General features: G+C 41.6%; 2 protein-coding genes across 5 annotated transcripts in view; both read right to left on the bottom strand.

Moving 5' to 3' along the window:
* Nucleotides 1–5,912: 5,912 nt before the first annotated feature.
* Nucleotides 5,913–51,531, bottom strand: LOC110531058 (probable ATP-dependent RNA helicase ddx6). 2 transcript variants are annotated; one of them, XM_036970974.1, is made up of 14 exons: nucleotides 51,270–51,531; nucleotides 49,222–50,196; nucleotides 46,633–46,696; nucleotides 46,412–46,516; nucleotides 45,883–46,012; nucleotides 35,963–36,109; nucleotides 30,125–30,219; nucleotides 29,696–29,818; nucleotides 23,960–24,088; nucleotides 18,585–18,701; nucleotides 17,429–17,492; nucleotides 15,677–15,778; nucleotides 15,324–15,545; nucleotides 5,913–5,953 (listed from the first exon to the last, which is right to left on the bottom strand). In XM_036970974.1, exons 2-13 carry the CDS (start codon nucleotides 49,407–49,409, stop codon nucleotides 15,337–15,339), a joined length of 1,473 nt encoding a protein of 490 aa, XP_036826869.1. In that variant the 5' UTR covers nucleotides 49,410–50,196; nucleotides 51,270–51,531; the 3' UTR covers nucleotides 5,913–5,953; nucleotides 15,324–15,336. The 2 variants fall into 2 exon arrangements, with proteins under 2 accessions (XP_036826869.1, XP_036826868.1); XM_036970973.1 differs by lacking the exon at nucleotides 5,913–5,953 and adding an exon at nucleotides 10,007–10,956 and having other exon boundaries at nucleotides 51,270–51,525.
* Nucleotides 51,532–69,635: 18,104 nt separating this feature from the next.
* lipea (lipase, hormone-sensitive a) overlaps nucleotides 69,636–72,089 on the bottom strand; it is a 21,926-nt gene continuing 19,472 nt past the window's right edge. For all 3 annotated transcript variants that reach the window (XM_036970603.1, NM_001197210.1, XM_036970604.1), the window contains 1 exon segment: nucleotides 69,636–70,555. In XM_036970603.1, the coding sequence (XP_036826498.1) occupies nucleotides 70,295–70,555 (261 nt within the window). In that variant the 3' untranslated portion in view covers nucleotides 69,636–70,294.

Below are 72,089 nucleotides of genomic sequence, written 5' to 3' on the forward strand. Positions count from 1 at the left end.
TAACGTGCGGCTATTAGAAGCATGTATATCTAATACATTTAATGACAAACTAACTACTTAAGTAAACATATGAATTACCTGTTGCACAACGTTCGGCGCAGGTGTATGGCGAACCAGTTACCAACACCCGCGCCGAATGTTGTTCGACAGGGAATTCAAATATTTTGTCAGAGTTTTGCTTGCGCTTTAAAATTATTTGCTTACAAGTGTATGGGTTTTGCATTTGATGTCTTATTTTTGTTTACAATTCTATACATTTTGCTTTCAGTTGTTGGTTTTTTGACATGTCAGCTGGTCCTTTTGTGGCAGGCGGAAATGTTTTTTGGGGATTCAGTTCATTTGCATGGCAAACAGGGACTTAGCAATTAATTGCAATTCATCTGATCACTCTTCATAACATTCTGAAGTATATGCAAATTGCCATCATAGAAACTGAGGCAGCAGACTTTGTGAAAATGTATATTTGTGTCATTCAACTTTTGTCCACGATTGTGTATTTCTATATTTATAAAAAAAAATAAAAAAAAGTGGGACACACTGTATATTGTAAAATTAGACTGTGTGACACCACACATTTAATATCCAACTTTTTACCTAAATTATTCATATATGTTAGTATTAAACTTATTTACTTTCTCAAAAACATAAGATTTGTCTGTAAAGCAAATGAGACATGATTTGGTTAAAACACTGAAGATGTTGGTGAAGAACCATTTAAGTCTACTGGCAGTACGCAATGAAAAGTTGACAGGCAGGTATTTTTTATTTCACTGAAAGACTAGCCAACGCTTGGCCGCTTTCCCACTCTAAACTGCTATATAATTTTGACAAATGCCTTACTATGTCATTCCCAAACATTCTATGAATTTATGAAAATGTCCGTATCTAAGTGCTCGATCGTCAGAAAATATTAAATATTCTTCCTGGGGGTGTATATGAACAGATTAATAAGGTTTCATGTTGCTGAAAATCTCAGTTCCACTAAGTACCAGAGTAAAGAAAATATTCAAGATGCCTCAGCGCCTCATATTGAAGACAATGTGGCTCGCAAACCCACACAAACCTAGTGCCCCAAAGCACTGCCCCCTCCCTGCTCAGCAAACATTTCCAAAAATAATTTAAAAGCAAAATTTTTTTTTTTTTTAAATAAACATTTTTGCGGGACAAAGAAAATATCACAGCTGCCAGTTTGAAGATGCTACAATTCGCTTTCATATATAATTCCCTATGCCTTGCACAATAACAAAACTGTCTGAAATGTAATAAAATAAAATTAAAAAAAACACCAGGGTCCTCCCACCTAATGAATAGCAGAGATAACAAATGAGAGGTCTGCCAAGTTCTCAGCTCATATGTATCAGAGCCAGAGGAACAGCACACTCAAGAGCTCTGAAGATTTTAAAATAAAAGCATGGTTTGTTACCTCGTTTTTAGTCAAAATACATTTTGGGCTTGGCATGCACCATTGGGCTGCACAGTAAATACCAACAATTAATACATTTAAACTTTAAAATTGCCATTGTGGAGATGAAAAAGAAACACACTTAGGAGATTGATTCTAATTAGACTCTTACCCTAAAGACATACCCACAAAACTAGGCCAGTCTTACCAACATGAAACGTCTACCTAAAAAACAAAAAAGATGAATTAAGGGACCCTTACATTGAGAAAGAAAAAGCAGGTCTTAAAAATATGTTAAACCATGTTGTTTTGCACAAAGTAAACTGCAAGATTGCCTCTAGGGCAATTCAGGCAGAAGATCAAGTTTGTTTCATTTGATATTTATTTTCGTATTATTTTGTGTTTGCTTTTCAAGTATAGTGTAATTGATATGTATACTGAAAATATGAAATGCAACATGTTAAGTGTTGGTCCCATGTTTCATGAGCTGAAATAAAGATCCCAGAAATGTTCCATACGCACAAAAAGCTTATTTCTCATTGTTTTTATACACAAATCTGTTTACATCTGTTAGTGAGCATTTCTCCTTTGACAAAATAATCCAACCACCTGACAGGTGTGACATATCAAGAAGCTGATTAAATAGCATGATCATAACACACCTTGTGGTGGGGACAAAATGCCACTAAAATGTGCACGTGTCACAACGCCACAGCTGTCAAGTTGAGGGAGCGCGCAATTGGCATGCTGACTGCAGGAATGTCCAACAGAGAATTCAATGTTAATTTCACTACCATAATTTGCTTCAAATTTAGTTTTAGAGAATTTGCCAGTATGCCCAACCGCCCTCACAACCGCAGACCACGTGTATGGCGTCATGGGAGCGAGCAGTTTGCTGATGACAACGTTGTGAACAGAGTGCCCCATGGTGGTGGGGTTATGGTATGCGCATGCATAAGCTACAGACAATGAACACAATTGCATTTTATCAATAGCGATATGAATACAGAGATAACGTTACTAGATTCTGAGGCCCATTGTCGTGCCACTCATCCACCGCCGCCAACTCATGTTTCAGCATTATAATGCACAGCCCCATGTCACAAGAATCTGTACACAATTATTTGAAGCTGAAAATGTCCCAGTTCTGCATACTCACCCATTTAACATGTTTGGGATGCTCTGGATCAATGTGTATGACAGCGTGTTCCAGTTCCTGCCAATATCCAGCAACTTCACACAGCCATTGAAGAGGAGTGGGATAACATTCCACAATCAACAGCCTGATCAACTATGAAAAGGAGATGGGACCACCATTTGCCTCATGCAGCACGACAGACTGGTTTTCTGATCCATGCCTATTCATTTTTTAAAGGTATCTGTGACCAACAGATAAGTTTCTGTAGCCATAGATTATGGCCTAATAAATGTATTTCAATTGACTGATTTCCTTATATGAACTAATGCAGAAAAATCTTTGAAATTGTTGCTTTATATTTTTGTTCAGTATATATTAGATATGTAGTGTTTACTGATGTGTGCATGCAGGGCTCATCTAGGAAAGAGACCATGGTTTCAGCATGACTCCTTGCTTAAATAAAAGGTTAAAAAAAACACAAAAAAAACTGCTAATCGCCAACAATACCCTGTGCATCTTTCAGAAATTGGATGCGTACGACTGATCAGATGGTAAATTCCACCAGTTCTTTCCATAGCTGCAGACATGTGCCTATTTCATATAGTTCACTACTTTATGGGCCCTGGTCAAAAGTGCACTTTATAGGGAATAGGCTGCCATTTGTACCTAGCATCATAATAACAACATAATGGGGCCAGATCATGCACCCCACAAGTATGAAAGCCCAGAAAATGTTTACTAGTAAAATGCAGCACAAGCTCAGTAATTGGACACTACTGTAACTTTCTTTTTTCATGAACTGCTCCTGTACTGCTCTGAGATTGTTTATACATAGGGAAATTCTTGTCCTGTGCTATAGCAACCTAATTGTAGGCTACCATCCACAGTTTTTACAATGGGCCTAGTCTAGTTACCTATGCGGTCTTACATCGGATTTATATCTTATTTTCTCCACACAATTGATTACTGTGACAGGAAAACAATCACATTGCATCTAAGTAAAAGCTGCCCTTTTTTATTGCGAGGTTTATATTAAAAGTACTCACATTCTAGATGATGTCAGTCAGAGTTTGAGCCTTGGTTATTGAACAACATCTCGAACAGGAACAAGATTCCCTAGGAGTGCACACCGAACTTTCTACTTGCACAATGATCTCTGAATAAACCATTGTTTAGATTCAGCTTAAATTGTGCTTGTATTCTGTTTGTGGTGTGAGAGAGAAAGACAAAATGAGTGCATATGGGAGCGTAATCAAGGCACTTGAGTGGCAAAAGGCATGTGAATGTAAGCGGGATTGGATGGCTGGTGTGAGTGAGCCATTACAAGAATCTACAGTGAATTCAGAAAGTATTCATACCCTTTGACTTTATCCACATCTTATGTTGCAGCCCAAATCTAAAATTGATTAAATCCCCCCACACATGCATGCATGCATGCAAGCATACAGTTGAAGTTTACATACACCTTAGCCAAATATATTTAAAAACTCAGTTTTTCACAATTCCTGACATTTTAATCCTAGTAAAAATTCCCTGTCTTAGGTCAGTTAGGATCACCACTTTAAGAATGTGAAATGTCAGAATAATAGTAGAGAATTATTTTTTCAGCTTTTATTTCTTTCATCACATTCCTAGTGGGTCAAAAGTTAACATACACTCAATTAGTATTTGGTAGCATTGCCTTTAACTTGGGTCAAACGTTTCAGGTAGCCTTCCACAAGCTTCCCACCATAAGTTGGGTGAATTTTGGCCAATTCCTCCTGACAGAGCTGGTGTAACGAAGTCAGGTTTGTAGGCCTCCTTGCTCTCTCACACACACACACACACACACCTTTTCAGTTCTGCCCACACATTTTCTATGGGATTGAGGTCAGGGCTTTGTGATGGCCACTCCAATACCTTGACTTTGTTCTCCTTAAGCCATTGTGACACCTTTGGAAGTATGCTTGGGGACATTGTCCATTTGGAAGACCCATTTGCGACCAAACTTCCTGACTGATGTCTTGAGATTTTGCTTCAATATATCCACATAATTTTCCCTAATCATGTTGCCATCTATTTTGTGAATTGCACCAGTCCCTCCTGCATCAAAGCACCCCCACAACATGATGCTGCCACCCCTGTGCTGGATGGTTCTTTGGCTTGCAAGCCTTCCCTAGAAACAGATCTATTTTTGTTTCATCAGACCAGAAGACATTTCTCCAAAAAGTATGATCTTTTGATCTTTTTTATGGCAGTTCTGGAGCAGTGGCTTCTTCCTTGCTGAGGGGCCTTTCAGGCTAGTTCGATATAGGTCTTGTTTTACTGTGGATATAGATACTTTTGTACCCGTTTCCACCTGCATCTTCACAAGGTCCTTTGCTGCTGTTCTGGGATTGATTTGCACTTTTCGCACCAAAGTACATTCATCTCTAGGAGACAGAATGTGTCTCCTTCCTGAGCGGTATGATGGCTTTGTCCCATGGTGTTTATACTTGGGTTTGTACAGATGAACGTGGTACCTTCAAGCGTTTTGAAATTGCTGCCAAGGATGAACCACACTTGTGGAGGTCCACAATTTCTTTCTGGGGTCTTGGCTGATTTCTTTTGATTTTCCAATGATGTAAAAAAAAAGAGGCACTGAGTTTTAAGATAGGCGTTGAAATACATCCACAGGTACACCTCCAATTGACTCAAATGGCGTCAATTAGCCTATCAGAAGCTTCTAAAGCCATGCCATAATTTTCTGGAATTTTCCAAGCTGTCTAAAGGCACTGTCAACTTAATGTATGTAAACTTCTGACCCACTGGAATTGTGAGACAGTGAATTCTAAGTGAAATAATCTGTCTGTAAACAGTTGTTGGAAAAATTGTGTCATGCACAAATTAGATGTCCTAACCGACTTGCCAAAACTATAGTTTGTTAACAAGAAATGTGTGGAGTGGTTGACAAACTAGTTTTAATGACTCCAACCTAAGTGTATGTAAACTTCCGACTTCAACTGTACACACACACACACACACACACACACACAACCCGTAAAAACTACAAAACAAAAACAGGTTGACATTTTTGCAAATGTATTAAAAATAAACTGAAAGATCACATTAAAATAAGTATTCAGAGCATTTACACAGTACTTTGTTGAACACCTTTGGCAGCAATTACAGCCGATTCTTATTGGGTATGACGCTACAAGCTTGGCACACCTGTATTTGGGGAGTTTCTCCCATTCTTCTCTGCAGATCCTCTCAAGCACGGTCAGGTTGGATGGGGAGCGTCACTGCACAGCTACTTTCAGGTCTCTCCAGAGATCTTCGATCGGGTTCAAGTCCGGGCTCTGACTGGGCCACTCAAGTACATTGAGACTTGTTCCGAAGCCACTCCTGCGTGGTCTTTCCCTCGATCCTGACTAGTCCCCCAGTTCCTGCCTCTGAAAAACACCCACACAGCACAATGCTGGCACCACCACCATGATTTACCCTGGGGATGGTGCCAATGTTTCCTCCAGACGAAACACTTGGCATTTCAGGCCAAAGAGTTCAATCTTGGTTTCATCAAACCAGAGAATGTTGTTTCTCATTGTCAAGAGTCCTTTAGGTGCCTTTTGACAATCTCCAAGTGTGCAGTCATGTGCATTTTACTGATGAGTGGCTTCTGTCTGGCTACTCTACCATAAAGACCTGATTGGTGGAGTGTGGCAAATATGGGAGAACCTTCCAGAAGGGCAACCATCTCCACAGAGGAACTCTGGAGCTCTGTCAGGTTCTTGGTCACGTCCCTGACCAAGGCTCTTCTCCCCCGATTGCTTAGTTTGGCCGGGCAGCCAGCTATAGGAAGAGTCTTGGTGGTTGCACACATCTTTCATTTAAGAATGATGGAGGCCACAGGGGACAGCCAATGCTGCAGAATTCTTTGACAATCCTGTCTCGGAGCCCTACGGACAATTCCTTCGACCTCATGGCTTGGTTTTTGCCCTGAAATGCACTGTCAACTGTGGGACCTTATATAGACAGGTGTGTGCCTTTCCAAATCATGTCCAATCAATTGAATTTACCACAGGTGGACTCCAATCAAGTTGTAGAAACATCTCAAGGATGCTCCATGGAAACAGGAAGCACCTGAGCTCAATTTCAAATATACTTTGTATGTGCAAACATTATGGAGTACTGTGTGGATTCAGGAAAAAAATGTATTTAATCCATTTCACAATGAGGCTTTAACGTAACAATGTGGAAAAAGTCAAGGGGTCTGAATACTTTCCGAAGGCACCGTATCTTGGGAGAAAGACAAGTTTAAATGTTTGAATGGGGCCATGTGTCCCTGCCAACAGCTTCAGTCCAGCGCACAAAGGGGGAAAGAAAAAGGAATCTCATTGAAATGCATTTATTTAACCTCTCTAGGGTAGGGGGCAGCATTCGGAATTTTGGATGAAAAGCATGACGAAATTAAACGGCCTGCTACTGTAAAACCAGTCTTCTCACAAAAACATTGGTTTTGGATGCACACTAATATGTCTCCTCTGTGGAAAGCTGAGACTCTCACGATGGTGTTCAGTTTTAGGACGCCCACAAGCCTCACGACTCGTCTGAAGGTCCCCGGTATCAGTAAAAAAAAAAATATTTTTAAGGAATGGAAGTATATGGAGATACTGTAGTTTAGTGCCTAAAATAAGAGAATAAGTACATGTAATAAAAAAACTAAAACATTCCCTGATCTTTCTTACATCTCTCAGATATAGGACTGAAACTTCTGAACAAACTTCCTTTACATTTTTGGGGCGACTATGTTATTCACTGCCTTTCTTTGACCATCTTAAACCAATTAAATATGTAGCTTAGAACCCACCCCTTTAGGGTTGGGTGCTATCCAGATTTTCATACCTTTTTTGTACCATACTGGGGTATACTGTATTACCGGAAGTGCACACAAGGGGCACTATTTGAAAAATACAATAGATTTTTTGAGACGCACAAAACAATTTAGGCAACAAGACTGACAAGACTGACAGACTGATTTTGTTTGGACAACATGTTTTAAGTTGCTCAGCAACCAGATACAAAAAAACTAGCAAAAAGATTAACATCCCTTTTTCAGGACACTGTCTTCCAAAGATATTTAGATTTTTTACGAATTAACGTCACAGATCTTCATTGTAAAGGGTTTAAACACTGTTTCCCATGCTTTGTCAATGAACCATAAACAATTAATGAACAGGCACCTGTGGAACGGTCGTTAAGACACGAACTGCTTACAGACGGGCAATTAACCTGTTTTGGAGGCTGGTTATTGTTCGGAATATCGGATGACTGACGTGCCCAAAGTAAACTGCCTGTTACTCAGGTCCAGAAGCTAGGATATGCATATACTTGGTAGCATTGGATAGAAAACACTGAAGTTTCTAAAACTGTTAAAATAATGTCTGAGTATAACAGAACTGATATCGCAGGCAAAAACCTGAGGAAAATATATCCGAAATATATATATTTTTTTGAGGTCATATGGTTGCCTATGGGATATACAAATAGATAGGACTCAGATTGCAGTTCCTATGGCTTCCACTACATGTCAGTCTTTAGAAAGGGTTTCAGGGTTGTTTTGTGAAAAATTTGCAGTTTGAAGAACTGTACTCTCTCATTAGAAAAGTGGTCTCGTTGGCACGTGAATGAGGTGTGCGCACTTTGTTATTCATCTTCCCTATTCAACATACTACACTCAGTCTTAAATATTATAGTTTATTTAGATATTAGAGTACCCGAGGACTAATTAGAAACATCGTTTGACTTGTTTGGACGAACTTTACTGGTAACTTTTTGGATTTGTTTGTATGCATGTTGAAAGAGTGGATTACTGAGATCATTGGCGCCAACTAAACAGACTTTTCTGGATATAAAGAAGGACTTTATCGAACAAAATGACCATTCACTGTGTAGCTGGGACCCTTGGGATTGCAAACAGAGTTAGATCTTCAAAAAGGTAAGTGATTAATTTAATCGCTATTTGTGATTTTGTGATGCATGTGCTGGTTGAAAAAGTATTTTGGTGTGGGGCGCTGTCCTCAGATAGATCACATGGTATGCTTTTGCCGTAAAGCCTTTGAAATCTGACAACGCGGTTGGATTAACAAGAAGTTAAGCTTTTAAATGATGTATGACACTTGTATTTTCATGAATGTTTAATATTACGATTTTTGTATTTTATAAATCGCACTCTGCAATTTCACCGGCTGTTGTCGTAGGTAGCGGGTTAAGGTCACAGTTATGAAAACTTAGGACACTAAAGAGGCCTCTCTACTGACTCTGAAAAACACCAAAAGAAAGATGCCCAGGGTCCCTGCTCATCTGCGTGAACATGCCTTAGGCATGCTGCAAGGAGGCATGAGGACTGCAAATGTGGGCAATAAAGGGCAAAAAATTGCCATGTCTGTACAGTGAGACACCTAAGACAACGCTACAGGGAGACAGGACGGACAGCTGATCGTCCTCGCAGTGGCAGACCCTGTGCAACACCTGTACAGGTTTGGTACATCCGAACATCACACCTGCGGGACAGGTACAGGATGGCAACAACTGCCCGAGTTACACCGAACGCACAATCCCTCCATCAGTGCTCAGACTGTGCACAATAGGCTGAGAGAGGCTGGGATTGTAGGGCTGTTGTAAGGCAGGTCCTCACCAGACATTACCGGCAAAAACGTCACCTATAGGCACAAACCCACAGTCGCTGAACCAGACAGGACTGGCAAAAAGTGCTCTTCACTGACGAGTCACAGTTTTGTCTCACCAGGGGTGATGGTCAGATTCACATATATCGAAGGAATGAGCGTTACACCGAGGCCTGTACTCTGGAGTGGGATCGATTTGGAGGTGGAGGGTCCGTCATGGTCTGGGGCGGTGTGTCATGGCATCATCGGACTGAGCTTGTTGTCATAGCAGGTAATCTCAATGCTCTGCGTTACAGGGAAGACATCCACCTCCCTCATTTGGTACCCTTCCTGCAAACTCATCCTGACATGACCCCCCAGCATGACAATGCCACCAGCCATACTGCTTGTTCTGTGTGTGATTGCCTGCAAGGAAGGAATGTCAGTGTTCTGCTATGGCCAGCGAAGAGCCCGGATCTCAACTCCATCGAGCACGTCTGGGACCGGTGGATCGAGGGTGAGGGCTAGGGCCATTCCCCCCAGAAATGCCCGGGACCGCGCAGGTGCCTTGGTGGAAGAGTGGGGTAACATCTCACAGCAAGAACAGGCAAATCTGGTGCAGTCCATGAGGAGGAGATTAATGCAGTAGTAGTAGTACTTAATGCAGCTGGTGGCCACACCAGATAGTGACTGTTACTTTTGATGTTGACCTCCCTTTGTTCAGGGACACATTATTCCATTTCTGTTAGTCACATGTCTGTGGAACTTGTTCAGTTTATGTCTCAGTTGTGTAAATATTTGTATGAACATAAGATTCAACAAGTTTACTGAAAATAAACGCAGTTGATAGTGAGAGGATGTTTATTTTTTTGCTGAGTTTATGTTCTGTGGAGGAGGAAAAAAAAGTTGAGTTCCAATATTAGGATAACAGTTGTGATTGGAGGAGAGAGGTGGGGGTTATCGAATTAGGAACAACCCCTATGTTCTCCTCGAGCTCATTAATGATAGAATGTTCATATTTGAAGATGGCAGAAAAGCCCGTCTTTGGCAATGACAAGGAGTGGCAAGGAGTGGAAGGTTAGCTAAAAAGACTGGTACCCAGGTTAGAATGTAACCAAGAAGCTTGATCTTGACATCTAGCCACTTAGCAAGTTAGACCTAGCAAGTTAGCAAACCAAATGCAAAGCTGGAGACCTGAGGTGGATCTAAATTATAATGACATCATAGATTTCGTATAGTTATAAGCACACAACCCTGCAGCCCCCAGGTGCCCCCAATCCCCCCAAAAAACATAGTTTAAACAGTTTTGAAAATCAGTCAGTATTTCGAAATACCCCAGTGTATAGTATATATCGCCCAAACCTACTAGCCATAAAAGTGGATGATGTATTCAGCAGGAAACAATACAACTTGGATCAATATTTTGCATGGTTCTTACTTTTCTTTTTAAGGTAATGTTCTATCTCAAGTTTTTCAGCTGATTATTACCTTGCAATACCAGGATACAATCCAAAAAACATAAGCCTATGTGTCTTAAGCCAAAAAAGGACTGATAACTCAGTGTGCATTTGGCAAGTTACCTTTGGTGCAAAAAAACATGGTTAAGACTATTTTAGCCAAAAGATGCAGGCATCTCTTAATTAAATAAAAGGGGAACAAGAACAGGACATACAAATCAGCAAAAACAAATACATCCATGTGCCAGGTTCTGAAGATTGAGAAAAGATAAGTTGAAGAGGTGCCTGAGCTGCAAGAGCTGAATGTTGTGCAAAAGCCGGGTACATCCTGTTGTCCTGGATGGAAGATAAGGTGGCAAGGATTAAAAATATATGTCTCTCTCTCTCCCACACACACACCCAATTCAATATATCCCGTATCCCTTTTATAGCCACAATTATTTGATAGACATAAGGAAGATGGTAATCGAGTCAGCTTGCCATCTGAGGAATTTACCATATTCCTTACACCCATCTGACCATTTCAGATCCAAGTTAGGGGTGACCTAAAATATTAGCCATTTTCACTGGCATGTCAGACATACAGTGCATTCAGAAAGTATTCAGACTCCTTTACTTTTTCCAAATATTGTTACGTTATTCTTATTTTCTAAAAATGGATTAAATAAAAAATCCTCAATCCACACACACACACACACACACACACACACACAATACCACATAATGACAAAGCAAAAACAGATGACATTTTTGCAAATGTATAAAAATAAAATATTTTGCTCAATTTGCTATGAGACACAAAACTGAGCTCAGATGCATCCTGTTCCATTGATCATCTCATCCTTGAGATGATATGAAATAATCATCTCAAGGATAATATAATAATAATATAAGGATAATATGAAATAACACTTAATGACAGCTTTGCATTCTCTCAACCAACTTCATGAGGTAGTCATCTGGAATGCATTTCAATTAACAGGTGTGCCTTATTAAGTTAAATAGTGGAATTTATTTCATACTTAATGTGTTTGAGCAAGTCAGTTGTGTTGTGACAAGGTAGGGTTGGTGTACAGAAGACAGCCCTATTTAGTAAGACCAAAGTCCTTACTTTGGCAAGAGCAGCTCAAATGAACAAAGAGAAACGACAGTCCAACATAACGTTAAGACATGAAGGTCAGTCAATACAGAACATGCAAAGAACTTTGAAAGTGCAGTCGCAAAAACCATCAAGCGCTATGATGGAACTGGCTCATGAAAGGAAAGGAAGAGCCAGAGTTACCTCCGAAAACAATAGTAGGCTTGATTTCCAACAATTACAAGACAGCCTACAGGAAGGAAGTGAGGGCCCTAGGAGTGTGGTGCCAGAAAAATAACCTCTCACTCAACATTAACAAAATAAGCTGATAGTGGACTTCAGGAAACAGCAGAGGGAGCACCCCCCTATCCACATCGACAGGAGCGCAGTGTATAAGGTGGAAAGCTTCTAGATTCCGGTGTATACATCACCGACAAACTGAAATGCTCCACCCACACAGACAGCGTGGTGAAGGCGCAACAGCTCCCCTTCAACCTCAGAAGGCTGAAGAAATTTGGCTTGACACCTAAAACCCTCAAACTTTTACTGATGCACAATTGAGCGCATCCTGTTGGGCTGTATCACCAACGCTTCACTGGGGCAAACTACCTGCCCTCCAGGACACCTAAAGCCCCCGATGTCACAAGAAGGCCAAAAAGATTATCAAGGACAACAACCACCGAGCCACTGCCAGTTCACCCCGCTATCATCCAAAAGGAAAAGTCAGTACAAGTGCATCAAACCTGGGTCATAGAGACTGAAAAACAGCATGTATCTCAAGGTCATCAGACTTTTAAACAGCCATAACCAGTCCAGAGGGGCTGCTACCCCATACACAGACACTTGAAATCACTGGCCACTTTAATAGTAGAACACTAATAAGTTTTACATATTTTGTATTACTCATCTCATGTATATACTGTATTCTATTCTGCTGTATCTTAGTCTATGCTGCTCTGACACTGCTCATCTAAAGGTTTTTATATATTCTTGATTCCATTCCTTTAGATTTGTGTGTTTTGTTAGATATTACTGTACTGTTGGAGCTAGAAACACAAGCATTTCACTACAACCGCAGTAACATCTGCTATACACGTATGTTGCCAATAAAATTGGATTTGATTTGCAGAGGATAAGTTCATTAGAGTTAACAGCCTCAGAAAATGCAGCCCAAATAAACACGTCAGAGTTCAAGTAACTAACAACAACATCAACTGAATCAGGCCTTCATGGTTTAATTGCTGCAAAGAAACGACCGCTAAAAGACACCAATAAGGAGAAGAGACTTGCTTGGTCCAAAAAACAAGAGCAATGGACATTAGACTGGTGGAAATGTGTCTTTTGGTCTGGAGATCAAATTTGAGATTTTTGGTTTGAACCGCCGTGTCTTTGAGAGAAGCAGAGTAGATGAACGGATGATCTTCGCATGTGTGGTTCCCACCGTGAAGCATGGAAGTGGTGGTGTGATGGTGCTTTGCTGGTGACACTGTCAGTGATTTTTTTATTTTATTCAAAGCACACTGAACCAGCATGGCTGCCACAGGATTCTGCAGCGATACACCATCCCATCTGGTTTGCGCTAAGTGGGACTATCATTTGTTTTTCAACAGGACAATGACAACACACCCCCAGGCTGTGTAAGGGCTATTTGACCAAGGAGAGTGATGGAGTGCTGCATCAGATGACCTGGCCTCCACAATCACCTGACCTCAACTAAATTGAGATGGTTTGGAATGAGTTGGATTACAGAGTGAAGGAAAAGCAGCCAACAAGTGCTCAGCATATGTGGGAACACCTTCAAGACTATTGGAAAAGCATTCCTCATGAAGCTGGTTGAGAATGCCAAGAGTGTGCAAAGTTGTCATGAAGGCAAAGGGTGGCTACTTTGAAGAAAATAAAATATATTTTGTTTTGTTTAACACATGATTCCATGTGTTATTTCATAGTTTGGATGTCTTCACTATTATTATACAATGTAGAAAATAGTAAAACTAAAAGAAAACCCTTGAATGAGAAGGTGTCCAAACTTTGGACTGGTACTATATATAAATACAAATACACTGCTCAAAAAAATAAAGGGAACACTAAAATAACACATCCTAGATCTGAATGAATGAAATATTCTTATTAAATACTTTTTTTCTTTACATAGTTGAATGTGCTGACAACAAAAATCACACAAAAATTATCAATAAAATTTATCAACCCATGGAGGTCTGGATTTGGAGTCACACTCAAAATTAAAGTGGAAAACCACACTACAGGCTGATCCAACTTTGATGTAATGTCCTTAAAACAAGTCAAAATGAGGCTCAGTAGTGTCCCTACAACGCCTGGGCATGCTCCTGATGAGGACAGTCTGTGGTGGATGGAGCGAGACATGATGTCCCAGATGTGCTCAATTGGATTCAGGTCTGGGGAACGGACGGGCCAGTCCATAGCATCAATGCCTTCCCCTTGCAGGAACTGCTGACACACTCCAGCCACATGAGGTCTAGCATTGTCTTGCATTAGGAGGAACCCAGGGCCAACCGCACCAGCATATGGTCTCACAAGGGGTCTGAGGATCTCATCTCGGTACCTAATGGCAGTCAGGCTACCTCTGGCGAGCACATGGAGGGCTGTGCGGCCCCCCAAAGAAATGCCACCCCACACCATGACTGACCCACCGCCAAACCGGTCATGCTGGAGGATGTTGCAGGCAGCAGAACGTTCTCCACGGCGTCTCCAGACTGTCACGTCTGTCACATGTGCTCAGTGTGAACCTGCTTTCATCTGTGAAGAGCACAGGGCGCCAGTGGCGAATTTGCCAATCTTGGTGTTCCCTGGCAAATGCCAAACGTCCTGCACGGTGTTGGGCTGTAAGCACAACCCCCACCTGTGGACGTCGGGCCCTCATACCACCCTCATGGAGTCTGCTCAAACGGTCAGAAACAGACACATGCACATTTGTGGCCTGCTGGAGGTCATTTTGCAGGGCTCTGGCAGTGCTCCTCCTGCTCCTCCTTGCACAAAGGTGGAGGTAGCGGTCCCGCTGCTGGGTTGTTGCCCTCCTACGGCCTCCTCCACGCCTCCTGATGTACTGGCCTGTCTCCTGGTAGCGCCTCCATGCTCTGGACACTACGCTGACAGACACAGCAAACCTTCTTGCCACAGTTCGCATTGATGTCCGATCCTGGATGAGCTGCACTACCTGAGCCACTTGTGTGGGTTGTAGACTCCGTCTCATGCTACCACTAGAGTGAAAGCACCGCCAGCATTCAAAAGTGACCAAAACATCAGCCAGGAAGCATAGGAACTGAGAAGTGGTCTGTGGTTATCACCTGCAGAACCACTCTTTTATTGGAGGTGTCTTGCTAATGGCCTATAATTTCCACCTGTTGTCTATTCCATTTGCACAACAGCATGTGAAATGTATTGTCAATCAGTGTTGCTTCCTAAGTAGACAGTTTGATTTCACAGAAGTGTGATTGACTTGGAGTTACATTGCGTTGTTAAAGTGTTCCCTTTATTTTTTTGAGCAGTGTATATACAAATAAAATACTGCTTTTTAAACAATTAAGTACTGGATCCAACTAGTCTTCTGAGGAATTTGCCATATTGCATGTCAGAGGGAATGACTCACCAGTTTAGGAGTTCTAGGGCTCCACCTGTTGGCGGCCAGTCACCTTCAGCCCCTCCTCGCAATTGGGGTTGGTGGCGTGGAATTCTGCCACGTACAGGCTCTTGTCGATGCTGCCAGGGATAGGCTTGATGTCGGTGACCAACTGGTCCTCGATGGACTTCAGATTGAAGCGGTCTTCAGAGGTGATCAGGTTGATGGCCAGGCCCAGGTGGCCAAACCTCCCTAAGAGACAATATCACAGAGGGATAGAATGAGCATGTGGCCATGTTCTCAAAACAAACCATTCAGAAATTACAAGAAGATAAAAAGCATTGACATAATACCAAAAGAAGCACATAAAAAGGTTACCATACCTGATCGTCCGATGCGATGCAGGTATGTCTCAGCATTCTTGGGGAAGTCGAAGTTGATGACGACATTGACGGCCTGGATGTCAATACCTCTGGTGAAGAGATCTGTTTCAAACAGTAAACCATAAAACAGTTTAATCAACTGTACTACATACCCATGTAAAATCTGATACAACCAAACAAAACATTTCTGAGTTTGGTTGGGTCGCTCATTGGTATAAAACCACTGTGCAACTTCACATGCATCCCAATCAATGACGACTAGCGTGGGCCAATTTCTATTGTAAATTCTCAAAAAAGTTAGTTCCAGAAGTATTCTAAAGGGTGATTATTAGGTTTCATAAACATGATTAGTGCTTCCCCTTCAAATCAGTTTTAGAAAATAAATAGAGGATAGGTTGCTGCTAGGGATGTGGCGGTCACAAAATTTTGTCAGCCAGTGATTGTCACACAAATAAAACTGGTCTCACGGTAATTGACCGTGAATTAACACACACACATTTAGCATCTCCTGGCTTCCTAAATCCATGTTATATCGCCTACACCTTCACAATAAATACATTATTTTAGACAGGTCTAAAGAAGCATATGAAAAAAATGTAGTCTATTTCTGAAGAACAGAATAGCATACTTTGAGTTTTCCTTATGTTAGGTCCTGATGTGGCTATGGGCTACATTTAGCAGACAAGATTTGCTTAGAATTATTATTAAAATAAAAAGGATATTCTCTCCACAAATGATTTGAGGGAGTGTGCGTGCACATGCGGCTATTCTGTGTTGAGCGGTTAACAAGAAATAGGTATTCCTATATGCTTAAATTTAGAGTTATTCATGTAACTTCAGTTCTACAAATGTTGGGCTATATGTTTGGATTTTTAATACATTGTAAGGCTGCATGATGCGACTAAAAAGTAGCTTGAAAGGCATGAGCGCTGCTTAGTTTTTTTTGCGCAAACTGCACACACTACATCAGATCACTCATTCACAATTTGACAAGCACTTGATATTGCCAAGAATTTCACGGTGGCATCCCTTCGGTGGCCGTAACGCACCCTAAAAAAAAATCCATGCCTTTTGCGGCCAGTGGCCGTTGTGCACCTCCCCCTGAGTGCTGGCTCCACACCAACCCCGCTAGATGTGTGAAAGTGTATAAGCTAATGATCCATCATGTATGACATTCCTGGGAGTGTGTAAAATTATATTTTGTATTACCATATCATTTTTGTCTGTTCTCTATAGTTATGTACTTGAAAATGTATCAATTGACCAATTCAGCACATTTTGGCAGACTTGATACAAAATATTGTCCGGTATTGCAATGCTTCATTGGATCAATCTGAAACTTTGCACATACGGCTGCCATCTAGTGGCCAAAATCTAAATTTCACCTAAACTGCACTATATTATGGCCTCTCTTGCATTTCAAAGATGGAACAAAAAATAGAGCAGTTCGATTTGTGTATGTGATTTTAGGCACAAAAAAAAAAAAAAAAAAAAAATTATATATATTTTGAGGTATGCTACTTGAGGTATGCGACTGATTATAAAAAGTCGCTAGAAACGGCACCATTTCTTATGCTGGGCATCATTTACAAGTGATGATATGATTCCCAAGTGATAGGCTAATATTGTCACCCGTCAGACTAATTTTTCTGGACACAATGGTGCTCCCAAATTATTATTCCAGGTCGCACAGCTAAATATTTAGGAGCATATGCCAAAATGGTCGCACTTTAGAGCCCCGTGGACACGTACCAGTGCAGACAAGATTTCTGCAGAGTCCATTTCTGAAGTCGTGGAACACACGATTTCTGTACTCCTGTGAGGATTAAAAGAACACTGCATGAGAGCACTGAACACAACCTCAGAATTGCATATTTTCTCATGGCTCCCATACATTGACTAGCACAAACTCATATATTCCTCATATTTCTGTCCAAAGGTAGTCTCCTCGTTGGTCAGATTTTTCTCTTGTATGACAATAAAAACAAATCTGTTCATCATTAAATCTGGTATGGTGTGTAGACCATAATAATAAAAATCAGGAGTTGGAACCGGTTCAGGGAACAGAATCACAAATGAAAGTGATCTATACAGTTTTATTTTAAAAGCATGGGAACCGGTTAATAACATTTTACACATTCAGGGCAAGTCCCACAATAAAACAAAGCCCACTCTGTCACTCAAACGTATTCCAGTGTCTGCCTGCCAGAAAATCTTTGCCAGTGTGTGCAGGCAACCTGCCCCTCAGAAGCATAGTCTAGTAGCCTACTGACGTTACAAGCAGAAGTTAGGAAGATATATTTTTAATTAAAGATTGAATTAACCGTTTCAATGCTAGTTAAGAATAATGCAGTGACCATGGGATTTATTAACTACAGTAAGGTAAGACATTTTTATTTTAATTCTGTTGGCGCTCTGCACACAGAAGCTTGTTACTTCGAATAACATTCAAAGTTCCTTCATAGAAGCCACTCCTTCGTAGGTATAATTCTATGGGCCTAATTCAGATGCATGTCATAAGATGCCCGGCGCTTCAAGCAAAGCCTCCTCCACCCTCGCTCGACCTGGCAAACTTAAGTCGCATCCTTCACTCGTCTGTCCAATGCATGTAAATAGCTTGCCTGCTCCATAGCAAGCTGATCTATCTACACTGATTAAATTACTTCAAATGTCGAGCAAAAAAATATATACAATTTCAGAAGTTTAAAAAAAGGAACAGAAAGGAAAGATAAGCCGTTACTCTTTTGGGGATTAAATGGGTTCAGAACCATATTTTGCTGGTCGGAACAGTGAAAAAAAAAGATTGGAAAATAATTTTGGTTCCAACCCCTGATAACGTTTCCCCTCCTTTAAAGTGGCTGCAGATTTTCCTCTTATAGGACAATAAACGTGAATCTAAATCGATGACCTGCATCATCTTGGCGTGGATATAGAAGCAGGAGTAGCCCAGCTGGGTGATCTTCTTAGCCAGCAGCTCAACTCTCTGGGTGGAGTTACAGAAGATGATGGACTGATTGATCTGCAACTGAGAAAGGAAATGTTAAAACAAACAAACAATCAAGAGATGTACTTCATATAGCACTTTTCATCATAATGAGAATCTCAAAGCCTTAAACAAAAACAAATACAGGGTTCTGGCAGGTCTTAGGCAATGGTTTAACATGAATGTAAACACATCTGAAGTGGGTTTAAAAGATCAGTGGCTGTGGTTCCAACTTTTCCCGGACATTGCAAAGAAATTGGCCTTTCGGCAATCTCAACGTTCATTTACGGCAGAGTTGCTCATTGGAAATAAGATTAATATGTTCCATGACAACATTTGGCCCTCAAAAATTGAATGTAAAAAAAGTAGCTTTTAGCTAGGCAAGTTTTTGTATTTAGTGTGAGAATTTAGACATGAGCTAGCAAACTTCGACAGACTTTCGTCTGGACAAACAAAAAAAGTTCCAATATTTACATAATCAAATCCTCTGTTCTCCTCAAATTCATTATAGAATATTAATATTTGAAGATGGCAGGAAGGCCAGTCTTTGGCTGGATTAGCTAAAGAGACTGGTTCCCAGGCTAGTAAAGAACAGGCTACTCAGGCAAATGGTGCGTGTTAATTAAAGTTAGATCAAATGTCTGCAAGATCACAATAGTATTCCTACATAGAAGCAACAAATATAAAAGCATAGAATAAGGTTACAGTAAAACAAACACCACTGCATCGCTCATGTGGCCAAAACTCAACAGTGCGCGCCACTAAGCAAAATACATAGGTAGGCTATGCTAGTTTGTTAACACTATTTGCTCTCAAATTCACTCACCCATTCAAAACACTGTCGCCTACTTTGAAACATTGTATAACTCAAGGATATCTAAATCAGGAGTCTGCAACCTTTTCTAGCATGAGAGCTACTTTTAGAAAAAAATAGAAGAAAAAAAGAAATCTCCAGCTACTCTTTTTTTCCTAGCCATTAAATAGGCACATTATTCTTCCCCAGGTCCTTAGTGTACAAGAGAAAGTAGTGCACTGTTCTGCCAATATACACAGTCAAATAATGGGAAATAAAACAAAGGGGGGCCCTAAAAAAAAAGAAATCAGACATGTTTGATATTTACTCAAACTATACTGCTGTATTTTGTTTAAATTCATTTTTGTTTTTCACTCTCAATATCAATTGTTGATAGAGAAACATTGGATGTTTTGAGTCCATGTCAATGGTGAAATTACATCAGAGGACAATTTATTTATAAGGCTGGAAGAGAAATAACACATTTTGATTGAAGTGTAAATCCCCTTTAATTGCGCATCTAGCAAGTGAGGAATGTGCCATCTAATGTGCCGGTCCGGCGATGGTTCTGTACTGCTGCTGCTCATTTCATGGCAAAGTGTAAAAATAACAAATAGATACAAATGATAAACTTACTCATGGTATACTTCTGCCAGGTAAGCTTACTTTGCAATTAACATTTAATTGAGAAGGTTTGGGGGAAAGTATTTCTGTCAACCCAAAAGACAGTTTTCACATCAACTGGCTACAAATAGAGTGATAGACAAACGATTGGCCTAGCGTTGTCCGGGTTAGGGAGGGTTTGGCCGGTAAGGATATCCTTGTCTCATCGCGCACTAGCGACTCCTGTGGCGGGCCGGGCGCATTGCACGCTAACCAGGTCGCCAGGTGCACGGTGTTTCCTCCGACACATTGGTGCGGCTGGCTTCCGGGTTGGATGCGCACTATGTTAAGAAGCAGTGCGGCTTGGTTGCGTTGTGTTTCGGAGGACGCATGGCTTTTGACCTTCATCTCTCCCGAGCCCGTATGGGAGTTGTAGCGATGAGACAAGATAGTAACTACTAACAATTGGATACCACGAAATTGGGGAGAAAACGGGGTAAAAAAATATTTTTGTTAAATGATGTGTTGGTATCTGTACTGAAGATGCAAAAGCCATAACAGGGAGACATCGTGGAGTGGTAACATGCGTGCAAGCAGTTGCTCCCGACTTCACTTGGGTACACTGTAGCATCCACTGAGAGGCTCTTGCTGCCTGAAAGCTTGAAAGACGTTTTGGACACTACCGTGAAAATGGTTAACTTTGTTAAAGCAAGGTCCCCGAACTCTCGTGTATTTTCTGCACTATGCAATGATATGGGCAGCGACCATATAACGCTTTTACAACATACAGAAGTGTGCTGGTTATCAAGGGGCAACGTGTTCACATGTTGTTTTTTTTGATTGAGAGATGAGCTTAAAGTACTTTACTGACTATAATTTTCACTTGTCTGACAGCTTGACTGATGAGGAGTTTCTCACATGACCGGCATATCTGGGTGATTTTTTTCCCCTCACCTGAATGATCTGAATCTAGGATCACAGGGACTCTCCACAACTATATTCAATGTGCGGGACCAAACTGTGGCGATGATTAAGAAGTTGGAGCTCTGTCTGCATTAACAAGGACAACACGCATGTCTTCCCATCACTGTATGATATTTTGTGTGAAAATGAACTCAAGCTTACGGTCTATGTCAAATGTGATATAGCGAAGTACCTGAGTGAGCTGGGTGTGCAGTTACTTTCCAGAAACGGACGACACAAACAACTGGATTTGTTATCCCTTTCATGCCCTGCCTCCAGTCCACTTACCGATATCTGAACAAGAGAGCCTCATCGAAATTGCAACAAGCGGTTCTGTGAAAATGTAATTTAATCAGAAGCCACTGCCAGATTTCCGGATAGGGCTGCGCTCAGAGTATTCTGCCTTGGCAAATCGTGCTGTTAAGACATTTATGCCATTTGCAACCACGTACCTTATGTGAGAGTGGATTCTCGGCCCTCACTAGCATGAAAACTAAATACAGGCGCAGACTGTGTGGAAAATGATTCAAGACAGACTCTCTACCCAATACAACATTGCAGAATTATGTGCATCTTTTCAAGCACACCCTTCATTGCCCTGTGGTGAGTTATTCACAATTTTGTATAAACAAATACGATTTTATATGTAAGATGGATAAATAAAGAGCAAAATGATTGATTATTAGGGGCGCAGTGGGCTGTGCCACCAGAGACTCTGGATTCAAGCTCAGGCTCTTTCGCAGCCGGCCGCGACCGGGAGGCCCATGGGGCAGCGCACAATTGGCCTAGCATCGTCCGGGTTAGGGAGGGTTTGGCCGGCAGGGATATCCTTGTCTCTTCGCTCACTCCTGTGGCGGGCCGGGCGCAGTGCACGCTGACCAGGTCACTAGGTGTACGGTGTTTCCTCCGACACATTGGTGCGGCTGGCTTCCGGGTTGGATGCGCGCTGTGTTAAGAAGCAGTGCGGCTTGGTTGTGTTGTGTTTCGGAGGACGCATGGCTCTCGACCTTCGCCTCTCCCGAGTCCGTGTGGAAGTTGAAGCGATGAGACAAGACAGTAACTACTAACTGGATACCACAAAATTGGGGAGAAAAAGGGGGTAATTAAAATTTTTAATTTTAATTGTTGATTATTATTATTTGTGTCCTGGTCCTATAAGAGCTCTTTGTCACTTCCCACAAGCAGGGTTGGGACAAAAACCTCACACTCACTCTTATGTTTAACTTTTTATGGCTGGGGGGCAGTATTGAGTAGCTTGGATGAATAAGGTGCCTAAATTAAACGGCCTGCTCCTCAGTCTCAATTTCTAATATATGCATTATTAGTATTGGATAGAAAACACTCTAAAGTTTCTAAAACTGTTTGAATGATGTCTGTGAGTATAACAGAACTCATATGGCAGGCAAAATCCTGAGTTGAAATCAAAACAGGAAGTCAGAAATCTGAGCTTTGTATGTATTCACCAGAGTCCCCAATAAAATCCTCTTGAGATATGAATGATGTTGCACTGCCTAGGGGTTCCACTAGATGTCAACCATCAATATAAATTCTAATGAGACTTCTATGATGTTGTGGGAGTGAATGATAGCAGAATCAGTCAGGTGTCTGGCAGTCAGCCATTTTCTGATCATGTTTATTCCTCATGGTAGTCACTTGCGTTCCATTGCTCACGAAGACAAGAAGGAGTACTCCGGTTGGAACTTTATTGAAGCTATATGTTAAAAACATCCTAATGATTGATTCTGTACTTAGTTTGAAATGTTTCTTCGACAGGTAATATTACTTTTTGAAGTTTTTGTCCGATATAACACTGACCAGAATTAGCGTTTGGATATGTATACCAAACGCGCTAACAAAATAAGGTATTTGGACATAAATAACGGACATTTTTGAACAAAACAAACATTTATTGTGGACCTGGGATTCCTGGAGTGCTTTCTGATGTAGATCAAAGGTAAGGGAATATTTATCATGTAATTTCTTGTTTATGTTGACGCCATCTTTGCGGCTGTGGTGATTTTACTTCTGAGCGCCGTCTCAGATTATTGCATGGGTTTCTTTTTCTGTTTTTTTTTAATCTGACACAGCGGTTGCATTAAGGAGAGGTATATCTATAATTCCATGTGTATAACTTGTATTATCATCTACATTTATGATGAGTATTTCTGTTGAATGATGTGGCTAAGCAAAATCACTGGATGTTTTTGGAACTAGTGAATGTAACACGCCAATGTAAACTCAGATTTTCGGATATAAATATGAACTTTATCAAACAAAACATGCATGTATTGTGTAACATGAAGTCCTATGAGTGTCCTCTGATAAAGATTATCAGAAGGTTAGTGATTCATTTCTCTATTTGTGCTTTTTCTCTCTCTTTGGCTGGTAAAATTGGCTGTGTATTTTAGTGAGTTGTTGGTGACCTAACAATCATTTGTGGTGCTTTCCCCGTAAATCTTATTTGAAATCGGACACTGTGGTGGGATTAACAACAAGACTACCTTGAAAACGATATAAAATACATGTATGTTTGAGGAATTTTAATTATGAGATTTGTTCTTTTGAATATGGCGCCCTGAACTTTCACTGGATGTTGTTATATCGCTCCCGGTAACGGGATCTCAGCCATAAGAAGTTAAGACATGTATTATTGTATAGCATGTGTGTGTGTGTGTGTGTGTGTGTGTGTGGCAAGCTTACAATGATGGCAAAAAAAAAACATTTGAGTGCACTGAACCTGGTGCTATAGAGGGGGTACACAGCTGAAGGTTTAATGTTTGAAGGTGTACAGGACTATACAAGTTTGGGAACCACTGAGTTAGACAAATGTTAATAAAGGTTGCCTGTAAAGGCTCTATGGTTATGGTATACTAATCTGTGCCCACATTCCAGACTACATGTACATTCACATGCGTTTGTGGTGATTAGTGCCAAGGCTTACCCTGGAGAAGAGTGTGTTGAGACAGTGGACCTTTTGTCTCTCAGTGACGTAGGCGTAGTACTGGGTGATGCCCTTCAGAGTCAGCTCCTCCATCAGGTTGATCTCATATGGCTTATGCAGGTGCTTGGCCTGGAGGAGAGAGGGAAGACAGGGAGTGGGGATAGGGAAATAAAAAAAGGGAGAGTAGAGGGTTATGGAAGTGCCTGAGTAAATCAATGCTGGAATAACTACAAACATGTGCGCCTGCCTACACACACGACTAGACCCTTGTAGCTAGACGAAAAAAATAGCCTTTTCTGCTGGCAACCAAGAACTGAAAACCCTGCAAAGGACAGAAAAAATACATATAACCCAAGCTAAGGACAACTACAAAAAGCTAGTGGAACCATGTTCCACACAGTGAACCTCAAGCAGGCCTGGCAGGGCCTTGCAAACCCTACCGGGGCAAGCCAAGAAGAAACCCAAGGGAAAAACAAAAAGGACAAGGATCAGTTTGTCAATAAACAACACTTTTATAATGATGACTTCTCCACTGTAACAGAAAGCCAGAGGCAGCAACTGAACCTCTACGCCTTGGATGGAGAAAACCATTGGAGGTGGTGAGACAGGTCTTCAAGAGTCAAATCCAACAAAGCGAAAAGGACCAGACACATTTTTTTTATCAAGGGACAGCTACTGAAGGAAAGCGCAGATGAGCTGGCAGACATCTAAGATCTGTCTAAGCTGGGGGGGGGGGGGGGGGGGGGGTTTACCAAGCTACAGTGGGGCAAAAAAGTACTTAGTCAGCCACCAATTGTGCAAGTTCTCCCTTTTAAAAAGATGAGGCCTATAATTTTCATCATAGGTACACTTCAGCTATGACAGACAAAATGAGAAGAAAAAAATCCAGAAAAACACATTGTAGGATTTTTAATGAATTTATGAAAATTAAGCACATTAATCCACTTTACAAGGGCTGTAGAGCCTAACTGGTATACACATAAGCAGTGCATGAGTTTCAAGTTTGGGGAAGTTCATTTTCACCATAAAAATGCCCCTTTATAATAAAATCATTACATACATAATTTAATTTGCGGTCACCTTTGATAATGTTTTCCGCTAACGGAACATGGATAAGGACACGGACACAGCGGGGACGCAACTGCGCGTCTTCACTTGTAGCCTGTGAGAAAGACCCAGTCACATGGAGAGCCATGTGAGTGAGAGGTGCTTCGGAGCACTCAGGGAGAAGGGCACAATGGCCACTGGCCGTAGACAGCATGGTTTCTTTTAGGGTGCATTACAGCCACATGAAGGGGATCCCGCCATGAAATTCTAGGCATTATCAAGTACTTGTTAAATTGTGAAAAAACAATGCAGAGTTCATGCCTTTCAAGCTACTTTTTTCAAATCATTAGTCGCATCATGCAGCCTTACAATGTATTAAACATCCAAACAGAGCCCAACATTTGTAGAACTACTAAAGTTACATTAATAACTCTAAATTAAGCATATTTCTTTGTTAACCGCTCAACACAGAATAGCCGCATGTAAGCGCTCCCTCAAATCGTTTGTGAAGAAAATATCCTTCACATTTTATTCAGCTTTGTTCAATTGTATTCTTCATACTATAAAATAATGCCCCGGAATTCTAAGCAAATCTTGTCTGCTAAATGTAGCCCATAGCCACATCAGGACAACTCAAGAGTACGCTATTCTGTTCTTCTGAAATAGACTACATTTTCTTCATATCTTATTTATTTTAGACTGAAAATGTAATATAAGGTAATGCATATTGTTAAGGTGTAGGCTATATAACATGGATAGACATTTAGACATTTTTTTAAAGTAGATGTTCCAAACGTCTGCATTAGTAGCTTGTAGGCTATGTGAAAGCCAGAAGATGCTAAATGTTATGTTAATGAACTGTCAATTACTGTGAGACCGACAGTTATTTGCTTGACAATCACCGGCTGACGAAATTGTGACTGCCACAGCCCTACCAATGATCTAAGAGGCTCCGAAGGGGACTGCTTGGCAGTGAAATATGAAGATGACAGCGTGTCGACCTCACCGATGACACACTGCATTTCCAAACAGAAGTAAACATGGTTCATGACTAGTGCAATAACTACCTCAGACTCAAAACAAAATAACTGCACATTGGGTCTGCCTTCCTCCGGAAATCAATGAGCCACCTAGTCCTGGGTGGTGTAGAGATTGAGTTAAGTACAAGGGAACAAACATGGATAGCGCACACTTAAGGCAGAACATCAATAAAAATAAAAACACCAACAACAACGGTACCTCCTGTGCAGACTCAGACAACTGACTGTCAACACCAGGATACTCTCCAACTATGCCTGCCATATATAGTGTGTGCAGACTTTGCTTCCTGGCTTGTTAGTGGGCTGTCAGTGGATAATAAGGCTATGATCAGTCAGACTGAACATGTGGTCCAAACTCTGCGGGCTGCAGTGCAGGGGGCACCTTGTCTTCTCCGGACAAGCTTTTGTCCGGATGCCCCAAAAAATCGGAAATGGGATTCATCAGAAAATGACTTTACCTCAGCAGTCCAATCCCTGTACATTTAGCTGAATATCAGTCTGTCCCTGATGTTTCTCCTGGAGAGAAGTGGCTTCTTTGCTGCCCTTCTTGACACCAGGACATCCTCCAAAAGTCACCCCTCACCGTGCGTGCAGATGCACCACACCTGCCTGCTGCCATTCCTGAGCAAGCTCTGTACTGGTGGTGCCCCGATCCCGCAGCTGAATCAACTTTAGGAGACGGTCCTGGCGCTTGCTGGACTTCCTTGGGCGCCCTGAAGCCTTCTTCACAACAATTGACCCGCTCTCCTTGAAGTTCTTGATGATCCGATAAATGGTTGATTTAGGTGCAATCTTACTGGCAGCAATATCCTTGCCTGTGAAGCCCGTTTTGGGCAAAGCAATGACAGTGCGTGTTTCCTTGCAGGTAACCATGGTTGACAGAGGAAGAACAATGATTCCAAGCACCACCCTCCTTTTGAAGCTTCCAGTCTGTTGTTCGAACTCAATCAGCATGACAGAGTGATCTCCAGCCTTCCAGTCCTCGTCAACACTCACACCTGTGTTAAAGAGAGAATCACTGACATGATGTCAGCTGGTCCTTCTGTGGCAGGGCTGAAATGCAGTGGAAATGTTTTTGGGGGATTCAGTCCATTTGCATGGCAAAGAGGGACTTTGGAATTAATTGCAATTCATCTGATCACTCTTCATAACATAATGGAGTAGATGCAAATTGCTGAGGCAGCAGACTTTGAAAATTTTGGCCACGACTTTACAGTGCATTTGGAAAGTATTCAGACAACTGGACTTTTTCCACATTTTGTTATGGTACAGCTGTATTCAAATTTACAAAACTGAAATACCACATTCTCAGTATTCAGACCCTTTTACTCAGTGCTTTGTTGAAGCACCTTTGGAAGCAATTACAGCCTCAAATTGTCTTAGCTATGACGCTACAAGCTTGGCACACCTGTATTTGGAGAGTTTCTCCCATTCTTCTCTACAGATCCTCTCAAATTCAGATGGATGGGAGGGACGCTGCACAACTATTTTCAAGTCTCTCCAGAGGTGTTCGATCGTTCAATTCCGGGCTATGGCTGGTCCACTCAAAGACTTGTCCCGAAGCCACTCCTGAGTTGTCTTGGTTGTGTGCTTAGGATCGTTGTCCTGTTAGAAGGTGAACCATTGCCACAGACAGGTCCTGAGCGCTCTGGAGCAGGTTTCCATCAAAGATTGCTCTGGACTTTGCTCGGCTCATCTTTCCCTTGATCCTGACTAGTCTCACAGTCCCTGCCACTGAAAAACATCCACAGCATGACTCTGCCACTACCATGCTTCACCATAGGGAGGAAGCCAGGTTTCTTCCAGATGTGACGTTTGGCATTCAGACCAAAGAGTTCAATCTTGGTTTCATCAGACCAGAGAATCTTGTTTCTCATGGTTTGAGAGTCCTTTAGGTGCCTTTTGGCAAACTCCAAGCGGGCTGTCATGTGCCTTTTACTGAGGAGTAGCTTCTGTCTGGGCACTCTACCATAAAAGGCCATTATTGTTGGAGTGCTGCAGAGATGGTTATCCTTCTGAAAGGTTATCCTATCTCCACAGAGGAACTCTAGAACTCTGTCAGAGTGAGCATTGGGTTCTTGGTCACCTCCCTGACCAAGGCACTTCTCCCCAGATTGCTCAGTTCATATTCATGAAATCACAAGTGAAATATATTGAAACACAGCTTAGCCTTTTGTTAATCACCCTGTCATCTCAGATTTTGAAATTATGCTTTCCAGCCAAAGCAAGACAAGCATTTGTGTAAGTTTATCGATAGCCTAGCATAGCATTATGCCTAGCTAGCAGCAGGCAGCTTGGTCACGAAAATCAGAAAAGCAATCCAATTAAATCGTTTACCTTTGATGAGCTTCGGATGTTTTCACTCACGAGACTCCCAGTTAGATAGCAAATGTTCTTTTTTTCCATAAAGATTATTTTTGTAGCCGAAATAGCTCCGTTTGTTCTTCACATTTGGCTGAGAAATCGACCGGAAATTGCGGTCACGACAAAAATATTCCAAATTAGATCCATAATAGACAGAAACATGGCAAATGTTTTTTATAATCAATCCTCAAGATGTTTTTCAAATATCTATTCAATAATATATCAACCGGGTCAGTTAGCTTCTTATAGTAGGAGCGAGAGAAACAATGGCTGCATTTGTCTTTTACGCACATATCACTCAGAGCCACCAGGTGACCACTGACGCAATGTTGTCGCTCACGCTCATTTTTCAAAATAAAAGCCTGAAACTGTGTCTTGTGACACAAGACACATTAGGGAAGCCATAGAAAAAAGAATCTGTTTTGATATCCCTTTCACTGCTCAATAGGGACGCAGAGGTTTCTAAATAAGAGTCACTTCCTGATTGGATTTCTCTCAGGCTTTCACCTGCAATATCAGTTCTGTTATACTCAGACTATTTTTTTTACAGTTTTGGAAACTTTAGAGTGTTTTCTATCCCAAGCTGTCATTTATATGCATAGTCTATTATCTTGTCCTGAAAAATAGCCTGTTTACTTTGGGAACGTTATTTTTCCAAAAATGAAAATAGTGCCCCCTAGTTTCAAGAGGTTAAGAATGATGGAGGCCACTGTGCTCTTGGGGACCTTCAATGCTGCAGAAATGTTTTGGTACCCTTCCCCAAATCTGTGCCTCGACACAATCCTGTCTAGGTCTACGGACAATTCCTTCCACCTCATTCCTTGGTTTTTGCTCTGATATGCACTGTCAACTGTGGGACCTTATATTGAAAGGTGTGTGCCTTTCCAAATCATGTCCGATCAATTGAATTTAGCACCGGTGGACTCCAATCAAGTTGTAGAAACATCTCAAGGATGAGCAATGGAAACAGGATGCAGACTTCAAGTCTCACAACAAAGGGTCTGAATAATTATTTACATAAGGTATGTTTTGTTGCTTTTTGTAATAAATTTGCAGAAATATCAAAACCAGTTTTTGCTTTGTGTGTATAAGTGATGTATATTTTTTCATTAATTTTGGAATAAGGCAAGGGTCAAGGGGTCTGAATAAGGCACGGGTAAAGGGGTCTGAATACTTTCCAAATGCACTGTATATCGTATCATTATGGAAAAGCAAAACAGACTGGCCTGTTGGTGAGACCACATGGCTGCCAACTTGTGGCTCAGCGCCATGTGGCACTACTCACCATGAACTTCTGCACGCTGATGGGGAAGGTGGCAGAGTACAGCAGGATCTGACGGCCCTTGCCCAGGAAGCTGATGATATCCTCGATGAGCACCACAAAGTCCTGAGACAGCAGCTTGTCCGCCTGTGAGGAATATATTACATTATTATTAAGAGGAGCATTAGCAGTGTTCTAAAAAGTAGAAATTAATTTGCTACTACTAGTATGTAATTGACATACAGCGCTGGCTGCAGGGGAAAATATTACATGTAGCCCTTTGAACCTCTTTGGTAGATAGATACACCAGAACAGATTTGATGGGCCCTGATGAAGAATATTGAGTGGCTTGTAACAAAATAGCTCATGGACTGATTCTCTGGAGTCATCTACAGTAGCTGAGTATAGTGAGTGGTTGATTGACTCAAGTGCCACATGTATTCACACACTCACCTCATCCATCACCATCATCTGAACTCTATCCACTTTGGCCACGCCCTTCTTTATCAAGTCCAAGATCCTGCCAGGTGTGGCTATGACCACATGCACTAAGAGTGAAAAATAAATAAATATCAGAAACACCACCATTACAGACGTGCAAGTGTACAGATTTGAGATTGTGTGACTTGCTTGTAGTGTACAGTGGGGTCCATAACTGACATCCTTGATAAAGACTAGCAAAAATGACAAATAATTCAAATACAGCACTATATCAAATGCGCAAAACAAAAATCGGGAAATTATATTATACAATTGCTCAGGAGATTTTGTTTAACAATTAGTAGTAATTAACAAATAACTTTATTCTCAAAAAAGGTAGGGGGTCAAAATGATTGACACACGTTTGCAATACCATACCTTGCAAGGATAACGGCACTGAGCCTTTTTCTAAAATGTTCTACAAGCGTTCTTAGACCATTCCTCCATACAGAATCCTTCCAGATCGTTGATATCCTTTGGCTGAGCTTACAGACTTGCCCTTTTAAATTCAAACCACAGATGTGTTTCAGGTCCAGAGAGAGAAATGGCCATTGCAAAATGTTGATTATGGCCAATTGACAAATTCTTTGTGAATTTTGATGAGTGCTTGTGGTTACAGTCTTGCTGGAAGATTGCGTTCAAGTGTCAGCCTCCTGGGCAGAGGCAACCAGGTTTTTGATAAATGTCCTGGGTACTGGATAAGGTTGATGATGCGGTTGACCTTAAGGACCCCAGGACCAGTAGAAGAAAAATTACATCAAAGACCACCCCCCCCACCATAATTTACAGTACGTATTGGAATCTTCTCTGCACATGCACTCATGTCAATGCCAAACCCACCACTGGTGTGGCCAAAGAGCTCTATTTTGATGTCATACAACAAATAAACATCTGGAGTTTGCTAAATGACATTGGCACTTGAATTAGAACCGGTGCTATTGTCAGACGTCATGAAAATAGAGCTCTTTGGCCACTCACATCAGAGGCATTGAAATGAGAACGCATTAGCAGAAAATAATCCCAGACACACTAAAATATTGTGGTGGATCTTTGATGTTTTGCTTCAACTGGTACTGGGGCCCTTGTTAAGGTCAATGGCATCATGAACTTTACCCCGTACCAAAACATTTTAGCCAAAAACCCAGATGCCTCTGCCAGGAGGCTGACACTTGATTGCAAGTTGATCTTCCAGCAAGACAATACCCCCAAGCACACATCAAAGAAATGGCCAGTTGGCCACAAAAATAAAAATTTTGCAAAGGCCATCTCAGTCTCTGGATTTTAAACGCATTAAAAACCAGTGGAGGGCAGTCCATAAGCGCAGATGAATGATAAAATATACTGTATGGAGAAATGATCTAAGATACCTTCCAATGGTGTTAACCAACTCGTAAAACTTTTGAGATTTTTTAAAATACATTTTTAAGTCATTATTGCTCATGTTTATCAAGGGTGTCTATTTCAAACCCCACTGTATATTGTACAATTGTATTTGGAGCTTCTCCCATTCTTCTCTGCAGATCCACTCAAGCTGTCAGGCTAGATGGGGAGCCTAGCTGCACAGCTATTTTCAGGTCTCTCCAGAGATGTTCAATCAGGTTCAAGTCCGGGCTCTGGCTGGGCCACTCAAGAACATTGAGACTTGTCCCGAAGCCACTCCTACATTGTCTTGGCAGTGTGCTTAGGGTCATTGTCCTGTTGGAAGGTGAACCTTCGTCCCAGTCTGGGGTCCTGAGCGCTCTGGAGGGAGCTGGTTTTCATCAAGGATCTCTTTACTTTGCTCTGTTCATCTTTCCCTTGATCCTGACTAGTCTCACAGTCCCTGTCGAATAAAAACATACCCACAGTATCATGCTTCCACCACCATGCTTCATCATAGGGATGGCGCCAGGTTTCCTCCAGACGTGACACTTGGCATTCAGGCCAAAGAGTTCAATCTTGGTTTCATCAGACCAGAGAATCTTGTGTCTCATGGTCAGAGTCCTTTGGGTACCCTTTGGCAAACTCCAAGTGGGCTGTCATGTGCCTTTTACTGAGGAGTGGCTACCATCTGGCCACTACCACAAAGGCCTAATTGGTTGAGTGCTGCAGAGATGGTTGTCCTTCTGGAAGGTTCTCCCATCTCCACAGAGGAACTCTAGAGCTCTGTCAGAGTGAGTTTGAGTACTTGGTCACCACACTGACAAAGGCTCTTCTCCCCCGCTTGCTCAATTTGGCCGGGTGGTCAGCTCTAGAAAGAGTATTGGTGGTTACAAACTTCTTACATTTAATAATGGAGGTCACTGTGGTTTTGGGGACCCCTTCAATGCTGTCTCGGAGCTCTACGGACAATTCCTTCGACCTCTTGGCTTGGCCATTGCTCTGACATGCACCCTCATCTGTGGGACCTTATATAGACAGGTGTGTGCCTTTCCAATCATGTACTATCAATTGAATTTACCACAGGTGGACTCCAATCAAGTTGTAGAAACATCAAGGATGATACATGTTAACAGGATGCACCGGAGCTTACATTTTGATTCTCATGGGAAAGGGTCTGAATTCTTAAGTAAAAAGGGTATTTATTTTTTTACACTGCTCAAAAAAAATAAAGGGAACACTAAAATAACACATCCTAGATCTGAATGAATGAAATATTATTTTTAAATACTTTTTTCTTTACATAGTTGAATGTGCTGACAACAAAATCACACAAAAATGATCAATGGAAATCAAATTTATCAACCCATGGAGGTCTGGATTTGGAGTCACACTCAAAATTAAAGTGGAAAACCACACTACAGGCTGATCCAGCATTGATGTAATGTCCTTAAAACAAGTCAAAATGAGGCTCAGTAGTGTGTGTGGCCTCCCCGTGCCTGTATGACCTCCCTAGAACATCTGGGCATGCTCCTGATGAGGTGGCGGATGGTCTCCTGAGGGATCTCCTCCATGACCTGGACTAAAGCATCCGCCAACTCCTGGACAGTCTGTGGTGCAACGTGGCGTTGGTGGATGGAGCGAGACATGATGTCCCGGATGTACACAATTGGATTCAGGTCTGGGGAATGGGCGGGCCAGTCCATAGCATCAATGCCTTCCTCTTGCAGGAACTGCTGACACACTCCAGCCACATGAGGTTTGTCTTGCATTAGGAGGAACCCAGGGCCAACCGCACCAGCATATGGTCTCACAAGGGGTCTGAGGATCTCATCTCGGTACCTAATGGCAGTCAGGCTACCTCTGGCGAGCACATGGAGGGCTGTGCGGCCCCCCAAAGAAATGCCACCCCACACCATGACTGACCCACCGCCAAACCGGTCATGCTGGAGGATGTTGCAGGCAGCAGAACGTTCTCCACGGCGTCTCCAGACTGTCACGTCTGTCACATGTGCTCAGTGTGAACCTGCTTTCATCTGTGAAGAGCACAGGGCGCCATTGGCGAATTTGCCAATCTTGGTGTTCTCTGGCAAATGCCAAACGTCCTTCACGGTGTTGGGCTGTAAGCACAACCCCCACCTGTGGATGTTGGGCCCTCATACCACCCTCATGGAGTTGGTTTCTGACCGTTTGAGCAGACACATGCACATTTGTGGCCTGCCGGAGGTCATTTTGCAGGGCTCTGGCAGTGCTCCTCCTTGCACAAAGGCGGAGGTCGCGGTCCTGCTGCTGGGTTGTTGCCCTACTACGGCCTCCTCCACGTCTCCTGATGTACTGGCCTGTCTCCTGGTAGCGCCTCCATGCTCTGGGCACTACGCTGACAGACACAGCAAACCTTCTTGCCACAGCTCGCATTGATGTGCCATCCTGGATGAGCTGCACTACCTGAGCCACTTGTGTGGGTTGTAGACTCCATCTCATGCTACCACTAGAGTGAAAGCACCGCTAGCATTCAAAAGTGACCAAAACATCAGCCAGGAAGCATAGGAACAGAAGTGGTCCCCACCTGCAGAACCACTCCTTTATTGGGGGTGTCTTGCTAAATGCCCACCAGTTGCCCAATTTCCACCAGTTGTCTATTCCATTTGCACAACAGCATGTGAAATTTATTGTCAATCAGTGTTGCTTCCTAAGTGGACAGTTTGATTTCAAAGGAGTGTGATTGACTTGGAGTTACATTGTGTTGTTTAAGTGTTCCCTTTATTTTTTTGAGCAGTGTATATGTAATAAATTTGCAAATATTCCTAAAAACCTGTTTTTAGTTCTCTCATTACGGGGTATTGTGTAAATTGCTGAGGAAAATGTTTGATTTCATCGACTTTAGAATAAGTCTAACGTCACAGAATGTTGAAAAAGTAAAGGGATCTGAATACTTTCTAAAGGCACTGTATACAGTTGAAGTCGGAAGTTTACATAGACAAAAACCATTTAAAACGCAGTTTCACAATTCCTGACATTTAATCCTAGTAAAAATGCCCTGTCTTAAGTCAGTTAGGATCATCACTTTATTTAAGAATGTGAAATGTCAGAATAATAGTAGAGAGAATTATTTATTTCAGCTTTTATTTCTTTCATCACATTCCCAGTGGGTCAGAAGTTTACATACACTCAATTAATATTTGGTATCATTGCCTTTAAATTGGTTAACTTGGGTCAAACATTTTGGGTAGCCTTCCACAAGCTTCCCACAATAAATTGGGTGAATTTTGGCCCATTCCCCCTGACAGAGCTGGTGTAACTTCGTCAGGTTTGAAGGCCTTCTTGCTCGCACACACTTTTTCATTTCTGCCCACAAACTTTCTACAGGATGAGGGCCATTTTTCAAAACTTTGGATGCATGCTTGGGGTCATTGTCCATTTGGAAGACCCATTTGCAACCAACTTTAACTTCCTGACTGATGTCTTGAGATGTTGCTTAGTGGTGTAGCCTAGTGGTTAGAGTGTTGGACTAGTAACTGGAAGGTTGCAAGTTCAAACCCCCGAGCTGACAAGGTACAAATCTGTCGTTCTGCCCCTGAACAGGCAGTTAAACCCACTGTTCCTAGGCCATCATTGAAAATAAGAATTTGTTCTTAACTGACTTGCCTAGTTAAATAAAGGTAAATATATATATAGTTTGGTCTTTGAGCGCTGTACTCAGATTATTGCATGGTGTGCTTTTTCCATAAAGCTTTTTTGAAATCTGACACAGCGGTTGCATTAAGGAGAAATATATCTTTAATTCCATGTATAACACTTGTATTTTCATCAACATTTAGTTGAGTATTTCTGTAAATTGATGTGGCTCTCTGCAAAAAACATGCCAATGTAAACTGAGATTTTTGGATATAAATATTAACTTTTTCAAACAAAACATACATGTATTGTGTCACATGAAGTCCTATGAGTGTCATCTGATGAAGATGATAAGGTAATTCATTTTCTCTCTATTTCTGCTTTTTGTGACTCCTCTCTTTGGCTGGAAAAATGGCGGTTTTTCTGTGACTAGGTGCTGACCTAACATAATCGCATGGTATGCTTTCGTCTTAAAGCCTTTTTGAAATCAGACACTGTGGTGGGATTAACAACAAGTTTCTTTAAAATGGTGTATAATACTTGTATGTTTGAGGAATTTTAATTACGAGATTTCTGTGAATTCTGAATTGTAATACAGTGAATTATAAGTGAAATAATCTGTCTGTAAACAATTGTTGGAAAGATTACGTGTCATGCACGAAGTAGATGTCCTAACCGACTTGCCACAACTATAGTTTGTTAACAAAAAAATTTGTGGAGTGGTTGAAAAACTAGTTTTAATGACCAAAGTGTATGTAAACATCCGACTTCAACTGTGTACGTCGCAAGACACCACTCTTGGTATGAAGTGACAATGTGATGCTGTTGGGTCTTTACCGGTCTCGTCCAGGCGCATGATGTCATCTCGCAGGTTGGTACCACCCGTGGTGGCCATGACTTTCACTCCGCCCAGGTGCTTGCTGATCTGGATACTGATCTGGCTCACCTGCAGGGCCAGCTCACGAGTGGGCACCATCACAATAGCTTGGGAGAGAGGACGAAGTGGAAGACAATGAGGTTTGACAGAGAGGGAGGGAAAAGTAGGAAGAGGGGCGCAGTAGGGCTGGGCGGTATACTGTATTTTACGATATACCGGTATTGATGCAGGGGCCAGTTTGGGTTTTTACTTTACCTTCTATAAATGGTATTTGCATGATTGGTTTGTTAAAATGACATGCTGTGCGCAATGTCCATTTTTATAGTTTACTTCGTTACTTGAGTCACCCCTCTCTGTGCTCTCTCCCTCCATTCCTCCTTCCAAACAGACGTAGCCCTGCCCCATCACCCAAGGAGCGCACCGTTGATCCTTAACCACTAGACACTTGCTTTCAGTCTGCATGGTCAATGCATGCAACAATTTTGATGACAACAATGCCGTTTTCACTTTGCTTCTTAATGTAGATCCACTAACGGTTTAGAATTACACCATTAGTTTGTTTCTTACATCTGCAAACAGCTAGTTTGTCTTTTCTTAGCAAGTTGGGCCAAATATTGTTAGCCGCTAATGTGAATCGCAAGCTAATTAAATGAACTGAGTCAGAGCAAATTTAATTCGCTATACAGCCTGATAATGCCAGTGATGGTTTAGACCAAAATCAGCATGTTGTTTGTGCAACAGTATCTTCTAAATCAGTGGTTCCCAAACTTTTTATAGTCCAGTATCCCTTCAAACATTCAACCTCCAGCTGCGTACCCCCTCCAGCACCAGGGTCAGCGCACTCTCAAATGTTGATTTTTGACATCATTGAAAGCCTGCCCCACACACTATACGATATTCTTATTTTAATAAATGTGAGTTTGTCACAACCCAGCTCATGGGAAGTGACAAAGAGCTCTTATAGGACCAGGACACAAATAATCAATCATTTTGCTCTTTAACCATCTTGGATATAAAACCTTATTCGTTTATACAAAAGTGTGAATAACTCACCACAGGGTAATGAAGGGTGTGCCTGAAAGGATGCACATAATTCTGCAATGTTGGGTTGTATTTGGGGAGACAGTGTCATTTTCCACACAGTCTGCGCCTGTATTTAGTTTTCATGCTAGTGAGGGCCGAGAATCCACTCTCACATAAGGTACGTGGTTGCAAACGGCATAAATGTCTTAACAGCACGATTTGCCAAGGCAGAATACTCTGTCCGGAAATCTGGCAGTGGCTTCTGATTAAATTACATTTTCACAGAACCGCTTGTTGCAATTTCAATGACGCTCTCTTGTTCAGATATGGGCAAGTGGACTGGAGGCAGGACATGAAAGGGATAACGAATCCAGTTGTTTGTGTTGTCCGTTTCTGGAAAGTACCTGAGTAACTGCACACCCAGCTCATTCAGGTGCTTCGCTATATCACATTGGACATAGTCCGTAAGCTTGAGTTAATTTTCACACAAAATATCATACAGAGATGAGACCTGCGTGCTGTCCTTGTTAATGCAGACAAAAAAAAAAAAAAAGAGCTGCAATTTCTTAAATCAGTGCCTCAATTTGGTCCCGCACATTGAATATATAGTCCCTGGCGGGTCCCTGTAATCCTAGATTCAGATCACTCAGATAGGCCAGTCGTGTGAGAATCTCGTCATCGTGCAAGCGGTCAGACAAGTGAAAGTTATGGTCAGTCAAGAACTTTAAGCTCTCAATTAAAGAAAATGTGGATCGATTCCAGGCTGTATCACAACCGGCCTTGATTGGGAGCCCCATAGGGCGGCGCACAATTGGCCCAGCGTCGTCCGGGTTTGGCCGGGGTGGCTGTCATTGTAAATAAGAATGTTAACTGACTTGCCTAGTTAAATAAAATGTTGTAAAAGCATTACATGGTCGCTGCCCATATCATTGCATAGTGCAGAAAATACACTTGAGTTCAGGGGCCTTGCTTTTACAAAGTTAGCCATTTTTCACTGTATTGTCTAAAACGTCTTTCAAGCTGTCAGGCATTCCTTTGGCAGCAAGAGCCTCTCAGTGGATGCTGCAGTGTACCCAAGTGGCATCGGGTGCAACTGCACGCTCGTTACCACTCCACTGTGTCTCCCTGTCATGGCTTTCGCGCCATCAGTACAGATACCAACATAAGCAGGAGCTACGTTTGGCTCCATACGGACCGTTAGTGGTATTCCCGCGAGAGAGTAATGGTTAATGTGATTGGATGTTAAATTATTTGACTAAGCTACCTGTATTTGACATTGTGGTGTTATTTCGTTGAACACTAGATGGTTCAATTTTATTTTTGGGCAGTGAAACGAGGATACTCGGGTGAGAAAAAAAATCCTCACCCAAATGTATAGCCCCGTTGGAAGATATAAATGGACTCTTTGAAAATGTGAAGAGAATAAAAAAATTAAAAAATTATTATATGAAATGTGAATCACATTTTAATTTACGTACCCCCGACAGCATTGCACGTACCCCAGTTTAGGAATAAATCAGAGAGGAATACATGAAGCAAGAATATGTTAGCTACATGAAGTAGCTAAGAGAAAACATTCACATTCAGTGTAGCCAAAGATTATAGCATCCCCTAGGAAACAGACATTTTGGTTCCTACCCTGTCACAATAACTGCTCCCTGGCATTTTCATTTGTTGTCAAGTCAAACACTGTATTCAAAGTGCCCACTATTATATTCTAACAACGGAATTAGAAAAATCTTCTATTTCCATGATTCCAAAGGTTCACCCAAGTGTTTTGCTCAAAGGTGGAATTGCAAATTCAAATAAAATGTTATTTGTCACATGCGCCGAATACAACAGGTGCAGACCTTAAGAAAAAAACTTTAAAAAGTAAGAGAAGCACAAATAACTAAAGAGCAGCAGTAAATAACAATAGCGGGGCTATATACAGGGGATACCGATACAGAGTCCGCGTGTAGGGGGAGCCGATGTCAAAGTAATATGTACATGTAGGTAGAGTTATTAAAGTGACTATGCATTTGTAGAGTTATTAGTGACTATGCATGCGTTAAAGTGACTAGATAATAACAGAGCAGCAGCAGTTTAGAAGGGGGGGGGGCAACGCAAATAGTCTGGGTGCCATTTGATAGCTGTTCAGGAATCATACGGCTTGTGGGTAGAAGCTGTTTAGAAACCTTTTGGACCTAGACTTGGCGGTCTGGTATCGCTTGCCATGCAGTTGCAGAGAGAACAGTTTATGACTAGGGTGGCTGGAGTCTGACAATTTTTAGGGCCTTCTTCTGACACCACCTGGTATAGAAGTCCTGGATGGCAGGAAGCTTGGCCCCGGTGATGTACTGGGCCGTACGCACTACCCTCTGTAGTGCCTTGCGGTCGGAGGCCAAGCAGATGCCGTACTAGGGTTGCATCACTGCCATCAGGATGCTCTCGATTGGGCAGCTGTACAACCTTTTGATGATCTGAGGACCCATGCCAAATCTTTTCAGTCTCCTGGGGGGGAATAGGTTTTGTCGTGCCCTCTTCACCATTATCTTGGTGTGCTTGGACCACGGTAGTCTGTTGGTGATATGGACGCATAGGAACTTGAAGCTCTCAACCTGACTTCCTCCCTATAGGCCATCTCATCGGGAGTGAACACGGAGTACAGGAAGGGACTGAGCACGCACCAGAGGGGCCCCCGTGTTGAGGATCAGTGTGACGGATGTGTTGTTAGTCCATGATCCAGTTGCAGAGGGAGGTATTTAGTCCCAGGGTCCTTAGCTTAGTGATGAGCTTTGAGGGCACTATGGTGTTGAATGCTGTGCTGTAGTCAATGAATAGCATTCTCACATAGGTGTTCCTTTTGTCCAGGTGTGAAAGGGAAGTGTTGAGTGCAATAGAGATGGCATCATCTGTGGAGCAGGGGCAGTATGCAAATTGGAGTGTGTCTAGGGTTTCTGGGATAATGGTGTTTATGTGAGGCATGACCAGCCTTTCAACACATTTCATGGCTACAGATGTGAGTGATATGGGTAGGTAGTCATTTAGGCATGTTACCTTAGTGTTCTTGGGCACAGAGACTATGGTGGTCTGCTTGAAACATGTTGGTATTACAGACTCAGGGAGAGGTTGAAAATGTCAGTGAAGACACTTGCCAGTTGGTCAGCGCATGCTCGGTGTACACATCCTGGTAAGCCGTCTGGCCCTACGGCCTTGTGAACATTGACCTGTTTGAAGGTCTTACTCACAGTCCTCCGGAACAGCTGAAGCTCTCATGCATGTTTCAGTGTTACTTGCCTTGAAGCGGACATAAAAGTAATTTAGCTTGTCTGGTAGGCTCGTGTCACTGGGCAGTTCTCAATGACGTCGTCCCCACAGTGACTGTACGTACACACCCCAACCAGAAGCCATGAATACAGGCAACATTCGCACTGAGCTAAAGGGTAGAGCTGCCGCTTTCAAGCAGCGGGACTGTAGAGTGCATTATCCTCATGATTCCTGTAATGAAAGTGTTTGCCCTGACACTCTCCCAGTCTCTCCCACTTCGCTCCTGGGGAAAATAAATAAACGCACCCTGGATTGCATAAATGTAAAAATCCACATTTTGGGAAAAATTGTTATCCTCTGTAATACTTGTTGCTACAACTGGAGAGGTTCTCAGATTTCTGCATGTAGATGTTTTATTTCTCAACTGAATTTTGATCTCTATAGCAAAATATTTGATATGGTTTGAGATACGGAGAGCACATTGGCCATTACGAGTGCATGGGCCTCATTGGGTAGTAGGCTACGACAGCTAAGTTTATTTAGGGCATTACATTTACAGTCAGATTAATATGGCTATTACCAGTGGGTATTACATTTAAGTTAGCAATCTAGCTAATGTGATTTGAGTTTCCACTTAAGTGGTGAATTACATGCTGACCAGACAGCTCGCATGCGATCAGGAAACACAGGTTAAAATATCAAAATGGACTCTGAACCAACGACATAAATTTGGAGCCTTTCTCAAATCAATAGCCTATGCAGGGCAAGGACATGCAACTTTTTGCCTTTTTTTTTTAACTTGTCGGAAAGCTCAAGTCACCCCCCCACAACAAAAGGTCTAACACCATTGGCCAAAAAAGGTGACTGAAAATTGTGTTGTATGATGCAAGGAACCACTTCAGGAAATAACATTCATTATTATCACTGGTATTGTGGCCTTGAGTAAGGCAAGGCCTGCACACCCAGTAGCTCTCCTGGAGGATGGTTGGTCACCCTGCAACATTACAACTAGGGATGCACAATATATCGTTGAAGATATCGTAATCGGACAATATTAGCTAAAAATGCCAACATCGGCCCGATGTCTAGTTTAACGCCAATGTGCAAAACGATGTCAAACCGTGCATACCTATATAACGTAAGTACATGACGTAATGACGCCACAAATTTTGCGCTCCACGTGCAACACAACCTAGCCCACAATGTCTGCTGTGTGGATCGAGCAGTCAACAAGTCGAGCAGCCATTTGAAACAGTAAGAAAATTTCAGCGAGAGAACTCAAAGGCTTAATCCATTAAAGCCAAGGTAATGGAATTCATTACCCTTGACAATCAACCATTCTCTGTCGTGGGTGATGTTGGCTTTCGCCAACTGGTCGAGCACTGGTACACAATACCAAGCTCTATTTTTCAGATGTTGTCCTACCGGAGTTACACAGTAATCGTGTCACTGCTATTAACTTCACGACTGACATTTGGACCAGTGATATTAGCCCCATGAGCATTCCGAGTCTGACAGCACAGTGGGTTGTCAAGGATTTTGTACTGAGGAAAGTCTTTCATGCGCATGAATTGTCATAGCGTTGCTGCCATTTCAATGGCATTTGAGAACATGAACACACGATCTAGCTCCATTCGAACAACTGACTAGAGAAATAAGCTCATCAACTGCGCCTGCAGCAGATGTGATACCCTCTGTCATGGCATTGAAACGCCTGCTGAACAAAACTGCCGTCACAGACTGTGAACAAGCAATTCGGTGGCACTCTCTTTACTGTGCCACCACCATGCTCGATGCTATGTACAGGAATGGCTACTTTGATGCAGACAAGGAACAGGCTTTACGTGAAATGTTACAGACCCAGCTGGACAAGATGGAAACGGACACAGTAACCATGCGCACCGAGGAAGAGGCGCCACAGACAGACAGAGCTGAAACTTCACCACTTGACATGTATGATGAAATGACTGAACAACGAAACAGCACAGCAAGTGAAATAAATAGGTTTTGATTATGTTTTACTGGTAATGGGGACATACGTAAATGCCAACAAAATATATTTTTGGTCAGTGTGGTGTGTGTGTAACCTTTATTTAACTAGGCAAGTCAGTTAAGAACAAATTCTTATTTACAATGACAGCCTACCCCGGCCAAACCTGTATGACGCTGGGCCAATTGTGAGCCGTCCTATGGGACTCCCAATCATGGCCGGATGCGATACAGCCTAGATTCAAACCAGGGACTGTAGTGACGCCTCTTGCACTGAGATGCAGGGCCTTAGACCGCTGCATCTATGTGTGTGTGAACAATTTAACTGTACTAGAATGCTTAAAAAGGCCACAAACTTTATATATCGGTATCAGTTTTTTTTGGGCTAGGAAAATATCTGAATCGGCCAAAAATATCATATCGGTGCATCACTAATTACAACCAAATACTTTCCATGTCTTTATAAAAAATTATTCCCTCAATGAACCAGGGATCAGATGGCTAAGGTGGACGAGGTAGCTGTCTAAGCTGTTTATCTATTTGTAAAGGTTAAAATATTCAGTGTTCAGGGGAGATCTTGAAAGCATAAGAGTTACTTGTCAATTAGCCTATTCTAGGAATATTTTTGTAACTTTGTCAGAATTACATAGCCAGTATTGAATAGAGGAAAATCCTAGCCAATTTCAGCGCTTGAGAGACTTTCACAACTGGAGTATGCAGCATTGGTTTCATCAACTGTGCGCCCCTACCAACTACATGTCGGCCATTTGTGATTATACACGAGTGGCGGTGGAAAGTTATTTTAGGACATGACAATGATATTAATATATGCTAATAGCTAAATAGTTAACTAGCAAGAACCAGCCAAACTACACTATTAGTTTCTAACATACAGTGCCTTGCGAAAGTATTCGGCCCCCTTGAACTTTGCGACCTTTTGCCACATTTCAGGCTTCAAACATTAAGATATAAAACTTTATTTTTTTGTGAAGAATCAACAACAAGTGGGACACAATCATGAAGTGGAACAACATTTATTGGATATTTCAAACTTTTTTAACAAATCAAAAACTGAAAAATTGGCCGTGCAAAATTATTCAGCCCCTTTAAGTTAATACTTTGTAGCGCCACCTTTTGCTGCGATTACAGCTGTAAGTTGCTTGGGGTATGTCTCTATCAGTTTTGCACATCGAGAGACTGAAATTTTTTCCCATTCCTCCTTGCAAAACAGCTCGAGCTCAGTGAGGTTGGATGGAGAGCATTTGTGAACAGCAGTTTTCAGTTCTTTCCACAGATTCTCGATTGGATTCAGGTCTGGACTTTGACTTGGCCATTCTAACACCTGGATATGTTTATTTTTGAACCATTCCATTGTAGATTTTGCTTTATGTTTTGGATCATTGTCTTGTTGGAAGACAAATCTCCGTCCCAGTCTCAGGTCTTTTGCAGACTCCATCAGGTTTTCTTCCAGAATGGTCCTGTATTTGGCTCCATCCATCTTCCCATCAATTTTAACCATCTTCCCTGTCCCTGCTGAAGAAAAGCAGGCCCAAACCATGATGCTGCCACCACCATGTTTGACAGTGGGGATGGTGTGTTGCTTTTACGCCAAACATAACGTTTTGCATTGTTGCCAAAAAGTTCAATTTTGGTTTCATCTGACCAGAGCACCTTCTTCCACATGTTTGGTGTGTCTCCCAGGTGGCTTGTGGCAAACTTTAAACAACACTTTTTATGGATATCTTTAAGAAATGGCTTTCTTCTTGCCACTCTTCCATAAAGGCCAGATTTGTGCAATATACGACTGATTGTTGTCCTATGGACAGAGTCTCCCACCTCCGCTGCAGATCTCTGCAGTTCATCCAGAGTGATCATGGGCCTCTTGGCTGCATCTCTGATCAGTCTTCTCCTTGTATGAGCTGAAAGTTTAGAGGGACGGCCAGGTCTTGGTAGATTTGCAGTGGTCTGATACTCCTTCCATTTCAATATTATCGCTTGCACAGTGCTCCTTGGGATGTTTAAAGCTTGGGAAATCTTTTTGTATCCAAATCCGGCTTTAAACTTCTTCACAACAGTATCTCGGACCTGCCTGGTGTGTTCCTTGTTCTTCATGATGCTCTCTGCGCTTTTAACGGACCTCTGAGACTATCACAGTGCAGGTGCATTTATACGGAGACTTGATTACACACAGGTGGATTGTATTTATCATGATTAGTCATTTAGGTCAACATTGGATCATTCAAAGATCCTCACTGAACTTCTGGAGAGTTTGCTGCACTGAAAGTAAAGGGGCTGAATAATTTTGCACGCCCAATTTTTCAGTTTTTGATTTGTTAAAAAAGTTTGAAATATCCAATAAATGTTGTTCCACTTCATGATTGTGTCCCACTTGTTGTTGATTCTTCACAAAAAAATACAGTTTTATATCTTTATGTTTGAAGCCTGAAATGTGGCAAAAGGTCGCAAAGTTCAAGGGGGCCGAATACTTTCGCAAGGCACTGTATAAATTGTCCATGCTGAACAAAATGTAATTTCTCTCGCAACAGCTCACTGGCACACGCAGATGATGCACATACCATGACTTTTCCTGGACTTTCATTGCTGACCAAAAATGAGCTATAACTGGGCAAATGACTCACTAACTAGCAATGAATATCAACAAATGTGCACACGCAGCTTGCTTTGAATTCAAAACGCATCTCACGACTGCATGATATAAAGACCGCTGGGGCCTGTCAATGCAGGTCTACAATATATTTTTTTTTAAATCGCCTGACAAAAATATAGATTTAAGTTGTCCGTATGGACAAATAAATAAAATCTCACGCAAAAACCACTATCAAAGCTGCCAAATAACTACTGAATGGGAAAAATCCTTTCCATTTCATTCAGCTATGTTCAATTATATTCTTACTATAAAATCATAATATAAAACAATGGCACAGGCCTTAAGCACACTATCTTGTCTGCTTAATGAACAAGAATATTGCAGGAATGGGCAACTTCGATTGGGGGTCATAAAAAGAAAATGGAACTGAGGGGCCGCAGTTGCTCATGGGTCTGCGTGCCCACATCCGTACATAAAATACATTTCCTGCAATTAGAATAAATGTTGCCGTTTTAAAGCAAGTTCGCTGCAATTCTACACATTTTGCCATGGGGTAGAGAAAAAAAACATTGCAATTTTATAACTAAATTCACGCTATTCTGTGAAATTGGTCCACAGGTCTACAAAAGTTGCCCATCCCTGGCCTATGGCATGGCGCATAGCCAGATAACATACAGTAGGCCAACTCATTCTGTTATTCTGAAATACATTTTCTTTATATCATGTTTCTTTAGACCCGGCTAAAATAATGGATGTATTGTGATGGTGTATATCAAATTGATGTATTACTTTTTAAAACATAAGGCGCGCATCAGCAGCTTTTGTATGTGGAGGCCAGGAGATGCTAAATGTGTTTATGTTAATTAACAGTCCATTACTGTGAGACCGGTTGTCTTTATGACCGCCACAGCCCTAAGTACCAGGGGAAAATGTTAGCCTGGAGCCGTGAGTAGTAGAGATAAGTAGAGTAAAAAAAGGAGGGAAAGAGTAATGTGAAGCGCCTCATCTCACCCTGTATATAATCCTTCTTCAGGTCTATTCTCTCCAGCATGGGGATGAGGTAGGCCCCACTCTTCCCTGTTCCATTCTTGGCTCGGGCCAGGATGTCTCGTCCTGACAAGGCTATGGGAATGCTCTCCTCCTGAAAGGTGACAAACTCTGGTTTAACATACTGTAGCACAAAAAAAAAAAAACATGGCTATTGTCAAAATATGTAACATTATCACTTTGACAAACTACCAAAAGTCAAGACTTCAGTTATGCAGAACTTTAAAGACTTTAAAGAAAGTCCAGGATCTTAAGCTCAACAAATTATTAACATATCATATGAAATGGATGATGTAGTACACAAAAACGGGGACCCGTTATGGCTCGTGAGCACCACTCAAAACTATTGGCTGAAATGATAAAGTTAAGGCGCATCACATTAAAGTAGCTATATAAGTTATAGGCATCAGAAACAGGAGCCAATTTACAGCAAGGGAATCCCCCAGTTTCAAAGGTGATCGGTGGGCAGAGAAGCTCCCAGTGAGTGTCGTACCTGGATAGGGGAGGGCTTCTCCCAGCCCATCTCAAAAATGCCCATCAGGAGCTCCCGTTTCAGACAGTAGTCCTCAAACTCATTTCCCTTAGTGGATGTTACATCCTGGGACACAGCAAAGAAGAGGTTAGACATCAGAAGTACCAGATTTGATTAAAATTACACTGGGAAAATCCTGTGAGTTTGTGAAACAAAGTATGCTGCATTGTACAATGACTTACAGAGGTTCTGACTCTAGTGTCTTTGGGAGGGAGCTGTAGGCTCTTTTTCCAGTCATCTCCAAATCTGATGAAGGGCACCAATGAAAAGAGTGCAATTATCCAGTTAAATGCAACCGAAAATGTCATCTATGTAATCCCCAAAAATGTGGGCCCTCGAGAGGGCTAAACAATAACTAGCAATGCTGCATGCTCAAAAGGTTACAATCCCACCTTTCAGGTAAAAAAAAGTTGTCACTTGAGGACACAAGCTAAAGTACAAATATGATAAAAATGAAATATTTTATGTATTTCCTATTCAAAACTGTATTAATAAGGCTTGAAATGACATGTTTCTAAATATAGTATTATCAAATTAGAAAACCAGCATCTATAAGATTTAACCTTCCTTATACAGTCGGGTCCATAAATATTTGGACATTGACCAAGTTACTATTATTTAGCTGTCTACCACGGCATATTGGAGTTGAAATTAAATAATGAATACGAGTTGAAAGTGCAGACTTTCACATTTAATTTGAGGGTACCTATATCCAAAATCGGGTGAACAGTGTAGGAATTACAGCACTTTTTCTATGTGGTTGTCCCCTTTTTAAGGGACCAAAAGTTATTGGACAATTGGCTGCTCAGCTGTTCCATAGCCAGGTGTGTTATTCCCTCATTAGTTCATTTACAAGTAAGCAGATAAAAAAAAAATTTAAAGTCTCGAGTTGATTTCAAGTATGGCATCTGCAATCTGTTGCCGTTTACCCTCAATATGAAGTCCAAAGAGTCATCACTGCCAGTGACGCAAGCCATCATTAGGCTGAAATCAAAACAAACCCATCAGAGAGACAGCAAAAACATTAAGCGTGGCCAAGTCAACTATTTGGTACATTCTTAAAAAGAAAGAACGCACTGGTGAGCTCAGGAACACCAAAAGGTCTGGAAGATCACAGAAAACAGTGGTGGATGACAGAATAATTATTTCCCTGGTGAAGAAAAAACCCTTCACAACAGTTGGCCAGATCAAGAACACCCTCCAGGAGGCAGGCGTATCTGTGTCAGTCAACAATCAAGAGAAGACTTCAGCAGAGTAAATACAGGTTTACCAAAAGATGTAAACCATTGGTAAGCCCCCAAAAAAAGAATAGCAGATTAGAGTTTGCCAAAAAACATTAAAAAATAAAATAAATACATGTACATTTCTGGAACATCATCCTATGGACAAAGATAAATTTGTACCAAAATGATGGGAAGAGAAGAGTATGGAGAAGGGAAGGTACTACCCATGATCCGAAGCATACCACCTCATCTCTGACGCATGGCGTGGGCATGTATGACTGCCAATGGAATTGGTTCCCTTGTATTTATTGACGTGACTGCTGACAAAGCAGCAGGATGAATTCTGAAGTGTTTAGGGCTATATTATCTGCTCAGATTCAGCCAAATGCTTCATAACTCATTGGACGGTGGTGGAGGTAGTGCAGATGGACAATGACCCGAGGCATTCTGCGAAAGCAACCCAGTACTTTAAGGAAAAGAAGTGGTATGTTCTGTAATGGCCAAGTCAATCACCTGAATCCAATTTAGCATCCATTTCACTTGAAGGCAAAACTCCCCAAGAACAAGCAGGAACTGAAGACAGCTGCAGTAAAGGCCTGGCAGGGCATCACCAGGGAAGAAACCCAAAATCTAGTAATGTCTATGGGTTCCAGACTTCAGGCAATCATTGAATACAAAGAATTTGCAACCAAGTATTAAAACTCACAATTTAATTTATGATTGTTCGTTTGTCCAATTACTTTTGATCCCCTAAAATTGGGGGGGCTATGTATATATTTAAAAAAAAGTAATTTCTACACGGTTCATACAATAATTGACAAAACCCTTCAATTAAAAACGAAGTCTACACTTAAAGCACATGTTGATTGTTTCCTTTCAAAACCATTGTGGCGGCGTACAGAGCCAAAATTAGGCAGTGTCACTGTCCAAATGCTTATGGACCTGACTAACTAAAATACATATTTGTAAGTTTAGTGGAGAATATATAGATGTGTATATTTTCTAAAGGTCCCTCTTGATCAGAATGTCTGCCCCCATCGCTGTGAAGACTTCAGATCTCTAAAATCTGAAATCTACAAATCGATCTCTGAATGTGCTACCGTGATGAAACCACTCACTCCTGCTGCACTACGACGTAATGACTGCAGGCATGTGTGATGTAGGGTTCAACCAGAAGTTGGACAGTCAGAAGAGCGAATTAAATGGTAGAAGAGACATCCCAGCTTCAAGTGGTTTCAGATGTCACATCCTGCATCACACAGGCTCAGAAAACAACAGTGTCCGTGGGAACCAAGGCTATTGCTCAACACAAGCCAATTTGATCTATGGTATCCACAGAGCGATTTATAAGTGAAAATATTGGTCGGAACCAGTACCAGAACCACGCAGGTCTTCTAAGAGGGTATTAAGAAAACACCTGAACACACTCACTGTTGATGTAAAAAAAACTAAAAAACTCTACTGGGTAATCACTTGGTATGAAAGTAAAATATACTATACGAGCAGCACACAATTGGGGTGAAACAGGTGTGTAAGAGAAATGTGTACCTAATGCCAGTTTCCTCCAGGGAAGCGCCTGCTTTCTGGGGTGCACCTACAGCCTTGCTTAACAGAGAGCCCAGGACAAGGGGTCCTGATTGAGGAGAGGCCGGTTTAGGCACTCCCCTAAGCTGCCCGTTCTGCTTGTTCAGTCCCATGCCGATAGGGCCAAGGTTCTCCGTTCTTGCGGATGCCATGTCTTTCCTTTGTTTTTACTCTCAAAGATTTACGTCTTACCCTCCCTTAGCTTTTTCTTCCTTTTCTTAAAAAGCCTCTTCGAAAGTAGATGTCTAAAAAAAGCATTCAACAATATTCTCCATTATTTTTAGTCCAAAGCTTTTACAACAGAAGTATATTTGTACTTCTTTCATATACACACACACGTGCAGTTTAGTCCCCTTCAGAGTTTACTGACGTATGAAAAGTCTTAACACAAGAGCTCTTCCAAATGAAGAGCTATATGCATTCAAATGCATAAATATTTTATACCTGCACACAATATTTTAAAAATGGTACGTAAACAAGTATCAAGGAGTTTAAGTCTTGCAATAGAACTGCTAAGACAATTTGAACCGAGGGAATAGTATCAGTAATATAATCTTTGTTCAAAAGTTAAATCTCTTTCTTTGATTAAACATTTCCTTGCTTTGCGTCGAGTCCCTTTGAATTGCGCAACATCGATGACCTTGTAAATGGTTTTTCAAACCTTTTGTACAAATATTTCTCCAAAATAATATGGTCCCTATTGTTCAATATTTGTTTTCCATTCTGTGTGTATATACATGTCCATCCACATGTGAAAGTAGTTTCCTGATGTTGAAAATCAAATAAAGGGTAATTGTAGTCCAAAACGCAGAACAGCTTTACGATCCCCTCTGTCTGTCCTGTTTGTTTCAGCTGGGTCTCCCTCCTCTCTTGTTGACACCACAGGTCTTCTGTCAAAGTGTGTAGAGTCAGGCGGTATTCAGCTCAAGCCTGTGTCACCTGACAGGAAGAAGGAACAATTTATTTAGTAGTCAGGATGAACACTATATAGGCCAAGCCCTAGACTTTGCTTTAAAACTTAATACAATGTAGAATAGATGCCCAAACATTTTGTTCAAGTCCCCAACTACATAATATAAAATACGTATTTGGCTGGCAGGCACAAGGTCTAGTGTTGGCTCGGTGGATCAGTCTGTAGTGTATTCCAGTCAACTCGTGTAGGGCATGACCACAGATGACAAAAGAGTTGCCTACACTACAAGCGCATACAGTTAGGGACCAGATCATAGACGTGCGAAACTTCAGGCTATAATGTCAACAGAATGTGGGACCCATCGAAACGTTATAACGTGCAAAGTTTGAAATTACTTTGAAGATATTAGAAGCATCTGCATTTAAATGAAAGTTAAGTCCAAATGTATGGACAATTTAATAAAAAGTAACTGGCATAACGTTAGCTACGAAAATGAATAGTTAGATGCGACCTACCTAGCTAGCCAAATAACGTTAGTAGCTATGCTAGCACTGACATTCAATGCAAGTTAGCTCATTTTATAGCTAGAAAACTGATTGAACAACAGGGGTGCCCTTCTAGGCCAGCTAATGTTCCAGTCAGTAACAGTTAGCTTCAGCGCGATTTGATTTAGTGCGACAAAGGCCATTCATATTGCCAACTTTAGAGGAATATATTTAGTTAGCCAGTTAACTTTGCCATCTAGCTAGCGTTAGCTAGCTACTGACGTTACGTTAGCCACGCCAGCTTTGACGAAAACATGCAAGTTGGCTAACGTAGCTACAAAACAGTACTGTAAATACCAATTTATTTAGCTAGCATTACATCACAGATGAAAGTGGTTATATATGATTTATTTATATATGCCAGGTTAACGTTATAGTTAATTGCCATTAGCCAGCTAGCTCGCTCGCTATCTAGCCAGTTTTGTCAACTTGGATGGCTACCCGGCAGTCGTTTTCAATGTCTGACAGGATTAGCTAGCTTGCCTAGCGAAAGTCGACTCATTTGAAATATTTATAGCTAATGCAAATTGAACATGAAAGACCGAAACGCTCACCTTTCTCTCCCTCTGATGTTATATATCACATTTTTTTTTGCGGCAGATCAACACTTTACCGTTAGATTACATTCACTCCAAATAAACCGTCTCTATTGTGTTTGTTCTTGCTAATTCAACATGGTCGCATTCTTCTTCGTCCTCTCCGATTTAAATCACATGCCGTTCCAAAACGATGCTGCCATCTACTATTGCAATACGATACCTACACAACATCATCTCCACACAGATATTATATATGGAATATTCGGGATATATTGTATAATTGTATAAAAATACTTATTTGTTTTTAGAATATTGGTTCCGAAATAATATCTGATTGGTGAGCCAACTGGTAAATGCAGAGGGTCTTTTACTCAGTTATAAGGAATTCTTATCACTTTACAAGGTCCCTCCCTCCCTGTAACACCTAAAGATTTTGCAATTGTTTTAGATGTCATTCCCTCAGGTGTTGCTTTTTTTTAATTCAGGAACGTGAATACGCCTACCTTCCGTTGACCCTGTTGACTCATCAGTAGGAAAGATTTGTTTATCTTTTGGTCCATTCAACAACAGAGCAATACGAACCTTGTTTCAGGAGGATGTTGTATCTATCTATACCTTATGTCATGCCTTATTGGAATGGATTTATTGATCATATCTGTTGGAAAAAAGTTTGGATGTTGCCACACACATACCTACTTGATAACAAAATGAAGGACGTTTCCTTAACATTATTCATAAATATTATCCTGCCAACCACTCACTCATATGAAGAAATTTAAGGAAAACATCAACTCAAATTGCTCCTTTTGTAATGACCACCCAGAAACAGTGTTGCATCTTTTTTGGAATTGTATTCATGTAAGAAAACTGTGGCAAGACATCAGTAGATTTATAATTGAACACATTTATGAAGATCTTACACTATTGTGGAGAGATGTACTGCTTTGATTCTACGATAGAAATAAGCTGAAACATTTTTATGTAATTCATTTAATTATTCTTTTGGCCAAATTTCATATTCACAAATGTAAATTTACAAACAAAAAAATCACATTTTCTTACCTTACAAAAATAAATTGAACTGTATTTTAAGACAATGAAATACTCTACTAACAAAAAAGCTGTTAGAATAATGAATGCATGTCCCTTAATTAAGGTCCTTGTGTAATGTGATATTGTAACCCCTAGCCCCGATTGTCCATTGTATATTATTCACATATAATTGTGTTCCCACGTGTACTTCCTGTATTGATTTGTTGTTAATAATAACATTAAAAATAAAAATTAAAAAATACTACAAATAAAAACCTGCACAAAGGATTTCCAGATAAAAGGTTCACAGCATTCTGCTTCCGCCGAACTACTACTGTTTTGAGCAGTTGAGCAGCATATGTTAGTATTGCTAGAAGTATCGTGTATAAACACTGAAAATATATATATAAACACACCATGTAAAGTTTTTGTCCCATGTTTCATAAACTGAAATAAAAGATCCCAGAAATATTCCATAAGCACAAAAAGCTTTTTCGCTCAAATTTATTGCACAAATGTGTTTACATCCCTGTTACTGAGCATTTCTCCTTTGCCAAGATAATCCATCCACCTGACAGTTGTGGCATATCAAGAAGCTGACTAAACAGCATGATCATTACACAGGTGCACCTTGTGCTACCAACAATAAAAGGCCACTTTAAAATTCCACTTATTTAAGTGTATCTAAGTGCTAAGGAACTAAATTGAGCCATTACATCACTTTCTTTTTTACTAGGGTATAAAAATTAGGTAACACGCATGCAATATCCCTTTGTCATCCAACACCATGAAGAAAATAAAATAACTGTCAGTTCAAAAGGGACAGATGGTCGTAGACCTTCATAAATATGGTAATGGCTACAAGAAGATCCACAAACGATTGAATATACCACTGAGCACTGTCGGGGCAATTATTAAAAAATTCAAAAGATATGGAACAGTTGAAAACCTCACGGGTAGAAGACACAAATGCATTTTGCCCCCCAGGATAGGGAGGGGGATCGTGAGAGAAGCAACAAAAATCCCCAAGAATCACTGTGAAAGAATTGCAGGCCTTGGTGGCGTCTTGGGGTCACCAGATTTAAAAAAGCACCATCATACGCCACCTCCACAACCACAGGCTCTTTGGAAGGTAGGTAGCAACACATCTGCCACGCTGATCCTCAACACTGGAGCTCCACAGGGGTGCGTGCTCAGTCCCCTCTTGTACTCCCTGTTCACCTACGACTGCATGGCCAGCACGACTCCAACACCATCATTAAGTTTACAGACGACACAACAGTGGTAGGCCTGATCACAGACAACGACGAAACAGCCTATAGGGAGGTCAGAGACCTGGCCGTGTGGTGCCAGAATAACAACCTATCCCTCAGCGTAGCTAAGACTATGGAGATTATTGTGGACTACAGGAAAAGGAGGACCGAGCAGTGGAGCAGGTTGAGATCTTCAAGTTCCTTGGTGTCCACATCAACAACAAACTAGAATGGTCCAAACACACCAAGACAGTCTTGAAGAGGGCACGACAAAGCCTATTCCCCCTCAGGAAACTAAAAAGATTTGTCATGGGTCCCTAGATCCTCAAAAAGTTCTAGAGCTGCAACATCGAGAGCATGGCTGGTTGCATCACTGCTTGTACGGCAATTGCTCAGCCTCAAACCGCAAGGCACTACAGAGGGTAGTACATACGGCCCAGTACATCACTGGGACTAAGCTGCCTGCCATCCAGGACCTCGACACCAGGCGGTGTCAGAGGAAGGCCCTAAAGATTGTCAAAGACCCCAGCCACCGCAGTCATAGACTGTTCTCTCTACTACCGCATGGCAAGCGGTACCGGAGTGCCAAGGACAAAAAGGCTTCTCAACAGTTTTTACCCCCAAAGCCATAAGAATCCTGAACGGGTAATCAAATGGCTACCTGTGTCTGTATGTAGCCTCGCTACTGTATATAGCCTGTCTTTTTACTGTTGTTTTATTTCTTTACTTGCCTATTGCTCACCTAACACCTTTTTTGCACTATTGGTTACAGCCGGTAAGTAAGCATTTCACTGTAATACCTGTTGTATTCGGCGCACGTGACAAATAAACTGTTTTTATTTGAGATAAGAATCTGTTTCAACCTAGTCAAAAGACAACTTGGCCTCAGGAGTCCACTTAATGAGGTCATTCGCCACCATCTTGTGGCCGTAGATGAGATCAGCAAGTGGTTGTACTACTTGAGCATATTCGGCCAACCATGCCATGCAGTACCCTGCTCTCCCAGTAAGGGGGTACATATGCTGCTTAGTAACATGCAACCGTATAGCCAAAATAAATTGAATTCTTTCAGCATTCAACTGTCTCCCATTAGAAGTGACATCATGTCCAAGGTCCCTATTTTGAGACTTTGTGGCCATTCTCAGCTAAGAACATTAACAGAGCTCTGGTGTCGACTTCGCATGCTTTTAGAGTTTCAGAACACAGTAAGAGGTCGTCTACATACTGAATTAACTTACTTCCTTTGGGGGGTATGGAACCCTCTAACTTTTGTGCCAAAGCGTCTGGAAATACTGCCAGAGAATCGAAATAGCCTTGGGGCATCACAGATCAAGACCATTTCCGATTTAAAAACATAAAAGCTAACCAGAACTGTGACCCACCATACAAGTGGTCTGCAGTTGTGAGGCCGGTTGGACGTACTGCCAAATTCTCTAAAACGAGGTTGGAGGCAGCTTATGGTAAAGAAATTTAAATTAAATGATCCGGCAACAGCTCTGGTGAATATTCCTGCTGTCAGTATACCAATTGCACACTCCCTCAAAACCTGAGATATCTGCACATTTTAGAGGGGCCTTTTATTGTCCCCAGCACAAGGTGCACCTGTGTAATTCTCATGCTGTTTAATCAGCTTATTGATATGCCACACCTGTCAGGTGGATTGATTATCTTGGCAAAGGAGAAATGCTCACTAAGATGGATGTAAATAAATTTGTGCACAAAGTCTGAGAGCAATATGCTTTTTGTGCATATGGAACATTTCAGGGATCTTTTATTTGAGCTCATGAAACATGGGACCAACACTTTACATGTTGCGTGTATATTTACCCCAAAATATATTGGGGATTGGAAAGGATGCAGATAATGAAATTGATGGAATCCACAATCTATCCGCAATATTGAAGCGGATCTACTCCCTAAAAAATAAATTGATTAACAATGGCAACACTGCCATGTTGATCTGAGCCCTGCTGTCGGAAAATCACATTAGTGTCGGTTCTTCCGGCTGTCACAGTTGCACCTCCCCTGACTTCACTCCTAGACTTTCGTCTATTTGGTTGCTTTGGCCTTACCACCCAAACGCGCCCTCTCCCTCTCTGCTGTGTCCACACTGAGCCGTTGGGCCCGCCCTGCGACCTCATTGGAAAACGCTGGGCTTCACAGGATGGAATGGAGTGAATGGAATGGTATAATATACATGGAAAACGTGTTTGTGTTCAATACAATTCCATTGATTACATTCCAGCCATTACTGTGAGCCCGTCCTCCCCAATTAAGGTGACACCAGCCACCTATGCTGGGCAGGACACTAGCTGTCACTCAAATGCGAGGGGAAGCTCATTGGTTAGAACTCAAATTACTAGGGAGCTCGCCCACGTTGGGGGAAATGTAGGGAAAATGGCTTGGCACAGCTTCAAGAAAACAGTCACTTTCAAACAAGAGATTTTGTGGCTAATCAAGGTAAAACAGTAATTATGCTCAGATTATGCATATATGAACTACACATTGACACATCCAGCACAAAGCTGGAGGTTTAAAAAATACTTGTAGTCACCAAAGTAACAGAGCATGTCTTTAAATGAATTATTATTACAATCCAGATAAAAATACATAACTTCAATAAATGGTTAGCTGTGTCAATGTTGACAGTAGCTAGGTTTCCTTCCATCCAGATAAAGAAAATATACAGTTGTGCACCAGTGGTCCACCAGTGGTGCATTTCCAACAAACAGACTTGTTTCGGATAAAAATCAGTGCATGGTGACATAGCGCACACAAAATGTACTTTTTTGATAAAGTTTTCATGTACCAAATAAAAATCTAAAGTTCAATGTGTTTCCATTGCATTTAACTCTACCGATAGTTGTCACTTGTCACAAACACTGTTGCGTTAAATAACAAATGGGCTGTCATGACTTTGGCCTCTTTGGGTATAGCAAGCCCATCCCCCTGTCCCTGCCTCCCCCTGTCCCTGTCTCCCCCTGTCCCTGCCTCCCCCTTTCCTCCTTCAACTAGGTTGCTGTGGTCAGAGAGACGTTGTAAATTCTTGAGAATCTCCTCATGGACACACAGTATAGAGAGAGTAGATTTTCATGGAGAACAAAGGAATTCCTTGCACCTTCCTTCCAGAACTTGAGGTACGAACACATTTCATGTTCCGGAGAAAGTATAAAAGATCGGTGAAGAATCCAGCTACGAACTGGTCCGTTTGTCACAACTTGCGGAAGCTCATGGGAGACGGTGTGGCCACATTACCATAACGCTGTTTATATAATAGCCTCAGATATGAGGTTTACATCTAATTGTTGTATAAGATGAATGATACTGTTTGTATAATATGATTTTGGACTGTTTAATGAAGAAAAATACAATTCCCTTTTGATTTGAACTAAATCAGAGGACTCCCCTGAGCCCAGTTAGGGTCAGACATCCTGGGACAGCCCTCTTCGGCCCTTCCGAATAAAACCCCCACTCGGGTTTTCGATCAGCAGACCGACCTTACCTCAATTACGAGATGGCTAAAGGTTGCAGACCATGTTTTTCTCCATTAGGAGGACAAATGTTGTAGACCATTGCTGAATATTTTAACCACACCACGTGGTTAAACTCTTGACTATCGATGCCGATAGAATAAGAACAAGTCTTTGATATTAATTACTAGTCTGCAGCTAGGAATTCGGTATCATTGAACACGAAGAATGACAACCGCCAAAACATCCATTCTATAACGAATGTCACTCTGAACAATCCCCTCTAACCACGAGAGAGAGAGAGAGAGAGAGAGAGAGAGAGAGAGAGAGAGAGAGAGAGAGAGAGAGAGAGAGAGAGAGAGAGAGAGAGAGAGAGAGAGAGAGAGAGAGAGAGAGAGAGAGAGAGAGAGAGAGAGAGAGAGAGAGAGAGAGAGAGAGAGAGAGAGAGAGAGAGAGAGAGAGAGAGAGAGAGAGAGAGAGAGAGAGAGAGAGAGAGAGAGAGAGAGAGAGAGAGAGAGAGAGAGAGAGAGAGAGAGAGAGAGAGAGAGAGAGAGAGAGAGAGAGAGAGAGAGAGAGAGAGAGAGAGAGAGAGAGAGAGAGAGAGAGAGAGAAAGAGAAGAGAAGAGAAGAGAAGAGAAGAGAAGAGAAGAGAAGAGAAGAGAAGAGAAGAGAAGAGAAGAGAAGAGAAGAGAAGAGAAGAGAAGAGAAGAGAAGAGAAGAGAAGAGAAGAGAAGAGAAGAGAAGAGAAGAGAAGAGAAGAGAAGAGAAGAGAAGAGAAGAGAAGAGAAGAGAAGAGAAGAGAAGAGAAGAGAAGAGAGAGAGAGAGAGAGAGAGAGAGAGAGAGAGAGAGAGAGAGAGAGAGAGAGAGAGAGAGAGAGAGAGAGAGAGAGAGAGAGAGAGAGAGAGAGAGAGAGAGAGAGAGAGAGAGAGAGAGAGAGAGAGAGAGAGTGAGAGTGAGAGTTCCGGAGAAAAGTTAAGAAAAGTTTCAAAGGTTTGTTGATGGGACAGAACCATGAATGCCTGTTTGCAGATCTTACCAGTTACAAAACAAGAGCAAATTTAATTTTTAATACCAATCGAGGGAACATATGGAAAAAGGTTATTTGCAATCATTTCCCTTTCTCAAAAAAGAGGGGCATCAGCCAAGGATGTCAGATCAGCATTTTTGAAGAAGCTGACCAGAGCAACACATATCAAACAGTAAACTTATATAATAATGGAACTGTATTGATACAAGGCAATGATTCAAGCCTCCAGGCTTTTGAGAATAGGTTTGCTACCCTAAAAGCAGACGCTGACATCATTTCAGAAAATTAGGAAAAAGTCAAGGAGGGAGATGGCGAAAAGCAGACCCCAATGGTCTCTGTGACCCAGCAGGAAGCCCTCAATGTCCCTTTACCTACCTCACCTGCAGCAGACAGAGTCAAGGACATGACAATTTCAATAAGAACACCTGCTATGCAACGTTTCCACAACACCCTCTCTCTAGTCGAAGCAGAGGTCATAGAACTCAGAGAGAACAAGCTTCAAGAGGAGGACACTGTCCAGAAACTCAAAGAAGAGATGAAACAGTTCAGGGAGGAGAGCAGCGCATCTATAGCTAAATTAGAAAGCAGAATGGACAAGCTGAGTCAGACAAATGATGACCTCAGAGACCATCTGAGCACAACAAGAAAGGAGCTCGAACAAAAAGAGAGGTACATTGACACCCTCAACCGGCAGAGAGTCATTGTGTCCTCTGCATCTAGAGAACATGTCCACCAGCTTGGTACAACACAAGCAGAACCTGAGACCAGCATGGCCTCCACTACACAGCCGGATGACACTGCACCAGCCTACCAGTCTGCTCCAGCCCAGGTCAACCTACCAGCCTCTCAGTCTGCTCCAGCCCAGGTCAACCTACCAGCCTCCCAGTCTGCTCCAGCCCAGGTCAGAATACCAGCCTCCCAGTCTGCTCCAGCCCAGGTTAACCTACCAGCCTCCCAGTCTGCTCCAGCCCAGGTCAACCTACCAGCCTCCCAGTCTGCTCCAGCCCAGGTTAACCTACCAGCCTCCCAGTCTGCTCCAGCCCAGGTCAACCTACCAGCCTCCCAGTCTGCTCCAGCCCAGGTCAGAATACCAGCCTCCCAGTCTGCTCCAGCCCAGGTTAACCTACCAGCCTCCCAGTCTGCTCCAGCCCAGGTCAACCTACCAGCCTCCCAGTCTGCTCCAGCCCAGGTTAACCTACCAGCCTCCCAGTCTGCTCCAGCCCAGGTCAGAATACCAGCCTCCCAGTCTGCTCCACCCAGACAATCACCCACAACTGCAATCCTAATTGATTCAAATGGGAAGTTCTTAGTCCAGGAAAGATTATTCCCTAGACACCAGGTGTATAAGTTCTGGTGTCCTACAACTGAGAGTGCAATGCAGCTACTCAGTCAGACCAGGATTGACACCCCTGACAACATCATCATCCACACTGGCACAAACGACCTTCATGCCAAAGGTGAAAATGTATCTGGGGCAGTGAGAAGAGTGGCAGAACGGGCACAGGCTATGTTCCCAACAACCAATATAGTTGTGTCCACCCTCCTACCAAGAAAAGACTTCCCAGGAAAGTTGATCGACAAAATAAATCAACAGATCACTGTGGACTGTGCCTCACTGCTCAACGTCAGAACGGCTCACCACCCCACTCTGACATGTCAACACTTATATGATAATATACATCTTGATCAGGACAGTATCAGAACCTTTGCCAAGGACCTAAAAGATGCAACACTTGGCAGGGACCCACACACCCATCACCCCAGCAACAAAGGTCCCCCGCCCCACCTTCTGAAACAACAGTACCTCCACCATCCCGAGGAGAAAAGAGCCAGACATGGCTTATTACAGCACAGCTCTACTAGACCAGGCCCAACACAGCACAGCTCTACTAGACCCGGCCCATCACAACACAGCTCTACTAGACCCGGCCCATCCCAACACAGCTCTACTAGACCTGGCCCATCACAACACAGCTCTACTAGACCTGGCCCATCACAACAAAGCTCTACTAGACCCGGCCCATCACAACACAGCTCTACTAGACCCGGCCCATCACAACACAGCTCTACTAGACCCGGCCCATCACAACACAGCTCTACTAGACCCGGCCCATCACAACACAGCTCTACTAGACCTGTCCCATCACAACACAGCTCTACTAGACCCAGCCCATCACAACACAGCTCTGACCACTACTCCAGGGTCGGTCAGAACACTGCCCTTCAGGGAAGTAGACCACATGATGCAGTCCACACCATGTATCAGTCAGATCGTCAGCCTACATATGCTGAGGTAACCTCTGGCAGAAAACCCCTAGAACAATCAGAGATAGGAGAGGTGCGCCAACTACTGCAACTAATATGCAGACTACTGAGCTAGACAGTCCCTTTAATTCGCGCACACACACACACACACAAACACACAGGGTTGCAGATTGCACATAAAATAAGTACAATGCAATCTTATTCCATTCTTATTAATTTGTTTACAAATATTCCTAAATGTATTGACACCGGTATTATAATAATTATTATATGTAATGGTGTGTGTGTGTGTGTGTGTGTGTGCGCGTGTGTGTGTATGTATGCATGTATGTATGTGCATGTATATATATGTATATATATATATATGTATATATGTGTATATATATGTATATATATATGTATGTATGTATGTGTGTGTATGTATATTGTATGTGTATGTATGTATATATGTATGTATGTATGTGTGTGTATATGTATATATATGTGTATATATATATATATATAGTATTTTATTTTTTTTGTTTTTTTCGATGTACTTTACTCAAACCAGTGAATATCACTTATTATAAATGAGATCATTAACTATCAGCTCTTGGAATATCCAGGGCCTATACTCTTCACATTTTGGTTATAAAACAACTAATCCAGAATTGATTAAAAACATCAAGGGACAGGACATCATAATCCTACTGGAAACATGGTGTCGTGGAGACAGATACTCAGTGTCCCTCAGGCTATAGAGAAAGTTTACTACCATCAATCAAACATAAAAATGTTAAACGGGGCCGAGACTCAGGTGGAATCATCATTTGGCATAAGCAGGACTTAGCACTGAATGAAATGAAAAAAGGTACCACTCACATTTGGCTAAAACTTAACAAAGGTACAATCTATTGTGACAATGATGTATACATATGTGCAGCTTATGCTCCTCCTTCAGATTCATCATATTATGATGATCAGTTTTTTGACAATCTCCAGACAGAAATCATTACATTTCAGGCGCAGGGTAAGGTGCTTCTTTGTGGAGATTTCAATGCAAGAACAGGTTCTGAGCCTGACTACACTGATGCGGGAGGTAACCACCACATATTTGGACACCCCTCCTTGTACAGTAGCCCTATTATAAATAATAGAAACAGTCCTGACCAAATACTGAACAAAAATGGAAAAGAGTTAGTACATCTCTGTCGAGCCTTAGGCCTGTACATGCTTAATGGTAGAATCAGAGGGGACTCTTTAGGTCAGTTTACTTACTGCTCAGCTCTTGGGACAAGTGTAGTCGATTATGCCATCACTGACATTGACCCCTCCTCCATTAGTGCATTCACTGTCAGACCACAGACACCATTGTCAGATCACAGTCAGATCAACGTGTTTCTGAAGAAATTAACCGGCAATATTCATTCAAAAAAACAGCCCAATAAACTTTACAACATAAACCAATCGTTCAGATGGGCTCCAAACAGTGCAGAGACATTCATTGAAACATTGAACTCAAATGAAATGATGAACTCTATACAGTTTTTCAATAACTCACAGTACCAAAACAATAAAGATGGTGTCAATTTGGCTACTCAAAACATCAACTGCATATTCCAAAAAGCAGCATCGAAAGCAAATTTGAGAAAACCAAAGCAATGCAACATCAGAAGCAAAAATCTAAATGTTTCTGACAAATGGTTTGATAATGAATGTAAAACAATTAGAAAACACCTAAGACAAATGTCAAACAAAAAACATAAGCAGCAAAACAACCCAGAGCTACGATATGAATACTTTGAAACTCTGAAACAGTATAAACAAACACTGAAATGCAAGAAATTGAATTATACCAACAAGACACTTGATGAAATTGAAAACGCAATTGACCAAAATCAGTTCTGGGACATGTGGAACAATTTAAGCACAACAAAGCCACAAGAATTAGCCATACAAGATGTAGGAATTTGGAAAACTTACTTTGATAATCTATACAAAAACATCCCACAAAAAGACTTACAACAGAACCAATTAGAAATTAAAGAAAAATTGAACATCCTGGAATCAGTCATTAAAAACAACCAAAATCCATTAGATTACCCAATAACCCAACAAGAACTAAATGAAAAGCTAAAATCTATTAAATCAAAAAAGGCTTGTGGTGTAGACAACATCAGAAATGAAATGCTGAAAAACAGCACACCTGAGTTGCAAAATGCTGTGCTTAAATTGTTCAACATGGTGTTAACTTCTGGCTGCTTCCCTGATGTCTGGAACCAGGGGCTCATCTCCCCTATCCACAAAAGTGGAGACAAATCAGACCCCAATAATTACAGGGGAATTTGCGTCAACAGTAACTTGGGAAAGATTTTCTGTAGCATTTTGAATTCAAGAATTCAAACCTTTCTTCAAGAAAAAAATGTAATAAGTAAATGTCAAATTGGCTTTATTGACTTTAAAAAAGCATTTGATTCGATTTGGCACGAAGGGCTATTCTACAAAATTCTACAAAGTGGGCTTGGTGGTAAGGTGTATGACTTAATAAAATGTATGTACACAGAAAACAAGTGTGCAATAAAAATCAAAAACCAAAGAACAGAATTTTTTTCACAATGTCGAGGTGTGAGACAAGGCTGCAATTTGAGTCCAAATCTTTTCAACATTTATATCAATGAATTAGCAGACATGTTGGACCAATCTCCAGCCCCAGGACTCACACTATTTGACACAGAGGTGAAATACCTGCTATATGCTGATGACTTGGTACTTCTATCACCAACCAAAGAAGGTCTTCAACAAAACATTAATATTCTGGAGCAATATTGCCATAATTGGGCCCTGGCAGTAAATTTCCAAAAAACTAAAATCATGATTTTCCAAAAAAAACCCAGATGTCAGAAACACAAATGTAAATTCACCCTGAACAACACCTTAATTGAACACACAAAAAATTACACCTACCTTGGTCTGACCATATCTGCATCGGGAAACTTTAATATGGCAGTGAAGGCACTCAAAGAAAAAGCCCGCAGAGCAATGTATGCAATAAAAATGAAATTATTCAAAATCAACATCCCAATTAGAATTTGGACTAAAATATTTGACAGTGTAATCCTACCAATAGCACTTTATGGAAGTGAGGTTTGGGGGCCACTCAATAAACTGGATTTTAAAATGTGGGACAAACATCCAATTGAAGCCCTACATGCAGAATTCTGTCGGAAAATTCTACAAGTCCAGAGAAATACACCAACTAATGCATGTAGGGCAGAATTGGGCCGTTTTCCAGTAATAATGAAAATACAGAAAAGATCATTAAAATTTTGGCTACATCTAAATTCAAGTCCAAATTCGAGTCTGCAATTTAAAGCACTTCAAGACCAAGAGCTGAGCCCAGAAACGAGCCCTCTCAGTCAGCTGGTGTTGGACCTCACCAACCAAGCTGACACCAGCACTGCTTCAAAAGAAAGAATTCCAATAAGCAAAATCATGAACCAATCAAAGGAATCATATTTACAATACTGGAAAAACGAAACAAAATCCCAAAGCCGACTAAATTGCTATCTGACCCTAAACAGAGAATATGAATTGGCTGATTATCTCTACTCTGTCAGAGATACGAAGCAGAGACAGATCCTTACCAAGTACAGGCTGAGTGACCACCGATTGGCAATAGAAACCGGCAGACATAAAAAGACATGGCTACCCAAAGAGGAGCGTGTATGTGGTCACTGCATGACAGGGGAGGTAGAGACAGAGATGCACTTTCTCCTTTACTGTGATAAATATTCATCACAAAGAGATTCATTATTCACAGAAATGACTACATATATTCCAAATTTTTACAAATTGAACCCAGAGGAAAAACTAAGAATACTCATGGGCGAAGGAGCAATGGCTCCTCTTGCAGCCAAATATGTATTTTCCTGCCATAGCCTGAGGGACACTGAATAATAACATCTGCATAGTAAACAGTAACTTACTTATTATTACTATTATTGTTATTACTATAATTATTAATGTTTACTGTAAACTGTTACCATTTTATTGTTATTATTTTTGTATTTAATTTTGTATTATTATTTACTACCATTTTATATTATTATTTGCTATCATTTATAATTTTGTTACAATGTATATTGTATACATTGTTGCTTTGGCAATATTGACACAATGTTTTTCATGCCAATAAAGCAGCTTGAATTTGAATTAGAGATAGAGATAGAGATAGAGATAGAGATAGAGATAGAGATAGAGATATAGAGAGAGAGAGAGACGGACAATTCTACAAAATAAATGAACTTTTCACCAGCGATCAAGACGACACACTGAGCGTAAATATATATATTGATTGCAATTGTTCCCGAATGAGTGAGTGTTCATGTGTAAAGGATTAGCATTTCAATTGTTATAATTATCACTTTGTAGTGACTTCTTAGTCGACCCCCACTTCCCCTTTTGTCTAACAAGCCGCCATGCCGGTTTAGCCCACTAGGGCACATTCTCCTATCATTTCATGTAACCACATTTACCTTGTTTGTTTGTTTGTTTATGCATTTCTGTGAATTACTTAGTAATAAATAAATGATTTAAGACAATTTATGTATGGATGACTCATAGTGAAGACTGGGTTCGTGCAGATAACCAACCATTTACGACGTTTGGAATGAGATTAACGTGAGGTAAAGTAAATAATTCATTCATTCGAAGACTAATTGATCAGATAAAATATCTGAAAAGTTATTTTAAGGAAATTATAACTTTATAATCGGATTATTTTTTCTTGGTGCCTCGACTTCCTAGTAATTACGGTTACATGATTAATCAGTCTAATCGCGTAATACTTATTACAGAGAATCTTTGATAAAAACTATAAGTCTTCAGTTAATGATAAAGACACGACAGTGCCTACTCTGGTCTTGGCACGTGTGCACTAGCCAACAGCTGGCAGATACTGTGCAGGTAGGCTAGTCTACATGATGAGATTATTATGGATAAGAGCAAGAATATTTGTATTTGTTAAACGGCAGTCAAGCACTGATCATCATGTCACCAGAATAAGACCCTCGATATTTAATGGAAAGGAGCATCAAGATCACTGTGCATTTTCACCACTCTGAAGTTCATAATTTATTTAATCTGTAGCCTAATAAACTGTATGGTTTCCCTAGTCGCAGTGGGAGCACCACATACCATATCATCCCGTGATTCAAGTTTACTTTACTTGATGGTTTTTATATTTTTAAAAATTGCGCATAAAAAGGTGTTTTCACTGCCATTTCTCACATAGTTAATTTTACAGACAAAAAAACCCATGTTGAACGAACCAATTATCTGTCTGCATTTTATAAAACCTCCAGAAATGGGTCTAATAACATTTTGGTAAAAAAGGTAGAAAATATATTTTAACATTGTACCAGCCTATGCACAGTCTATATTATCAGATGTGCTATCGGCAATAAGAATTATCACCTGTAGACCAACTGATGAAGCGTAGTGGCTATCTGCATTTACCCCATTGGACACTATGAACGTGGTAGTAATGTAAAACTGGGATCCCCTCTTTCTTTTAACAAAGGCCAAAACGGCTTTCAAAAGTTCCTGCGATTGCATTAAACATTGTTGTGCATTGACTGCTTGTCAGAATACATCTGTCCCTCCTATGGCTCTAGCAATTTCAATGAGCCTCGAGAATGAACACACAAGCTGACTAGGTAAATCGGTCAACTATTCTACTATGGGGTTGTTTGATTTTGTTTCATTAATAACATTACAAAAATAGTAGCACTGAAAAGTTACATCCAGAGTGATAGGCTTTGAATACATTTCCCCAGCAGCTACAATAGGCTACACACCGCTGTCGGATTTGAGCACTGTGTGGTGCGCATTATAGACTACTTCATTCCCTTAATCTGAACATCGGAGTGTCATCAATACTCATGCATGTCAGTTCAGTGCACACAGAGTAACAGAGAAAATAAAATATTTGAGAATACATTTATTTGAGAATATATTTCATAGAACAGACATGCTTCTGTCTGTATTAGGCATCCCCAAGCCACAAAAGATGACTGGTGTTCCAAAGTTTGTCATTCATGAAAGGTAATAGATCATCATTTTTGTGTTCTGTAAGTAGTAAGTACATTTGACATCTAGCCTTAAATACAACATATTTTTTTAAAACAGTAACCCAAACAAAAACATGTCCATGTTCAACCAAGTCATTTCCACACTCATCCGCTGCTGGTCAACATCACCTTGTCAATACAATACTGTAGCTCTATCTTGTAAATACATAAACAAGCTTCACCACACACACACACACACACACACACAGTACCTACAGTGACTTCGGAAGTATTTAGACCCATTGACCTTTTACACATTTTGTTACATTACAGCCTTATTCTAGAATGGATTAAATAAAACAAGTTCCTCAGCAATCTACACATGACAAAGCGAAAACAGGTTTTTAGAAATTTTTCAAATTTATACGTAACAGAAATACCTTATTTACATAAGTATTCAGACCCTTTGCTACGAGACTTGAAATTGAGCTCAGGTGCATCCTGTTTCCATTGATCATTCTTGAGATTGTTAAGTACTAAATAATGACTGGTAACAGGTGTAGGAACTACCTTATTTCTGGAGCAGGCTCCTGTTTCACTGATTCGGACTCTGAAGTTCGCAGCGCCAATTGTTAGGTTCTAAATAAAGAATACAAACTCACGGACGATTAGTAAAGCTCAAACCAAGTTTATTCACCCACTGGGTCACACAGCTGCATAAGACCAAGACATATTCACACAAGCACAAGTATTTAACCCTTTCTTCTATGTTGGTGTCTCCTCCTTACATCTATGAACAGCCAACACACCTGTTGCTTTATTTCCCCCCCTTTCCTCCCCAATTTTGTGGTATCCAATTGGTAGTTTGTTACGAGAATTATGTTCTCAAGGTTCATAACCCAATTCAATTATCAAACTCAGTCTGCAACCCAGAATTTGTAAGGTACGGGTTGAAATTAAAGAGACAGAGGCCCAGCTAAAAGAGTCAAAAAGGTTTATTCATGAGAGCGCTGGTCTGTTGTACAAAACCATTCATTTTATACTGGCTTCTTACGCACATACTTTCACACACAAACATTAGGTATCCTACGCACCCACTGTCCTGCTACCCAGCCGACAATGATTAGGGGAGTCCGTGAGAATCACTCCCCATCCTCCCTCAAGATAGGGAGACCCTGGGAAGTACTCTGTGGCCCCCAGCCAAGGTCTGCACCAAATCTTGCTCAGACAGTCTGTTTTTAAGATACTATAATAGACATATAATAGACAAAAACTACACTCACGGATATATAATTCTACAGACTAAAACCTCACATCATTAGAATAATCTCATGATTCTAATCAATTTCATACAATCATATGGTTTCAGGGTGGAATATTCTAATTCATTTAAACATATAAATCTCATTAACATAGTTACAGTCCTGTCCCATCGCTGCAACTCCTGTATGGACTCGGGAGAGGCGAAGGTCGAGAGCCGTGCGTCCCCCGAAACACAACCCAGCCAACCTGCACTGCTTCTTGACACAATGCCCGCTTAACCCAGAAGCCAGCCGCACCAATGTGTCAGAGGAAACACCTGGCGATTGTGTCAGCGTTCATTGCGCCCGGCCCGCCACAGGAGTCGCTAGTGCGTGATGGGACAGGAACATCCCTGCCGGCAAAAACCTCCCCAAACCCGGACGGCACTGGGACAATTGTGAACCGCTTCATGGGTCTCCTAGTCTCAGCCGGCTGCGACAGAGCCTGGACTCGAACTAGGATCTGTAGTGCCACAGATCTGTAGTGCCACAGCTAGAGATCCTACCTTAGACCACTGCGCCACTCAGGAGGCCCTTGCAAGACATACTTTTTGTGATATCTGTTCTTCCTCACTTCATCTGACCTCTGCCCAAATTCCTCACTCCTCCCCACCTCACAGCTGTCCTGTTGACTTGTACCAGACTGTGGACCTTGTCCTTCCATAGGATCCCTGATGTCTAACAATATATTCTGACAGAATGTAAACACTCTACATTCACCTCTCCCTCAGTGACATGAATAAGAATATTTCATATTTAGAAGTCAGAACACATCAAGATGTTTCTACAACTTGGAGTCCACTTGGGGTAAATACAATTGAAACGACATGATTTGGAAAGGCACACACCTGTATACATAAGGTCACACAGATGGCAGTGCATGTCAGAGCAAAAACCAAGCCATGAGCCATGGTACGTAGAGCTCCGAGACATGATTGTGTCCAGGCACAGATCTGGGGAAGGGTACCAAAACATTTCTGCAGCATTGAAGGTCCCCAAGAACACAGTAGCCTCCATCATTCTTAAATGGAAGAAGTTTGGAACCACCAAGACTCTTCCTAGAGCTGGCCGCCCAGCAAAACTGAGCAATCTGGGGAGAAGGGCCTTATCAGGGAGGTGACCAAGAATCCGATGGTCACAGAGAGCTCTAGAGTCCCTCTGTGGAGATGGGAGAACCTTCCAGAAGGACAACCATCTCTGCAGCACTCCACCAAATCAGGCCTTTATGGTACAGTGGCCAAACAGAAGCCACTCCTTAGTAAAAGGCACATTACAGCCTGCTTGGAGTTTGCCAAAAGGCACCTAAAGACTCTCAGATGATGAGAAACAAGATTCTCCGGTCTGATGAAACCAAGATTGAACTATTTGGCCTGAATGCCAAGCATCACGTTCTGGAGGAAACCTGGCACCATCCCTACGGTGAAGCATGGTGGTGGCAGCTTCATGCTGTGGGGATGTTTTCCAGTGGCAGGGACTGGGCGACTAGTTACGATCGAGGCAAAGATGAACGGAGCAAATTACAGAGAGATCCTTGATGAAAACCTGCTCCAGAGCACTCAGGACCTCAGACTGGGGGCGAAGGTTCACCTTCCAACAGGACAACGACCCTAAGCACACAGCCAAGACAACGAACAAGTGGCTTTGGGACAAGTCTCTGAATATCATTGAGTGGCCCAGCCAGAGCTCGGACTTGAACCCTATTGAACATCTCTGGAGAGACCTGAAAATAGCTGTGCAGCAATGCTCCCCATCCAACCTGACAGAGCTTGAGAGGATCTACAGAGAACAAATGGGATAAATTCCCCAAATACAGATGTGCCAAGCTTATAGTGTAATTCCCCAAAAGACTCAAGGCTGTAATCGCTGCCAAATGTGCTTCAACAAAGTACTCAGTAAAAGATCTGAATACTTATGTAAATTAGATCATTTAAAAATAAATAAATTAGGTAATATTTCTAAAAACCTGTTTTTCTTTGTCTTTATGGAGCATTGTCTGTAGATTGATGAGGGAAACCTAATAAAATGTTGAAAAAGTCAAGGGGTCTAAATACTTTGAAGGCACTGTATGCATGCATTAAGTCCTATTAGTTGTTCAACCCGATGATACAGGCAAGGTAAAATAAAGGGATTTGTTTGTACAGTACAGTTTTGGAGTTAAAGGCACTACTTCTGATTACACAAATCTGTCTATTCAGAGATTATTACTTTTATTTCTAAGCAGCCGGTTGCCATTTTGTTTCTGCTTTAGCCAAATCAATCACAAAGGGGTTGGTTAAAGCATAAGGACAGAATAGCAACCAGGAAAGGCATTTCTTTCAACGCTGGTCATTGGTTTTTTTCAAATACCCTGTGTTATGTTTCTGCAATGTTAAAAAGGACACTACATTTCATACTTTTCCCCCAGTGTGCTTTGGATGATCGTATTGTGCTGTCAGTCGACTGCCTTTCCCCCCAGACTACCATTGAGTAAAATAATCTGGAAAGCCCCTCAAGGGGCCTGTCCTCCCTTTTTCTTCCATCCGTAGTTTATTTCCCCCCCTCTTCACCATTTTATAAATTGTACATGCATGACTCCTCAGTTCCCTACAAACTCTAACAACTACACTTTCCCCTCCATTTTATTAGGCAGCTGGTCAGCCACTCAATTTGATGGGCCATGATTGGTCCTTTCCAACTTTGGTTGCTTGTTAGTACAGGGAGGCAGGGTTTGCTGCTGGAAGACCTCTCTGATTCGCGCTACGCAGATGTCTGAGGCCACCTGTGTCTCCTTAGCAAGCCCCAATAGGCTGAGGAAGCCATGTGGGAGGTCCTCCACCACTCTCAGGGTCACTGGTTGGCCCATATCCCGCAGTTTCTTGGCGAACATCACAGAGTCATCCAACAAGGCATCCAGTGCAGAGGCCTGTGGGGACAGACAGGGGAGTAAGAATTACAGGGCCAATCTGGAGATTCTTCCTCCATTTTTGGACTGTTTAATTAATATGTAGGCCCCTTTTCAGTACACAACACACTGACGTCAGGCAAGGAATGCACAAGCCATTTTAGGAGGCAGATTGACCACCATCGTCATCTGTGCCCATTCAACATACAGTGCCTTGCGAAAGTATTCGGCCCCCTTGAACTTTGCGACATTTCAGGCTTCAAACACAAAGATATAAAACTGTATTTTTTTTGTGAAGAATCAACAACAAGTGGGACACAATCATGAAGTGGAACGACATTTATTGGATGTTTCAAACTTTTTCAACAAATCAAAAACGGAAAAATTGGGCGTGCAAAATTATTCAGCCCCCTTAAGTTAATACTTTGTAGCGCCACCTTTTGCTGCGATTACAGCTGTAAGTCGCTTGGGGTATGTCTCTATCAGTTTTGCACATTGAGAGACTGAAATTTTTTCCCATTCCTCCTTGCAAAACAGCTCGAGCTCAGTGAGGTTGGATGGAGAGCATTTGTGAACAGCAGTTTTCAGTTCTTTCCACAGATTCTCGATTGGATTCAGGTCTGGACTTTGACTTGGCCATTCTAACACCTGGATATGTTTATTTTTGAACCATTCCATTGTAGATTTTGCTTTATGTTTTGGATCATTGTCTTGTTGGAAGACAAATCTCCGTCCCAGTCTCAGGTCTTTTGCAGACTCCATCAGGTTCTCTTCCAGAATGGTCCTGTATTTGGCTCCATCCATCTTCCCATCAATTTTTACCATCTTCCCTGTCCCTGCTGAAGAAAAGCAGGCCCAAACCATGATGCTGCCACCACCATGTTTGACAGTGGGGATGGTGTGTTCAGGGTGATGAGCTGTGTTGCTTTTACGCCAAACATAACGTTTTGCATTGTTGCCAAAAAGTTCAATTTTGGTTTCATCTGACCAGAGCACCTTCTTCCACATGTTTGGTGTGTCTCCCAGGTGGCTTGTGGCAAACTTTAAACAACACTTTTTATGGATATCTTTAAGAAATGGCTTTCTTCTTGCCACTCTTCCATAAAGGCCAAATTTGTGCAATATACGACTGATTGTTGTCCTATGGACAGAGTCTCCCACCTCAGCTGTAGATCTCTGCAGTTCATCCAGAGTGATCATGGGCCTCTTGGTTGCATCTCTGATCAGTCTTCTCCTTGTATGAGCTGAAAGTTTAGAGGGACGGCCAGGTCTTGGTAGATTTGCAGTGGTCTGATACTCCTTCCATTTCAATATTATCGCTTGCACAGTGCTCCTTGGGATGTTTAAAGCTTGGGAAATCTTTTTGTATCCAAATCCGGCTTTAAACTTCTTCACAACAGTATCTCGGACCTGCCTGGTGTGTTCCTTGTTCTTCATGATGCTCTCTGCGCTTTTGACGGACCTCTGAGACTATCACAGTGCAGGTGCATTTATACGGAGACTTGATTACACACAGGTGGATTGTATTTATCATCATTAGTCATTTAGGTCAACA

This window comes from Oncorhynchus mykiss, chromosome 32 (assembly GCF_013265735.2).
Source record: "Oncorhynchus mykiss isolate Arlee chromosome 32, USDA_OmykA_1.1, whole genome shotgun sequence".
Classification (NCBI taxonomy): Eukaryota; Metazoa; Chordata; class Actinopteri; order Salmoniformes; family Salmonidae; genus Oncorhynchus; species Oncorhynchus mykiss.

Excerpts from the sequence above, each read along its gene's own strand:
- LOC110531058 (XM_036970974.1), bottom strand. The coding sequence starts at position 49,409 with ATGGCATCCGCAAGAACGGAGAACCTTGGCCCTATCGGCATGGGACTG. Across the intron at positions 18,702-23,959 it reads TCAACACACTCTTCTCCAGG|TTGCAGATCAATCAGTCCAT; the intron begins GTAAGCCTTGGC and ends TTCCTTTCTCAG. Across the intron at positions 15,546-15,676 it reads GCATCGCATCGGACGATCAG|GGAGGTTTGGCCACCTGGGC; the intron begins GTATGGTAACCT and ends ATTGTCTCTTAG.